General features: G+C 37.1%; 1 protein-coding gene across 4 annotated transcripts; it reads left to right on the top strand.

Annotated features, from left to right (window-relative positions):
- The first annotated feature begins 29971 nt into the window (after positions 1 to 29971).
- LOC100722614 (zinc finger protein 260-like) lies at positions 29972 to 53577 on the top strand. Of its 4 annotated transcripts, XM_023563658.2 has the most exons (5): positions 29972 to 30107; positions 36519 to 36693; positions 48792 to 48918; positions 49114 to 49174; positions 50855 to 53577. In XM_023563658.2, exons 2-5 carry the CDS (start codon positions 36688 to 36690, stop codon positions 52791 to 52793), a joined length of 2133 nt encoding a protein of 710 aa, XP_023419426.1. In that variant the 5' UTR covers positions 29972 to 30107; positions 36519 to 36687; the 3' UTR covers positions 52794 to 53577. The 4 variants fall into 4 exon arrangements, with proteins under 4 accessions (XP_023419426.1, XP_013004476.1, XP_013004475.1 ...); XM_013149022.3 differs by lacking the exon at positions 36519 to 36693 and having other exon boundaries at positions 48773 to 48918; XM_013149021.3 differs by lacking the exon at positions 36519 to 36693.
- The last annotated feature ends 18512 nt before the right edge of the window (positions 53578 to 72089 follow it).

Below are 72089 nucleotides of genomic sequence, written 5' to 3' on the forward strand. Positions count from 1 at the left end.
ACACTCTTGAGTAATCAGTGGGTCACAGAAGAAATTAAAGAAGAAATTAAAAAATACCTAAAAGAAAATGAAAATGCAGATACAACTTACCGGAATCTGTGGGATGCAATGAAAGCGGTCCTGAAAGGAAAATTTATTGCACTGAGTTCCCAGATCAGGAAAACAGAACGAATACAAATAAATAACTTGATGCTACACCTCAAATAGCTAGAAAAAGAAGAGCAAGTCAAGCCCAAAGCCAAAAGAAGAGAGGAAATTATAAAAATCAGAGCAGAAATCAATGCAATAGAGACTAAGAAAACAATCCAAAGAATCAACGAATCAAAGAGTTGGTTCTTTGAAAGAATAAATAAAATTGATAAGCCCCTAGCCAACCTTATTTAAAAAAGGGAAGAAAAAGCTCAAATTCATGCAATAAGAAATGAAAAAGGAGAAATCACTACAGACCCAACAGAAATACAGAAGATCATCAACACCTATTTCGAAAACCACTACTCTCAAAAGTTTGATAACACAGAAGAAATAGACAGATTCTTAGAAGCATATGAAGTACCAAAGCTAGATCAAGAGGATGTAAAACTGTTGAATAACCCAATCTCTGTTACTGAAATTGAACATGTAATTAAGTCCTTACCCACCAAGAAGAGCCTAGGCCCAGAGGGATTCACTGCAGAATTCTACAAGAAATACAAAGAAGACCTAATGCCAACACTCCTCAAACTATTCAATGAAATTGAAAGGGAAGCAATCCTTCCTAAGTCATTCCTGGAAGCAAATATTACTCTAGTACCAAAACCTGTGAAAGACCCAACTAAAAAAGAGAACTATAGACCGATCTCCCTAATGAACACAGATGCAAAAATCCTCAATAAAATATTGGCAAACAGGATGCATCAAATCATGAAGAACATTATACACCATGACCAAGTGGGATTCACCCCAGGAATGCAAGGATGGTTCAACATACGCAAATCAATAAATGTAATCCACCATATCAATAAAGCCAAAAATAAGAATCACATGATCATTTTTATAGATGCAGAAAAAGCCTTCGATAAGGTCCAACATTTATTCATGATAAAAACTTTACAGAAAATTGGAATAGATGGTCTTTACCTCAATATAATAAAGGCCATTTATGACAAACCAACAGCCAGCATCATACTAAATGGCCAAAAATTGAAAGCCTTTACTTTAAAATCAGGCACAAGACGAGGGTGTCCTTTATCACCACTCCTATTTAATATAGTACTGGAAGTACTAGCCAGAGCAATTAGGCAAGAAAGAGAAATAAAAGGGGTAAAGGTAGGAAAAGAAGAAGTTAAGTTATCATTGTTTGCAGATGACATGATACTCTACATAGAAGACCCCCTAAACTCCATTGAAACACTCTTAGATACAATAAATAAATTCAGTAATGTGGCTGGATACAAAATCAATACTCAGAAATCAATAGCATTCCTATACACAAACAACAAAATCACAGAGAGGGAAATAAGAGAAACTGCACTCTTCACATGAGCAAGCAAAAAAATGAAATATTTAGGAATTACTCTTACGAAAGAAGTGAAAGACTTATACAGTGAAAACTATAATACACTGAAAAAGGAAATTGAAGATGATCTCAGAAAATGGAAAGACATCCCTTGCTCATGGATAGGAAGAACAAACATTGTGAAAATGGCCATTCTCCCAAAACTGTTATACAGATTCAATTCAATCCCAATAGAAATACCATCCACATACCTTATAGATCTAGAGAAATCACTCCTAAATTTCATCTGGAACCAGAAGAGACCTAGAATCGCAAAGGCAATTCTAAGCAGCAAAGACAAAGCAGCAGGCATCACAATCCCTGACTTGAAATTATACTACAAAGCAACAGTAGTAAAATCAACATGGTATTGGAATCAAAACAGAGGTGAAGATCAATGGAATAGATTAGAAGATACAACCACAACTACAAACACACTCAACCACCTTTTCTTTGATAAAGGAGCCAAGCAGGTTCACTGGAAGAATGACAGTCTCTTTAATAAATGGTGCTGGAAAAACTGGCTCTCCATTTGCCAAAAACTAAAGCTAGACCCATGTCTATCACCATGTACTAAATTAAAATCTAAATGGGTCAAAGATCTGCATATTAAAACAGAAACACTAAATCTATTGGAAGACAAATTGGGTAGAAACCTTGGAGACATAGGAGTAGCTAGAGAATTCATGAACAGGACTCAAACTGCAAGGGAAATACTTCCCAGAATCAATAACTGGGACCACTTCTTAATAAAAAGTTTCTGCATGTCAAAAGAAATCTCCAGCATAGTGAAAAGAAAACCCACAAAGTCAGAAAAGATTTTAGTGAACTCTCTCTCTCAGACAAGGGACTCTTGTCTAAAACATATAAAGAATTAAGAAAACCTCAGATCTCCAAAATTCAAAGATCCAATCCAAAAATGGGCATCTGAGATGAATACGCAATTCTCAGATGAAGAAATGCAAATGGCAAATAAATACATGAAAAAATGCTCATCATCATTGGTCATTAGAGAAATGCAAATTAAAACCACACTGAGATACCATCTCACTCCTGAAAGAATGGCCAGGATCAAGAAAACCAACAACAAATGCTGGAGAGGCTGTGGGGAAAAAGGAACTCTCCTGCACTGTTGGTGGGAGTGTAGACTGGTACAGCCTTTGTGGAGGTCAGTCTGGAGATTTCTCAAAAAGTTGGGATTGGAAATCCCATTTATTCCAGCTATTCCACTTCTAGGCATATTCCCTGAAGAACTGAAAGCATCATACCACAGTGATATATGTGCACCTATGTTTATAGCAGCACAATTTGTAATCACCAGATCTTGGAAACAACCCAAGTGTCCATCAACTGAGGAATGGATAAAAAAGTTGTGGTATTTCTATACAATGGAGTATTATTCAGGTATAAAGAAGGATCACATTGAGATATTTATCAATAAATGGACGCAGCTTGAGACCATACTCATAAGTGAAATAAATCAATCTCGCATGTATGAATACCGAATAGTTTCCCTAATGTAAGTAATGATTCAAATATATAAAAATATGTGGTAATCATGATTCCCCATTATGTGGCCTTGAAGCCTTATAAAATTTTCACTTATTAATTAGAAAGTCTTGATTCTGGGCTTCTTGATATGGAAATATTTGAAGCTATAGTATATGAAGTTTTATCCAAATATTTCAAGGAAAAAGACCGACACTATGGTAACTACTAGTAAATCCGGTTATTTGGTGATGAAGCACGAGGTTGCTGAAACAGTCATGCTTTGACCTCTATTGTTATATTGCTATGTCCTGTTTTAACTCAATCTCTCCCTTATTCTTTAAAAAAATTATTTAGTTATTTCTTATGTTTATTTTAATTAAGGGGAAAAATTTAAAAAATTAGGATATATAATAGTAACTCTTTTTGATTTCCTATTAACTTGTTTTGAAGTCCTGTAACACTCCCACGATCTTGTTTTGACTGATTAGACTCTGTTCCATTCTGTATGATAGTATCAAGTTTGAGGGTATAGGCAACTACTTTGAAGGCAATAAGATTCACTAAGATGCCCATTCTGGTTTGACTATTGTCTCCTTTGGAAGTCCTGTAATGTTTACAATGCCTCAGTTTTATTGGTCTTGTTCTCTACTGTTTTGTCCAACTTTATAATATCTAATGAGATAGACAATTCTTTTTAAGGAAACAAGAGACAACGTTGATAATCATTGTTGATAACCTTGTACTCTGTTCTACATCATGTGCTATGTCTATCCTTGGTTTTGACTGACAGCTTTGTTTTGCCATATTTGACTTTATTCTCCCCCCCCCAAATGTAATAAGAACTAAGGAGTAATAAAATCCAAAATGTGTAAATTTTGTTGTAAAAACGAGAGGGGAAAAAAAAAAGAGCTCTAACGGATATAACAGCAAGTGTGTTTAGGGGTGTTAAATAGCTGACCATATTAATATTTTTGGATCATTGAACACAGCTGTTTGCAGTCTCTCTGTTTGAATGTCCACTTTGTATTCTTTGATACTGTGATTTGAGCAACTATTTCCAAGATGATAATATGTAATCTATTAACAGGTGATTTCTTACTGTTATGTTTTTTTTTTGTAGTTCTGTATTATGTGTAACCTTACACTGCTTTGTTTTGTTTTGTGTTTTTCTCTTTTTCTCTTAAATAAAATTTAAAAAAAATTGTGCTGTGTATTTCTATTTAGGAGAGTTAAGCATTTAAATGAAGTTTGTGTGTCTGGTTAAGATTAGGAAAACATACAGAAGTAAGACAATTGTGACTATTATCTTTACTTTTGCTGAACCTACTTTTGAGAAACTATATAAACCAATTACACTAGAAAAAGAAGCAACAGGAATTTAGATAAGGAAAGAAGACATTAAAATTGTTTGCGGTTGTCTTAGTCTTTCACAGAGAACCATACGCCTCCACAATAACACACTCTTATTATGTTTCAGCAGCATACTACTCAAAATCAAGACTATTTCCATACAGAAACGAGAAATTCACCTAGAGCTGTTGCTCTCTAACCAAAGAGTGCCCTTTTCCTGTTCTGTACTCTTCATTGCCCTAGTTTCTTGCCCTAATTACCCTGTAACTCCCTTTACAAAACAACTGTTTCCTACCAGTGACCACCCTGGAGCAACCAAGCACCATGTTGTGATTTAACCAAAATGCCGCCATACTGCTCTATATGCGTGTTCACCCTGGTAACCTGTTTGCTGTGTTAACTTTTGTTCCTCTTTGTGAGAAATGGTTTTTCTTGAAAATAGAGGGCCACAAGCAATGCACACTCTGTCTTCCCTCCATGACAAAAGACAGATGTTCCTGGAATTAGCTGAACACAAGCTGCAAATTCCTGTAAAGGAGGAACTTGCTGACCACCAACTGCAAAACTTCCCAAAAAACTCTGTCCTCAAGTAATGAGGGAACAAAGGTCTTTCTAATTCTTGTATCCCTCCAACTTCTAGCTTTGCGTCTTTTTTCTTTTTAAGCCTGACAATAATCTAACCTAGTTGCAAAGTTTTGCAAATTCCAATACTACTGTGCCACTGCTGCCAGCTGAAATAAAGTGGTCCTTCTTTTTGAACAACATGTCATTTCTTGGGTACAACAAGAGGGAAATTAGGGAAATAAAATATTTGATGATAATATCATTAAAAACAAGATACACAAGAATTTGACAAACTAAGAAGGCAAAGAACCTCTACAGTAAAAATTGTAGTATTCTAAGAAAGGAAATAATAAGAATACCAGAAATGGAAGACATATCCTGTTTTTGAGTAGGCAGCACCAAAGTACTTATGACTTCACTTGCAAAACTGTAAAATAAAATTAATGCAGTCCCAATTAAAGTATCATTAAGTAAGTTCCCCTAAAGAAGTGGAGAAAGTGATACTAAAATTCATACAAACCAGAAACATGTAGAACTGCAAAAACAATTCTAGGAAATAATGACGAGGCAGGTAGGATCATAATAGCATAACTCATCTTAGAGTACAAATCTACAGTGATCAAAACAGCAGAGCATTATCAGAGAAAACAGACTCTAAGCCAAAAAAACCAAATAGAAATTACAGGAAGAACTCCATGCCCACTCAGTTACACTGTCTTGGACAAAGGTGTGCATTCAGCTCACTGGGGAAAAGATACCATTTTTAACAACTGGAGTTGAAAATGCTGGATATCCACACAAGGAAGGTTGAACTTAGTCACATACTTAGCAACATATATTAACCTCAGATCAAAATGAATCACACATTTCACCTGTGGAAAAGAAGAAATCTGCTGGAGACAAAATAAGTAAAACTCTCAAAGACGTAGGTACAGGCAAGACTTTTTGAACAAAACCTGATTTGTGAGAAATAAGTACCATGAACCAACAAATGCGATCACATTAAATAAAAAAAAAAATGCTCATCCCAGGAAACAAGATACAAAATGAAGGGATAAACTATAAAGTGGAAAATTTATTGCCAGCTACTCCTGTGATAATGGACTTTCCTCTAAAATAGAAAAAGAACTCAAAAAAAGGAGCCCAAAAACAGACATCAAAAATGTATACACATGTCTCAGATGATGTAATACATTTAGACAATAAATATGAAAAAATTTTTAGCATCATTAGGCACTGGAGAAATTAAAATTAAAACAAACTTTGATTCTATGTCATACCACAAAAAATTGGTTACTGTCAAGGCATGGACTAAAATAAAATGCTGGCCAGCTTGCAGGGAGAAAGCAATCCTTTCTTTTTGGTGGGAATGTAAACTGATACAAGCATTGAAAAAACAAAAACCTACCCAAACTCTTAAAGTTTAAAAATAGAATTCAGTTTTCCTAAATCTTTTCCTTTTAGGTGTGGTCACCAAAGAGTTAAAATATACCACAATGATACATGTGTACTCATGTATTTAGCTACTCAATTACTGATAGGTAAATCTTTGAAATAGCTTATGTGCCCTAAAAGAGACGAATACACGAAGGAAATGAGATATTTATACACAATTGAGTACTACTGTGCTGCAAAGAAAGACAAACACCAGGCAATTGTAGGAAACATATGCACCTTAAGACCTGAATTAACTGAAGTAAATGAGATACACAAACTTGAACATCATTTGATTATCCCCATATGATTGACATATAATTAAAGCATGAAATAAAAGACAGATGAAAGGGATGGAGTGAGAGAGAGGAAGAGACAAATAGGTTAAATTCTAAGGATGATTCTGCAGCCTTCCTAATTTCACTTAATATGGTTTAAGGGTTCACTTTGCAGGATATCTATTTATTTGGATTCATTGATGTCTTTATAATTGCTGCGAGAATGGTCTATTTTGAATAAAAATAGCAGAATATGGACACTATGAAAATAGAGAATAGTTCATTGCCTGCCTAGATTTGAGGGGAGGGATTGAAAGATGTAGGTAGAGGGTCAAGTGTTTTGATTTGGGATAAGAAAAGTGACATGAATTTGACTGTGGTTATGGTTATACAATTCTATCAATTTGCTAAAATCTACTGAATCATACACTTAAATTTATAGATAATATGATGTGTAAATTTTTATTCAAAGTAACTGATATTTTAAATTAATAAAGTAAAAAATGATATTTCAAGTGAAACAAAGGACACAGAAAAAAAGAAATTGCTTCTATGATGGATCCATCTTACCCACACTTGATTTTTCTGGGGAGCAGTCATTTTCATAGAAAGGCAAATATTTAGGGGTCCTACCCAGTGCTGCAGTGACCAGATGCCTGGGACTGACTTTGTGTGCACTTTGTTCCCCACACATAGCCACCTTTCCAAACACTGAGGAAAGCTACACAGCTGCTTCCTCCTCTCCAGAACATACTGCAGGCAGGGGATCCCCTCACCCCAACACACTCAGGCCAGAGAGAGCGTGAACAGGTTAAGTGTATTCTAGCTAAGTTAGCACAACTCACAAGCCCACCTGACCAAAGGCTAATTCACTGCTGCATGCAAGAAGGTTCCCTGCACTGATTTAGATATCACATTTGGCCAGAGTGCTCAGTGCATCACAGGCCAGCATACACAGCCAGGCTGGCACCAGCTCTGTGCTTGTGCAGCTTGGCTGAGTCATAAGCACTGCATCCAAACTGTATAACACGAGTCCTGCATGTCTCCTTGTCTGCTGAGCCACAGGTATGAGCCCAGAGCACAAGCCAAGTTGTCTCTATTTCTGCTACCATATTCACCAGACTACACAGTTATCTGCAGAGGCCACAGTTGGTCACCTGCCATCAGCTTGTAACTCAGATGAGGAGGGAATTTCCTGGTTGCACAGACTCTGTTATGGTGGATAAGAAGGAATTGGAGCCATTCTGATCACATGCAGGATCCCCACCACTACTCTCTGAAGCCTAGGGAATCCCACCCCCATCTTGATAAGAATAGCAGGGACTGTGGACTCCACAGATGGGCACAGAAACCCTGAGGAATTTGCAGAATCCTGAGAATGAAGAGTGAGTGGTCCCAGGCCAGTCACTGCCATCTTCTGCAGAATCCTCACTTGGTACTTGAAAGCAATTGCAGACCTCTGAGGATTCCTAATACACACTGCCCCCTCACTTGCCAGTGACACTGCCTGCTGATTCCATCCTCACACCTAGGGAGGAAGACAACAAGAGTTCTTAACCCAAGCACTGCTTCAGTATCAGATTCTTCCTGCCAGACAGCGAGTGGTGGGATTGAACCCTGAGAAAGGGTAAGTTTAGTTTTGGAAGGTCAGAATGACATTGGAGTGGCCACATTTTTCACACTGCAGTGACTGAAAGGAGGAAAAAAGTTGAAGGATGACACTTTCTGCAAAAGACATTGTGTGTGAGTCATATACACAATATTTTTGAGTTATTTAAAAAGAATCCCTTTCAGATATCTTCTGCACTTAGGGTTTTGTTTGTTGCTTTTCATGTTTTCTTTTCTTTTTTTCTCTTTCCTTTACATGACTCAGCATTTCAGCCACTGTGAAATTGCAATTGGAAACAGTACTGAGGTCTCCCCTCCCCTAGTAATAAAGGCCATTACAGCGGGATCAAAAACAACAAATAGTGGCTGGTTATGGGTGGAAGGAGCCCTTTAATTTGCTGTTGATGGAAATGGAAACAGGGAAAATCTCTGTGGAAATCCGTGTGAAGATTCTTTTAGAATCTAAAAGTAGAATTTCTATTTGACCCAGTTGTACTACTTTTGAGCATCAGAAAAAAAAATTCTAAAAACATTTCTAAACAATAATACATGCATAGATATGTTAATATTAGCTTGGCTCTTACTAGTTAAATTTTCAGGCAACTAACATGCCCATCAAGAGATGAGTGAATAAAATTACATGGTACATACACAATGGAGTACAACTCGGACATAGAGAAGGGTAAAATGCAGTCTTCATTTTCAAACACCTTAGTTTAACTATTGCATTAGTTCCCTTATATTAGAAATTGAAATATAAATAAAGATCAACATAAAAATATATTTTAAGAAATGACAGTGGAATTATTCAGATGGGAAGCAGGGATTGGAAGATACAGGAGGGAGGGCAGAAGGAAGGGAAGTGGGGTTTACATGTGACATGATTATGTACATACTTCCGAGAACCTGGAATAAATGTCTTGCTAATGATGTACGACATACCCATGAATGCATGAACTTTTTGTTCAATTTTACTATTTATATTTTCACATTAAATTATTGTATATCCTTCATATGGGACCAAGCTTAACTTACATACTTCTAAAAATAAAGGTGGATATTCAGAGCTTAGGTGTCCTTGGAGCACCCACTTGTCACCCATCGCAATGTGTAAAACTCAGGCTCCTGAGCTGAGCCTCAGCACTGTGCTCAGGGGAGGGGAACAGGGGCAGCTGGACTAGACTCAGGGTAACTTCAGAGGTGCTCCCTCTTCTCTTTCTTTCTTCAGTGGCTGAAAAGGATAAGGACCTGTACATTCACCAAGGAATCTGTCCTTCAAGGAGTCATTACATAGCATTTAATCATTTGTTGTGTTTTCTTCTTTCTCTCCTGAAAAACACACAAGTTTCAGTACATCCCCTGTGTAATGAAAAGAATATATGTTTTTCAAAATCCTCATATTTTCATTTCTATAGCATTTCATTTCTCATGACAGTCAATATTGCAGTCATTTTCTAACACTTCATGCATCAGTCACATGTAGGTTCTCTGAAATAGTAATCATCTTTGTACTGCATGATGTCAAGCTGCTGGTACAGTTTTATGTAAAACAAGAAAAATTTTAAAAATGATCTTCCCACATAGACACTGATTTGGGAGTAGAGAGGGGGAGGAGCTTCACCTGTATTCCTTGGACCTTGGCCCTCTTCTTCCAGCAGAATCTGGGAAGTGCAAGTAACCATGCAATGTCATTCTAAATCATTTTCCTAAATTGCCAATTTTTAATACCATATTTTTATGTTTAAAGAGAAAAAAGAAAACAGATAAACATAATTATGAAATCAAGTTTCAAATCAGGTTAGTATGACTGTTACAATAGCTGCTACATTTTGTATTGCTGCCTTCATAGCAATAGTTATTCAGTGTGTAAGACATAGGCATTATATCATATCCAAACAGTTTTAGCACAGATCTTCTTTTCAATGAAATAAGAGAAACCAGCTGTATAGCTATCTTAAATTTATATATATTTCACTTTCTCTTTCTTCTTTAGTCTTTCCTCCTTCACAATCAAGTGTTTTCTTTTGAACAGTTTCTTCCTTATTCATAATACCTATTGTACACTTTGCATCTTATTTACTCTTTCAATTTCTCACACTAGTGAGATAATTCAATACACATATGGGTCTGAGTTATTTTATTTGTGATTATTGTCTCAAACTGAGAACCACTTTTTATTCTTTCTCTTGTCTCTCTTTCCAACGTGAAGAAAACTCTATTTGTCTTTATGGATTTGCTATTCCTGGAATATGTTATATGCTTCAAAAATATAGAGTTCATTCTAATATTAGAGTTTGTCTGCTTAGAAAAATGATTTGAACTTAGTGCACTGTTTTGGTATATGTTTGAGATAAGAATTACAAACAGTAGCTTGTACTAATGAAGTTGTGGCAAAACCAGACCTCTCAAAATTAGTTATTCAGTATATTACATTTTACTTTTGTATCAAGAATCAAATTCAAGACTTCGTTCTTGCCAGTCAAGGTGTTGCACCACTGAACTATATTCCTGGCCCCAATATTGGACTTTTAAATCACATACACTAAAACACACAGACGGTACATGCACATAAAACATATGTAAAAATACGTATACAACACACACACTTGCATACCAAACTCAATTTTTGAAAGGAAAAGGTGTACAGCTCTCATGCAAGGCATAATTCTCAGTAGACAATGGGTTTTAAGATCATGATCCTTGGAGAGTAAGAGGCACCCTTGAAAAGCTCCCAGAATGGTGCAGGTGTTAGGAGTCTGCATGAAATATGGAAGCTGGAGCTCTGCTCTATCCTTGTCTGACTGCATTGTTTTCAAGATCAGCTGTGTGGGCCACATCTGAAGTCTGCCTTCTTGAGGGGCGCTAGAGCCTTGGAAACCACAGGACACAGGAAAGATGGGAAGTTGCAGTTTAGAAGACTCCCTATGATTTTAATCCAATGTGGCAGTATTCATTTGATGATGCAAACATGACCAAAAGTATGAAAATCCTTGATTCCAATGTTTTAAATTTTGATGCAGTATCACAAAATCACCAAGTTCCACTGGCATGACTCAAGGTAAAGTCTTCCCTTCTTTGCTTCTCAGAGCTCTAGATTTACTACTAAGAGCCAGCAAAGTTGGCAGAAATCTTGATATCTATATCCAAGATTTTATTTCTCAAATATAGAAGATAATACAATTTGAAATATGGAATTTTAAATGAGTTTGTGTCTCTATTTGACATTTTCATAATCTTATCTATTATAATGCAAACACCAATAATATAAAAAATGACTTGTGTACATGTATAAATATAAAAGAAGAATACATTTATACTCAAGATACTATTACATCCTGAGCAATCATGATTTCTTAAATTTTGTCATTATTACCAAACTTCCTCAGCACACTCATATTTGCTATGGGTGCTGCCCTCTCAGAGTCATCCATCTCCAGAGCAGCCTGCAGAGCAAACTGACATGGCCATAGGGCCTCACTCTTCTTTAAAGAACCAGCCCAGCTCTTAGTGTGCAGCTCTGGAGTGGAGCCCTGCCCTGCCAGTCCTGGTATTCCGATTCAGTGCTCAGGACTAAGCATAGGCACTAGGACGCTTGGCCTGAGCTAGGCTTTCCTTGTTGATATTTTGAAAGATGGTTTATGGAGAACAACAGATGCTGAGTATGTGAGTGTACATGAATGGGATAAACAGGGGCATGCGTGATACTTCCCTGAGCAGGATATCTCTGTGCTTGGAGTTGTCCAGTGTGAGGTGCAGCTGGTGGAGTGTGAGGAGCCATGTACAGCCTGTAGCGTTGAAGATTCTCTTTGCAGCTTATAAATTCAGCTTCAGCAGCTATAAAGCATGGGAAATTGACAGTCGAGAAACAAGTGGGATTTATTTCAAAAGCTGTATCAGTCAGTCAGCTAAAGCCATTGGAAAAGCATTGCTGGCTGGCCTTGATTCCTCTGTTCTCTTTCCTTATATACCAATCTATGAGTCCACAAGGTCAGAGCGTTACATGTATTCCATCTTTTTGCAGCACTGTCATTGTTTTGGATTTCACAACACCTACTTAAACATCTGTGTACTGTTACAGGCTTTCCATAACTAGCTATATCTGGAAATGTGTCTGGATGACTTCTGGGAGAGTTCTACAGTGGATGGGATACTTGATAGGGAGTCAAGGCTAAAACCCAGATTTCCAGGCCTTTAATTTCATCATTGCTGGCTCCAATAAGAACCAGTGCTTCCTAGAGCTGTACTTGTGTACATTGCCTTGTATTACATACAAGACCCACTGAGAGTATCTCAGTGTGGGCCTAGAAAAAAATAAGTTTACACACAGTGCCATTTTCTATTTATTTGCAAATTGCATTATTCAGCTTCATGTTTCTGGAATGTATATTCTAGTTTAGGTAAATTACAATGATGAAAGTTTCATTGTAGATCAGATTCCGATAAGATGTCTATGCTTGTGCTACCCTGATACTCAGAGCAGTGGTCCTTATGTCTATAAGAGAATGTGGTCAGAGACCTAAATTCCTATTTTGGACACTCACACCTTCAGGTTCCACTATGTCCTCATGGTGCCATATGTAGGGGACAAAACCGGGAAAATTAAAGAATAAATTAAACAGTACCTACAAGCAAAGGAAAATGCAAATACAACTTATTGGAATCTGTGGGATGCAATGAAAGCTGTCCTCAGAGGAAAATTATTTGCACTGAGTTCCCACATCAGGAAAACAATGAATTCAAATAAATAACCTGATGCTACACTTCAAACATCTAGAAAAAGAAGAGCAAGTCAAGTCCAAAGCCAAAAGATGAGAGGAAATTATAAAAATCAGAGCAGAAATCAATGCAATAGACTAAGAAAACAATCCAAAGAATCAATGAATCAAAGAGTTGGTTCTTGGAAAGAATAAATAAAATTGATAAGCCTCTAGCCAACCTTATTAAAAAAGGGAAGAAAAAGCTCAAATTCATGCAGTAAGAAATGAAAAAGGTGAAATCACGACAGACTCTATAAAAATACAGAAGATCAACACCAATTTCAAAAACCTCTACTCTCCAAGGTTTGATAACACAGAAGAAATAGACAGATTCCTATAAACATATGAAGTAGCAAAACTAGGTCAAAAGGATGTAAAACTGTGAAAAACCCAATTTCTATTAATGAAATTGAAAATGTAATTAAGTTCTTACCTACAAAGAAGAGCTCAGGCTCAGACAGATTCCCTTAAGAGTTCTACAAGAAATACAAATAAAAGCTAATTCTGACACTCCTCAAACACTTCAATGAATTTAAAAGGGAAGCAATCCTTCTTAAGTCATTCCTGGAATCAAATATTACTCTAGTAAAAAAAAAAAACCTAAGAAAGACCCAATTAAAAAAGAGAGCTATAGACTAATCTCCCTAATGAACACAGATGCAAAAATCCTCAATAAAATATTGGCAAATAGGATGCAGCAAGTCATCAAGAAGATTATACACATGAACAAGTGGGATTCATCCCAGGAATGCAGGGGTGGTTCAATATACATAAATCAATAAATGTTATCCACCATATCAATAAAGCCAAATGTAAGAATCACATGATCATTTCTATAGATGCAGAAAAAGCTTTTGATAAGTTCCAACATTAATTCATGATAAGAACTTCACAGAAAATTGGAATAGATGGTCTTTACCTCAATATAAACAAGGCCATCTATGACAAATCAACAGCCAGAATCATACTAAATGGCCCAAAATTGAAGGCCTTTACTTTAAAATAGGCACAAGACAAAGATGCCCTTTATCACCACTCCTGTTTAATATAGTACTGGAAATATGAGTCAGAGCAATTAGACAAGACGTAGAAATAAAAGGGGTTAATATAGGAAAAGAAGAAGTTAAATTATCATTGTTTATAGATGACATGATACTCTACATAAAAGACTCCCTAAACTCCATTGACTCTTAGATATAATAAATAAATTCAGTAATGTAGCTGGATACAAAATCAATACTCAAAAATCAATAGCATTCCTATACACTAACAAAAAAATCACAGAGAGAAATAAGAGAAGCCACATACTTCACACTAGCAGCCAAAAAAATGAAATATTTAGGAATTACTCTCATGAAAGAAGTGAAAGACCTATATAGGGAAAATTATAATACATTGAAAAAAGAAATTGAAGATGATTTCAGAAAATGGAAAGACATCACTTGCTCATGTATAGGAAGAATAAGTATTGTGAAAATGGCCATTCTTCCAAAACTATTATACAGAATCAAAGCAATCCCAATAAAAATACCATCAATGTACCTCATAGATTTACAGAATCACTCTTAATATTCATCTGGAGTGAGAAGAGACCTAGAATAGCAAAGACAATTCTAAACAGCAAAGTTAATCCCTGACTTGAACTTATATTACAAAGCAACGTTAGTAAAATCAACATAGTACCAGAATCAAAACAGAGCCAAACATTAAGGGAATAGATTAAAAGATACAATGACAACTACAAACACAATCAACCACCTTATCTTTGATAAATGAGCCAAACAAGTTCCCTGGAAAAACGACAGTCACTTTAATAAATGGTGTTGGAAAAACTGCCTCTCCATATGCCAAAAACTAAAACTAGACCCATGCCTATCAACATGTGTAAATTAAAATCTAAGTGGATCAAAGATCTGAATATTAAAACAGATACAGTAAATCTATTGGAAGGCAAATTGGTTAGAAGACATAGGGCTAGGTAGAGAATTCATGAGCAGGACTCAAACTGTACAGGAAATACTTCCCAGAATCAATAACTGGGATCATCTCTTATTAGCATGTTTCTGCATGTCAAAAGAAATCTACAAAATAGTGAAAAGAAAACCCACAAACAGAAAAAAATCTTAGTGAATTCTCCCTCAGACAAAGCACTTCTGTCTAAAAAATATAAAGAATTTTAAAAATGAGAACTCCAAAATTCAAAGACCCAATCCAAAAATGGTCATCTGAGATGAATACATAGCTCTTAGATGAAGAAATACAAATGGAAAATAAATACATGAAAAAATGTTCATCATCATTCCTCATTAGAGAAATGCAAATTAAAACCACTCTGAGATTCCATCTCACTCCTGAAAGCATGGTCAGGATCAAGAAAATTACCAACAACAAATGCTGGAGAGGCTGTGGGGAAAAAGGAACTCTCCTGCACATTGGTGGGATTTTAGACTGGTGCAAGCACTGTGGAGGTCAGTCTGGAGATTTCTCAGAAAGCTGGGATTGGAAGTCCCATTTGTTCCAACTATCCCACTTCTAGGCATATTCCCAGAAGAAGTGAATACATCATACCACAGTGGTATATGTGCACCCATGTTTATAGCAGCACAATTTATAATAGCCAGATCTTGGAAACAACCTAAGTGTCTATCAACTGAGGAATGGATAAAAAAGTTGTGGTATTTTTATACAATGGAGTACTACTCACTTATAATGAAGGATCACATTGAGATATTTATAAATAAATGGACGCAGCTTAAGACCATGCTCATAAGTGAAATAAATCAAACTCACATGTATGAATGCCAAATAGTTTTCCTATTGTAAGAAATGATTCAAATATATAAAAGTATGTGGTAATCATGATTCCCCATTATTTGGCTATGAAGGCTTATATAGTTTTCATTCATTAGATGGAATGGCTTCCTTCTGGGCTGTTTGATATTACTGCCTGTGATGATATGAACAGCTATTCTGAAGAAAAAAAGATATCATAATAGCTAGTGCTGATTTAATATCATCTTGTTTGAAGTCCCACCAAACTGTTGTTTTTCTGTCTCCATTGGTTTTATCCTGTTGTATCTTATTGGATTTTATTATATGTGATAGTACAAATAAAAATTTTTATAGGTAAAGAAATAGTATAGAAACCATTGTTCTTTTTCCATTAGCTGGTTCTAAATACCCTATAATACTTTCATTCTCTTGAATGGTTTCACACAGCCTTGATATGTTTGATGCCGTAGTATACAAAGTTATACTCAAATGTTTCAAGGAAAATGACACTATGGTAACTGCTACTAAGTTGGGTTATCTTGTGGTAAAGCACTAGGCTGCTGAAATTGTTCTGCTTTGACATCTACTGTTATGATGTTATGTTCTCTTTTATCTCAATCTCCTCCTTTTTAAAAATACTTATTTATGTAATTATTTTTTTTAATTAAGGGAAAAAATAAAAAAATTAGCAGGATATATTATGGTAACTTTTTAAAATTTCCTATTAACTTGATTTTAAGCCCTCTATTGCTCCTACCATCTTGTTTTGACTGATTTTACTCCGTTCTATTTTTTTGATAGTATCAAGTTTGAGGGTATAGGCAACTACTTTGAAAGCAATAAGATTTACTATGACACCCAATCTGGTTTGACTATTATCTTCTTTTGACGTCCTGTAAAGTCTCCAATGTTTAGGTTTTTTTGATCTTCCTCTTACTGTTTTGTTCAATTTTATTATACCTAATGATATAGGCAATTCTTTTTAAGGTAGCAAGAGGTGGCGGATCTGGGGCACCTGCATCAGCCTCCCCATGTGTCTGGAGGACTGTGGATATCTCAGCAAGCAGGGAAGGATCACAGGTTCCAGAGGCACTGCGGCCTGTGGTGAGTGCTCAGCGCACTCTGCCCAAATCCCAGACTGTTCGGGACCCTACAGGCTTCTGGGTGCAGTGAAGTGGAGAAGTGGGTTTGAGGCCTCTACATCTGCCTCCCCATCCCGGCTGCACTTGGAGAACTGCAGAGCTTCCAACGGGTAGGCGGGCCCATGCCATCCCCGGAGCCCAGCCTGTTTGGGGCTCCCGGACCTAGCCATAGGTGTGCAGAGGTGGGGCTGGGCAGATCTGGGGCACCTGCATCAGCCTCCCCATGTGTCTGGAGGACTGTGGATGTCTCAGCAGGCAATGGAGCATAGCAGGTTTCAGTGGCCCTGTAGCCTGTGGTGAGTGCTCAGTGCACTCTGCCCAAAGCCCAGACTGTTTGGATCCCTCCAGGCTTCCTGGTGCAGTGAAGTGGAGAGGTGGGTTTGAGGCATCTACATCCACCTCCCCATCCCGGCTGCGATTGGAGAGCTGTGGAGCTTCCAACGGGCAGGTGGGTACACAGTGTCCCTGAGGCCCAGCTTATCTGGAACTGCAGAGTTCTGAACAGGCAGAGGAGGGCCATTGGTTCTGCAGGCCCAGTGGCTTGGGGTAACGTGGTGCCAGAGTCTCAGTAGCTGCAAACATACAACGGGACTTCCAATATATCCTGAGGAAGCTTTCAAATAACACTTGAAACACAGAAATATAGAAAAATGACAAAACGAAAGACCAAATTACAAACTCAAACCTTCAGCTCATCTCAAGAAACATTAGGAGCAATGTATATAGAAGAAGATATATGCCATTGACCTCAAATATCAGACAAAATAGCTACTGAAATTAACAAGCAACTCCAGGAAGCTTTAAAGAAATTCAAACTCGAAATAATCTTCCAGGTAAAAGAAGAAATGATAAAAGAAATGAAAGACATTCTGCATATATCTAAAGAAAACACAGATAAAAAATTGGAGGAACTAAACAAAAAGATAGAATCCCTAGATGAGCAATATAAGAAACAAACAGAATACATAATGCGGATGCACAGAGATATACAGGAAATAAAAAACTTCACTGAAAGTTGTAAAAACCACCTTAATGAAAGTGAAGATAGAATTTCAGACCTTGAAGACAGGATTACAGCTAGTGAACAGGAAAGGAAAGATCTTTTAAAAATAACAAGGAATCAGGAAACCACAATTCAACAACTGCAAGACGATGCAAAGAAGAATAACATAAGAAGGATAGGGATTAATGAAAAAGAAGGAAACAACATAAAGGATATCAAGAGGATATTTAGAGAAGTAATAGCTGAAAATTTCCCAAGCATGAGATCAGAAACTGACATCAGGATCAGTGAAGCATATAGAACTCCAAATAGTCATAACCAAAATAAAACTACACCCAGACATATAATAATCACCATCCCAGAAATCCAACACAAGAATAGATTATTAAAAGCTGTCAGAGAGAAAAGACAGATCACTTATAAAGGAAAACCTATCGGAATCACAGCAGACTTCTCAGCACAAACAATAAAGTCAAGAAGAGCATGGAGTGAAGTATTCCAGATCCTAAAGCAAAATGATTTCCAACCTAGACTGATGTATCCTGAAAAACAATCATTCAAAATTGATGGTGAAATACGATACTTCCATGACAAAGAACAGCTGAAAAACTTCATGAACACCAAACCAACCCTGCAAAAAATACTGAAAGACAGCTTAGATACACAAAGGAAAAAACCACTAAGCAAAGCAGATAATTAAACAGAACAGAAAGATAAAGATGCAACAGCAGAGAGATAACATTCCTACCATAAACCAGCATTTAACAGTAATAAGCATTAATGTAAATGGTCTCAATGCACCAATCAAAAGAAACAGACTAGCAGAATGGATCAAGAAACAAAATCCAACCATACGCTGTTTACAGGAAACCCATCTAACTCAGAAGGATACTCACAGACTGAAAGTCAAGGGATGGAAAACAACACTTCATGCAGCAGGAATCCAAAAAAAGGCAGGAGTAGCCATCCTGTTTGCAGACAACATGAACTTTAAATGAACAATGACCATAAAGGACAAAGAAGGTCACTACATACTCGTAAGGGGAAAACTCCAAGAGGAAGAGATAAGTATCTTAAATATATATGCACCAAACTCCAGAGCACCCAGTTATTAAAACAATTATTAACAGAAATGAAAACTCAAATTATCAGTAACACAATTGTAACAGGAGACCTTAATACGCCATTGACACCAAGGGACAGATCAACCAGACAGAAAATGAGCAAAGAAATAACAGAACTGAATCACACCTGCGAACAAATGGATTTGATAGACATATACAGAATGTTCCACCCAACAACATCAGAATATACATTCTTCTCAGCAGTACATAGATCATTCTCTAAAATAGACCACATATTAGCTCACAGAACATATTTAAACAAATACAAGAGTTGAAATCATCCCTTGCATGTTATCGGATCATAGCACTCTGAAATTAGAAATTAATGATAAAAGATACTGCAAAAATACCGCAAACACATGGAAGCTGAATAACACACTCTTGAGTAATCAGTGGGTCACAGAAGAAATTAAAGAAGAAATTAAACAATACCTACAAGAAAATGAAAATGCAGATACAACTTACCAGAATTTGTGGGATGCAAATTCCTCAGAGGAAAATTTCTTGTCCTCAGAGGAAAATTTATTGCACTGAGTTCCCACATCAGGAAAACAGAACGAATACAAATAAATAACTTGATGCTACACCTCAAACAGCTAGAAAAAGAAGAGCAAGTCAAGCCCAAAGCCAAAAGAAGAGAGGAAATTATAAAAATCAGAGCAGAAATCAATGCAATAGACACTAAGAAAACAATCCAAAGAATCAACGAATCAAAGAGTTGGTTCTTTGAAAGAATAAATAAAATTGATAAGCCCGTAGCCAACCTTATTTTAAAAAGGGAAGAAAAAGCTCAAATTCATGCAATAAGAAATGAAAATGTGAAATCACTACAGACCGAATAGAAATACAGAAGATCATCAACACTTATTTCGAAAACCTCTACTCTCAAAAATTTGATAACATAGAAGAAATAGACAGATTCTTGGAAACATATGAAGTACCAAAGGTAGATCAAGAGGATGTAAAACTGTTGAAAAACCCAATCTCTGTTAATGAAATTGAAAATGTAATTAAGTCATTACCTACAAAGAAGAGCCCAGGCCCAGATGGAGTCACTGCAGAAATCTACAAGAAATACAAAGAAGACCTAATGCCAACACTTCTCAAACTATTCAATGAAATTGAAAGGCGAGCAATCCTTCCTAAGTCATTCCTGGAAGCAAATATTACTCTACTTCCAAAACCTGAGAAAGACTCAACTAAAAAATAGAAGTATAGACCAATCTCCTTAATGAACACAGATGCAAAAATCCTCAATAAAATATTGGCAAATAGGATGCAGCAAATCATCAAGAAGACCAAGTGGGATTCATCCCAGGAATGCAAGGATGGTTCAATATACGTAAATTAATAAATGTAATCCCCCATATCAATAAAGCCAAAAATAAGAATCACATGATCATTTCTATAGATGCAGAAAAAGCCTTTGATAAGGCCCAACATTTATTCATGATAAGAACTTTACAGAAAATTGGAATAGATGGTCTTTACCTCAATATAATAAAGGCCACTTATTACAAACCAACAGCCAGCATCATACGAAATGGCCAAAAATTGAAAGGCTTTACTTTAAAATCAGGCACAAGACGAGGGTGTCCTTTATCACCACTCCTATTTAATATAGTACTGGAAGTACTAGCCAGAGCAATTACACAAGAGAAAGAGAGAGAAATAAAAGGGGTAAAGAGAGGAAAACAAGAAGTTAAATTATCATTGTTTGCAGATGACATGATACTCTACATAGAAGACCCCCTAAACTCCATTGAAAGACTCTTAGATACAATAAATAAATTCAGTAATGTGGCTGGATACAAAATCAATACTCAGAAATCAATAGCATTCCTATACACGAACAACAAAATCACAGAGAGGGAAATAAGAGAAACTGCACTCTTCACAGGAGCAAGCAAAAAAATGAAATATTTAGGAATTACTCTTACGAAAGAAGTGAAAGACCTATAAGTGAAAATTATAATACACCGAAAAAAGGAATTGAAGATGATCTGAGAAAATGGAAAGACATCCCTTGCTCATGGATAGGAAGAACAAACATTGTGAAAATGGCCATTCTCCCAAAACTGTTATACAGATTCAATGCAATCCCAATAAAAATAATGTCAACATACCTTATAGATCTAGAGAAATCACTCCTAAATTTCATCTGGAACCAGAAGAGACCTAGAATAGCAAAGGCAATTCTAAGCAGCAAAGACAAAGCAGGAGGCATCACAATCCCTGACTTGAAGTTATACTACAAAGCAACAGTAGTAAAATCAACATGGTATTGGAATCAAAACAGAGCTGAAGATCAATGGAATAGATTAGAAGATACAACCACAACCACAAACACACTCAACCACCTTATCTTTGATAAAGGAGCCAAGCAGGTTCACTGGAAGAATGACAGTCTCTTTAATAAATGGTGCTGGAAAAACTGGCTCTCCATTTGCCGAAAACTAAAGCTAGACCCATGTCTATCACCATGTACTAAATTAAAATCTAAATGGGTCAAAGATCTGAATATTAAAACAGAAACACTAAATCTCCTTGGAGACATAGGAGTAGGTAGAGAATTCATGAACAGGACTCAAATCGCACAGGGAATACTTCCCAGAATCAATAAGTGGGACCACTTCTTATTAAAAAGTTTCTGCATGTCAAAAGAAATCTCCAGCATCCTGAAAAGAAAACGCACAAAGTGGGAAAAGATTTTAGTGAACTCTCTCTCAGACAAGGGATTCTTGTCTAAAACATATAAAGAATTTAAAAAATTCTGACCCCCAAAATTCAAAGATCCAATCCAAAAATGGGCATCTGAGATGAATACGCAATTCTCAGATGAAGAAATGCAAATGGCAAATAAATACATGAAAAAATGTTCATCATCATTGGTCATTAGAGAAATGCAAATTAAAACCACACTGAGATACCATCTCACTCCTGAAAGAATGGCCAGGATCAAGAAAACCAACAACAACAAATGCTGGAGAGGCTGTGGGGAAAAAGGAACTCTCCTACACTGTTGGTGGGAGTGTAGACTGGTACAACTTTTTGGAGGTCAGTCTGGAGATTTCTCAAAAAGCTGGGATTGGAAGTCCCATTTATTCCAGCTATTCCTCTTCTAGGCCTATTCCCAGAAGAACTGAAAGCATCAGACCACAGTGATATATGTGCACCTATGTTTATAGCAGCACAATTTGTAATCACCAGATCTTGGAAACAACCCAAGTGTCCATCAACTGAGGAATGGATAAAAAAGTTGTGGTATTTCTATACAATGGAGTATTATTCAGCTATAAAGAAGGATCACATTGAGATATTTATCAATAAATGGGCGCAGCTTGAGACCATACTCATAAGTGAAATAAATCAATCTCGCATGTGTGAATACCGAATCGTTTCTCTAATGTAAGTAATGATTCAAATATATAAAAATATGTGGTAATCATGATTTCCCATTATGTGTCCTTGAAGCCTTATAAAGTTTTCACTTATTAATTAGAAAGGCTTTATTCTGGGCTTCTTGATATGGAAATATTTGAAGCTATAGTATATGGAGTTTTATTCAAATATTTCAAGGAAAAAGACAGACACTATGGTAACTATTATTAAGTCAGGTTATTTGGTGGTGAAGCACTAGGTTTCTGAAACAGTCATGCTTTGACCTGTATTGTTATATTGTTATGTCCTCTTTTATCTCAATCTCTCCCTTATTCATTAAAAAATTATTTAGTTATTTTTTATGTTTTTTTTATTAAGGGGAAAAATTAAAAAATTAGCAGGATATATAATAGTAACTTTTTTTGATTTCCTATTAACTTGTTTTGAAGTCCTGTAATACTCTCACTATCTTGTTTTGACTGATTAGACTCTGTTCCATTCTGTATGATAGTATCAAGTTTGAGGGTATAGGCAACTTCTTTGAAGGCAATAAGATTCACTAAGATGCCCATTGTCTCCTTTGGAAGTCCCGTAATGTTTACAATGCCTAAGTTTTATTGGTCTTGTTCTCTTCTGTTTTGTTCACCTTTATAATATCTAATGAGATAGACAATTCTTTTTAAGGAAACAAGGGACATTGTTCATAACCATTGTTGATAACCTTGTACTCTGTTTTACATCATGTGCTATGTCTATCCTTGGTTTTGACTGACAGCTTTGCTTTGCCATATTTGACTTTATTCTCCCCCCCCCCAAAAGTAGTAAGAACTAAGGAGTAATAAAACCCAAAATGTGTGGATTTTATTGTAAAAAAGAGAGGCAAAAAATGAGGTCTAAAGGATACAACAGCAAGTGTGTTTAGGAGTGTTAAATAGCTGACCATATTAATGTTTTTGGTTGGATCACTGAACACAACTGTTTACAGTGTCACTGTTTGAATTTCCACTTTGTATGCTTTGATACTGTGATTTGAACAACTATCTCTAAGATGATAATATGTAATGTATTAACTGGTGATTTCTTACTGTTTTTTTCCTTTTCTGTAGTTCTGTATTACTTGTATCCTTACAACCACTTTGTTTTGTTTTGTGTTTTCCTCTTTTTCCTTTTAAATAAAATTAAAAAAAAAAAGGTAGGAAGAGGCATTATGATTTCCATTGTTGATTACCTCGTATTCTGTTTTTACATCACGGACTATGTCCATCCTTTGTTTTGACTGACTGCTTTGTTTTGTCATATTTGGTTTTATTCTCTTCCAAAAAAAGTAATAAGAACTGTGGGAGTAATAAAACCCAAAATGTATAAATGTTGTTGTAAGAAAAAGAGGGAAAAAGTGCTTTAAAGGATACAACTGCAAGTGTGTTTAGGTGTGTTAAGATAGATGACCATATTACTAAGTTTTTGTTGGATCATTGAACACAACTGTTTGCAGTCTCACTGTTTGAATGTCCACTTTGTATGTTTTAATCCTGTAACTTGAATAACTATTTCTAAGATGACAATATATAATCTATTAACTAGTGTTTTCTTATTGTTTTTTTTTTGAAATTCTGTATTACTTGTATCCTTATTTTGGTTTTTTTTCCTCCTTTAAATAAAATAAAGAAAAAAAGAAACGTTTTAGAAACCAAGGGTCAGCCGATTCTGGGTATATGTGTTTTACATTTAGTGTTCAGCTATTTCCAGGAACAAATTGCTGCTCTGGGGAAGGGTAGTTCAAAGGAAGCAGAAATTGGAACAAGGCCAGCGTAAAGAAGCCTACAGAACAGGGTTGTGGTGCTTTAGTTAGGTTACAACATGCACAATCTTCAGCAAATCAAATATGGGGGAGGGAAATAGGAAATAAAAATCATGTAATATTAGTACTTACCATCAAGAAAATTCAACTTAATAAAAAGAGTTGAGAGTCTGGGAAGATGGTGGAACAGTAAGCAGCACAGTAAATAGTCTGTCTGGGAGAAACAGTCCAGAGGCTGGAATATAGCATTCTGGAGAAGACAAAAGCAAAGAAGTGGGTCCCCTCAACCCAGGAAGAAAGTAAAGTGAGAATTGAAGCCCACTGTGAGAATTAAAAAACAAAAAGGAAAAACTTAAAGAGAAGAAGGTGGTAGCTGGTGGCACTTTCACCTGAGTCTGAACCACGCTGCCAGAAGTGCTGTTGGAGCCTGGAGACACATGGGCACAGTGAAGCTGGTGGCTAGCAAGCCCAAAAGCTTTGGAGAAGAGATGTGGTGGTAGAGAGTAGCAGCAGACCAGAGAACTGCACTGGCTGGGGTGAGTGTGTGGGCCTCAGGTCTCCCGCAGGAGTGGGAGATTGGCAGGACACCATTTTGGAGGTGGGCAGGATAAGCCTGGAGGCAGAACTGGAGCCAGCTTCATTCAGCCACTCCTGGCTCAGAGCAGACTGGTGGAAACTGCTTGGATTGAGTCCTGCCCCACTGCAGGTCCAATAGCCACTGCTGAGGTTTCTCTATAGCTATCCCTAACCAACCCCACCTGCCTGGCAGCACACTAAGTGGGTGAAGACTCCCTGTGGTTAATCAGCTCAGAAGGGAAGGGCCAGCCTGCGCTACCCCTGCTTGCACCCCAGTAGCCACCAATAGACAGGGGAAAGCAGCAAACAGCAGACACACCTAGCCCACACACTTCAGAGTAACTATGATCAATACAGGAAGTCCTGGGGACCCTGCTACCCACTTGTCCAGAAGAAACTAGGAACAGGACAAGAGGAAGAAGCAAAAGGCAGTCTCTGGCCTCCAACCTTAGCAACTAGTCCAGGAGATGTAAACACAGAAGAGATTGGGAGTTGCACACCTGTAGTTTTTGAAACAATGGCAACTGAAATAAACAAACAACTCAGGAAGCTATGAAAGAACTTAGAACAGATGAAAGGTGCTCAGGAAGGACATTTTCAGAAATGGGTCCTAGGTGGAGGTAAAGTATTCCAAGTACAGAACAACCACTCAGCCTTCAAATATCATCCTGAGGAGTAAAAAGAGTTTGTAGGTGAAATACAGGAAAGAAAATGGTCTGTCTCACAGAAAGAAACAATTATCAAGTGATAATGATCCAAATTCCCAGACCTTCTTTACGGCTGTTAAATTATACTTAATCCTAGTGATCACAAAATTCCACAATTTCCAGCACACAATATGATGAGAGAGTATTACAGCTGAAGGAGGTGCAGGTTCTGCGCTCATCTGAGAGAATTCAGTGAAGCTGCAGACAGCAGAGGAGACAGAGGAGCGGACAGAAGCGCCTTAAGCAGCCTCTGCCTCCACCACCTTCCATACTGTGCTCAGAGCCCCCAAATCCTCAAACTCAGTTTTCACTCTCCACTTGGTGATTATGAAAGAGTTTTTGGCACAGTTAGAAGACAGAATATAAAGTAAAGTGGCCTTTATTTTAAGGATGGGGAGAGAAACTCCATGACCGCTGGGGCCTAGATTCCTCTGCCGAACATATATTGTTGGGGGCATACATATAGCTTTCGTCTGGGCTGGTGCCTACAGCAGCAGTGCTGATGCTCCAGCAGCCACTTGGAACTCATTTTGCAATACAGTAAATTGCCTAGAGTCTGGCAAAATAACCTCAAGGTAAACATCCCTTGGTTCTGCCTCTCACTGCTATAGTGTCCTATCTAGGGAAAATCCTTTCAGATTACAGCAAGGTTTATCTCAGCTGAGTATTTAGAACATCCAGGTGTGCCAAGATATGAAGATAGAGTCACAGAGCCATAAGGACACACCTGACAGACATGTTCCTTCAACCACCTGATCACACACCTGACAGACTCAAGTCCATGTCTATATTAGTTTCTGAGTTCATGAATGGAAAAGCCCAGTATCTGGAGCACACCAGACAAACACTGTGTCCTTGCTGGAGAGAATGTGTCCAGTAGAGCTTGGATCTCCCTCATGGAGATGAACGTTCACCAGGCAATGGCTGCCTTCAATTTGTGTCCCTGAAACCACACCACCAAGGTCAGTAGGCAAAGGTGCTAATACTGAGTCACTTTTTGCAGTGTGTAGAACACACCCAAGGATATACGTAAGATCAAGAAAGCTCCCTGCCTGCAGAGGGGAGAGCAAAAGAGAACTTAACAGGGAACCTACTCTGAACCTCAGTCAATAACAGATTCCAAAAAAGGGACATGTTCCTCCAGGACCTGGATCACTGAATGATCTAAAATTAGAATCCTGTAAAGACTGCAATGCTTTACTTATCTTTCTTCTATAGGGGGCCTAGGTAGTGACAATCTGTAGGAACCTAGGACTCCTTCATCTACAAATGCCCTGGTTTTCCTTTGGCAACACCAGCAGTGTCTGAGGCAGAGAAGTTATTTTCTCCACAGATGGATGATAAATTTCCAGGAGCTGAATGCAGACTATAGGTAATGCAGGTTGAAATTTAAAGGTTTTTACAACTTTACATACTTTTTTCTGAGTTTCCACATTGAGCGGACTGCAGTACTATGAAAGAAGACTCTGAGAACACTGGATTTGAAACAAGAGTGCTCAGAGTCCAAGAAGCAGTAGGGACCTGTAAAGGTACCTTCCACTTCTGTCAGCCTTGTGTCTCAGATCAGAGACACCTGTCCAGGGAAAATGGACACAGGATGAATGTCAGGTGAGCCAGGCTTAAACCCCCTGCAGGGGCCACTTCCTTCTCCAGGAGACACTGCTGGAGTGCTAAGGGCCTTCTCTCGATCCTAACACACAAATCCTGGTGATTGCCTGGGAAATATGGATGGTTAGGTGACACAGAGAAGATAGATCAAATTGGAGGTTGACATAGTGTCATGTGAGCTGGTTGTAGGACATTTTTGGTATCCCATCCCTGAGTGCTCATCTTGGATAGAAGTCAACAGTACAGGGCATTTCTCATCAATAAGCACAAATTTTGTTATAGTATTTTACATAACACCATCAGTTATCAGCATGTTTTCTTCTACTTGTTACTCTTCAGCAATTTCTAGGGTTGGAATGATTTGTGCACACAGGTGCTGGAGATTGTGCTTACTACTGCCTTCAATTAAATACAAGGCATTCAACTCCAGACACCAGCCCAAGAGCCTGTTTTGTGGCTGCCACCCTGTGTGGCCCTGTAGACCCTGCTGTGCAACACTGTGTTACAGACAAAAGGAGTGAAATCAGTGTGCACCAAGACAGAACAGCCATGTAGAGACAGAAAATTGAGATTTAGGGCACCAAGTGGCTGAGCTGCACTGTGAGGCAGCTCATGTACTTTGGAGAGGAAGAATGGAGAGGGGATATGTGGTAGGACTGTACATCATAGACACACAGACAGAGTCACATATGCAGATACATGCACACACACAGAGAGACACACATACACACAGGAACACAGATACACAGAGAGACACACTCACATAGTGCCTTTCGACCATTCCTCCTTTGATGTAGCTGCTTCATGTCTTATTTTACATTTTTACCAATATGAGGTGAGCTCTGTGCTCTGTCTCACATTCCCTCCATGGTCTGATCTTCAAGAAAATATGGGCTAAAATACACCTTCACTACAAATTCCATTTCCAATATCTGAAAATTTGAGATGGTTTATCACAGTAATAGAAAGTTCAGTAACACTAATGTGAAATGGCAAAAGTTCAGTTGCCATCTCTTTTTATAAATACAAAAAATATTTAGCAATCCAAAATTCATTAATAGGGCTGGGGATTTAGCTCAGTAGCATAGGTGCCTGCCTTGCAAGCATGCAGTCGCAAGTTTGATCCCCAGTAGCCCCCCAAAACAAAGGAATGCATTAATAACAGAATGCATTTAATATTAAGACCAGTAAAGCACCTGTGCACTGTGGAGGTTGTCACAGAGATAGTGTGCAAGTTAACTGCATGAATTTCATATGGAACCTGCTAGTGCCAGGTTTCCAATCTTTACTAAGGAGTGAATTCAGGACTCAGATAAGTCAGAAGCCTGATGATTAGAAACAGAATGTTATGCACTTGATGTGAGAAACATCCATCACATTAAATCTGGTTAGATACATGACTGGTAGTTAAAACTCCATCAACACACTTAAAAGAAAATCTCCTGTTCAAGAGGCACTGTTATTAGGTAGACAGCAAGACTATTACCAAAACCCAACAAGTAATCATTGCAGAGAAAATTATTGAACCTTTTAATTTGATAGAAATTGAGCTCAGGGACTCACAAGGACAAGGAATATAGCCTTGGACAAAAGCAGGAACTTGGGAGTTATTTTTCTTATTTACCAAAAGTAGAAAGGTAAGAAAAGATGTTTTAGCTGCTCAATAACTGGAATCCATAAAAAAGCAGACAAATGATTTTCTACCTGACCTAGTCACAGGTGAGTGTGCCCACCCTACTACTGTCCTATAGTAAATGAGTGAATGTAACATTCATAAAACTAATGGCTTAGAGAGAGTAAGATTGAAATGGGAAATGAAAACACTTTGTTTGCAAGAAGGAAAAGTAATGAGGGCCAGACACCTACCTGTGAGAAGGTAGTGGCCAGATAACTGAGGGCCTTTGTTCCTGCTGCACTGATTAAAGAGGCAAAAAAGCCCTTTCCTGGGACTTGTGCCAGGTCCTGCAGTCCCAACTCAGGTACCATTGCCTTCCTGCAAATTCCTATATCAGATTCATTAGATTTTCTTTCATGCTGTCTATATTTTAGACCTAAAATTTATGAGTTGTTTAAAATCAACCTTAGATATGAAGTCAGGTCAACAATTAGGCAACAGGATAATGCACTAATTATAATGACCCTAGCATGGGATATATCCATACATGCCAAAAGTGTTTTCACTTACAGTCAAAAGTGTTTTTGCATCCCACACTCCATACCAGGAAATCTAGTGGATCACGTGTGGGACTCTGTTGTAGCAATTGTTGTGAACCTCGGCTTGGCTAGGTTTATCATGAAAATTTAGGTATGATTTATAACACTGGATACAGAATAAACTTTTCTGAAGCAGTTAGACTGTCTTTTTTTTTCCTTCATCTTTACTTTTCCCAGAAACCTGTTACTGTTTATGTATAGTTTCTTCATTCACGCTGTAATGCAGTTCTCTTGGTGGATGCACACTAATTAGTTCAATGCAAATGAGCAGACAGAGAAATCCCCTGTGAAAATCTGGGCAATAAATGTTATGGGCTCATTCCTGACAGCAGCCCATACCCATTGCAGTTTGTCCTCATCTGACTTGGCCAAATAATCTTTTATGTCTTCAAGGGATTTGTTTTTTCCAGAGGATGTTGACCAGCGAACATTTAGGACCCAACTTAAGGAGAGGGCACCTAGGCCTTTAGGAAACCCAGGACATCTCTTAAAAAGCCAGTAGTAAAGCCCTTAAAGGGAAGTAGGAATACTGACAGATGAGGGTGACATCACAGGAGAGAGTCGGGCCCAGGAGCCAATCATTGATAAAGGTGGGTCTGGCAGCTCATCCAATCAGGTGGGCCAAGGGAGGAGGGTCTTCCCTGCGGTGGTGCAGAAGGACTCTCTGTGAGTTCAGTGCTGACAGCCCGGAGCTGAGCACACTTCTAGATTCTGTGAGTTCTTATTGTGGGCTGCAAAGGATCCTCGGACACCCTCAAGCACAATGGTAAGTTGATGGTACCGGAGCTGGGAATGGGGTGGAATTGTGTGAGTTTTGGAAGGAAATGGGCTGAGCCACTGTAAGCCCAGATCGTCTTTTTGGGCAGCCCCAGGCACAGCTTGTTTTGGGGTGAGCGGTTGATTGGAGGCAAACCTGAGTCGTGTCCTCAAAATGACAAAAACTATCATCTGAATTCCATATGTGAGACCTCTCCTTGAATGATATTACTTCATAAACAGAACTCATAATCTCACAACACTGATTGCGGAGTTCCGGAACCAAAATAAAAAATGAGAAGAGCTCCTTGGCTTCCGGAATGCTTCCCCTGTGAGTAGTCAGCTGGCCGGGCACACGCGGCTCTGTGGATTTAAAATAGACGTTTATCTATCTATTTATCTTCCTTTTTCTCTTTTCTTTTCTTTTTCGTTTTTTATTGTTTGGATACAGAGTGTATCTGTGTGGTCTGGACCTTACCTCTGGGCCTTCCTCCTCCACCAGCCTCCATTGTGAGGAGATGACAGTCCTGAGTCACAGCACCCAGAAAAAAGCTCTACTTGAGCCCATGTTCTCTAACCCATTTCTTCAGCCTGTGGGGTCTACAGGAAACGGGGTTTAGAGATAAACTGGCTGTATGTATTTAGTGTTCTGTTATCTCAGGAGTTTAGTAAGTAGCAGCTGCAAGTCCCCATAGTAGACAGAAATGTGCCTTTTATTGTGGGCAAGAACATTCACTGCTGGTTCAAACACTATTTTCATTTTAATTTGTTTCAAACCCAGTAATTTTGCAACTTTTCTAGTGTCTTAATTATATGCTAAGTAAATAAACACTTTTTTTTACAATTGAACTACTGAAGCAAGGCTTGTCATAATTTAGAATGCTGTGAGGTATTTGGGTGATCCTGATGCTTTAGCTCCTGAGGGAAAAGTTCCTGCAGAGAATAACTTCCTGTAGGTGCTGCCTATTAATTCCACACTGAGAAATACAGCACACTGGTGTCTCTAAGCATGAAGAGATGTGATATATAGAGAATGGAAATGGGTGTCATATCTGAAAAAATTGCTGTAGTCTTTGGGCTGTGCTTAGACTTTGACCTACAATATGCAGTACTTAGTTGGACATAGTGACAGGTGCCCTTATTCCCAGCACTCAGGTGCCTCATTCTGGAGGATCCTTGCAAGTTTAAGGCAAGCCTTGGCTCTGAAGTGAGCTCAAGGGTATCCTAAATTGCATTGTGAGACCCTGTCTCAAAAAGACAAAAAAATTTTAAACTTTGAGATGGATTTTTTGCTGAGGTAGGAGTATATTCACCTAGGATCTGCATGAGTATTAAAGAATAAAAACAAAAGTTCTTTTTGAATGAGAAGAGCCAAAGGGATTGAAAGGAAATGGGAGAGCAGAGGCATGTGGTGGGAGGCCCAATCAGCAGCCAGAAGAGTAAAGGACTTCTGAGGTGAGCTTGACCTAGTGTGACAGCACTGAAGGGATGTCTGCCTGCTAGGTCTGAGAATAGGAAAAGGGTCAGAGGCCTATAGAAAGGAGGGAGACCTTGTCATAGATCAATACTTCTTCTGTGTCTACTGATAAGCTCCTCCCATCATCTCTGAGGTTAGATAGGAAATTAGAACCCTAGTATTGGCGGTTTGAACATATGTTGGACATCATACCTGAAGTAGCAAGGGAAGTTTTTTATGTTGGACACCAAAGATTTCAAGGCACATATCATGTTTCTTATTGTCCAGTGACTGGCCTTAGAAATTTGGCCCTTAGCTTCATCCTCCCAAATTTGAAAAAATATTTAATTGTTTAACAAATATTTTTATTGCGTTTTGAGATAAGGTCTTACTACTTTGCTAACTTGGCAAGAAGTCTTGAGACTTTGCCGGCACTTGGACTGTTGAGTATGTGCAGTACAAGTTCATGTTCTCTCAAATTTAAAAATGAATTTTAGGAACAGCAGAGGTTAAATGCAGAAGTATTTATTGAGCAAAAGAAAACTTCTGTCTGAGAGAGAGAGACAGAAGGATTCTCCAGTAAACTACTGAAGACTCTTTTTTCCTGGAATAAAACCATGAGGTGAGGCAAGCGTAAAGCGGACAAGGTGTAAAGGGAGTTTCAAGCATCATCTACTGTAGTGCAAGGGTTTCAGGTGTGCACTGCCTTGCCTGGGTCAGTGTTTTCACTTTTATGTCACCAAATTCCACCAAGGTTTACAGTTTTAGGGTAAAGTAAACAACACTGAGTCATGGTGGTGCACAAATTTAATGACAGCCCCTTGTGAGAGTTAGGAGTGTTTCAAAACTAACACCACTCTGGATAACTGAGCAAGAGATTTTTTGATATGAGATGCACATTGAAGGTTTATATCCATCCTAAATTACCTTTTATAAAGTCCATGGGACCTTAGATAATGAAGAGAAAAATATTTACAATTTAAACTTCTATTGAATTTTTAAGTTGACACATAGTATCTACTAGTGATACATGGCACATTGCAAAGTTTATATGCTCATGTCAGGGGACACAGAGATGAGTCTTTGGTTTCAGAAAAAAGACATCATAGGTGAACAACCTGTGACTCACAGTGTCCAGTATTCAGTAAGATACATGTGATATTTAGTGGTGTATTATAAATTTATCTTTCTGTTGTATCAGAAATAAAGATCAAGGCATTTGTATTCAGCACCTTGAAAAACATCTACTGCTTAGTGACGGTGTTTGCAGTATCAGGCTTGTTTTTGGGCATATTCGATGCATTTTCTTTTCAATTACTTTTAGGTTGATCAAGTCATTTTCCTTTCACAGCTCAAATGTTACTTTTATGTCAGTCCTTCCAGTCTTCATATTGTCCCCTACACAACACAAGCCTCACCCAGTTGTTTGCAGTTTGGAGAGCTGTGTTCAGCTGTTTCTCTTGAGCAGCTCCATCAGGAGAGCAGTGCAATCCTGTTTGGATATGTGAACACCTTTGGGAGCATTTTGTGTCTTTGTTTCCGTGGATTTTATTATTATTATTGTACTGAAGTGGTCCATTCTGGACATACTGCTTGACATGTGTTTCCCACATGAGAGGATAAAATGGAAATTTTAAAATGGCAGAAACTGAGCCGAGTGGTTAGCACTATGCTTAAGAGTAGACATAATAAGTATTTCTGTAATATATCTTTTAGTGTCATATCTGTAACACAGCATCAGGTTTATAATTTCAATTGAATGGTGTGTTTGCCTCAGAATGATTCAAATGTTTGGCATTTTCACCTTTTTAAAGAGAGAGGAGTTTCTAAGGTACCTAGCACTTACTGGAGTATTGACTACATGCATAGTGGTGTGAGCATACAGAATGAGTTCAAAAAGATGAATAGAGCATGAAGTCACTAGAGATAGAGCACCCGGGGCTACACTCAAGTGGATGGGGAAGGAGACAGTGCACAGGAAAAATGGACAATTCCCATTGGATATTGAAAAGGGGCTGCCTATTAAACAAATTAATCTCCTTGAAATTAGCAATTCACATCTACATGCAATTTTTAAAAACTGGGAATCAAACAATCTCATTGCCAGGCAGGCACTGCGCTGCTGAGGTACATCATTGGCCTTGTAAAAGAATTTTTCTGTGAGTGCAGAGAGAGAAGCACAATTGGTCATGTAATTATTATAATTCATTGGTAGTGACTGAACACTGTTGAAAAGGACATGCTAAATGATGCACTTTGTGCTTTTTATAGCTGTTTCACGTGTGGTTTTCACATTTGTGAAATTACAGAATGTGAATCGCATGTGGTATACTGCTCGTAATTTCAATCCACTTGTTTATACTTGATACATATTTACATTGGTTTGTATCTGTATTTCAAACCAGAGATGTCTGTTGTACATTAAGTCATAGATTCTACTAAAGTTTTGGTGGAACTATAATTTTTTTTCACCATATACACTGGTATTTGAAAGTGACTACGTTTTTATGCATTCCAACTGATTCTCTGCTAATTTTGTTTCACTTGTTATGACTTTTCTGTGTCCACTGACATCACTGTAGGAAGTTTTCCCTCTGGATTGTAATGTATTTAATTACATTAATTACTCAATAATGCCTCTAACATTTTTAAGAATTTCTTCTTTATTGTTGTTTAGATTCTGCACAAATACAGAGCAATGAAATATTTTATTTTCTGTGGAGTGATTAACATTTTTATATTGCAGCAGTTTTCTCTAGTGCTGTCTGGGAACTCAGCTCCTGGAGTCTCAGGGATGGGCCTGTTATGGGCAGTGCTGGACCTAGTCTTAGACTTCCCAAAGACTCTGATGCAGAGTACTGATACTATGCACTCAGCTCACAGTCACACTGATGAGCTTCCCTCTGCCCTGTGTTCGCTAATGTTCTGACATTGAAATCTTTCTTTTTTTCCATACCTACATTCATTGTTTTTAATATGAGTTGAGGCATCAATTTTGAGTAATTGAAATAATTCCAAATGGACATACTCAGTCATGGATTATGAAATCATTAATCATTTAAAATTTTTTTGAAATGTGTCATTTAAAAAAGTTATGATTAAATCTCTCATTCTGAGAGTATTCTTAATTTGTTTCTGCTTTTCATTTCTAATTTTATCCCAGTATTGTATAAGAGCCTGCTTGGCATGGCTTTCACTACACTGACTACATCACCTTCTGTATTGCTGCTCTGATCCTGAGCCACATGTCATACTTGGCTTATAGTAAGGCAATGTGCTGTGTATTTCTGTGATAAAACATTTGATAGAATCCAACTGATATACTGCTTTGAATTGTTATCGTGTTTATGTGTGACTTTAAAGATTGCTCTGCCTTCTTGAGCTGTTAGTCACTGATTGAGTTGTTTTGAATTCTTAAACATATACTTGTAAAGACTGATTTTTTCCCTTCCAATCCTATTTCTGTTTTTGTGGTCTGTTTTTCTTTGCAATTGGATATGTATTAAGGAATGATGTTTGTGGGCTGATTGTACATGTGCAATACAGTAAAGCTAATGTAGCTTCAGTAGATTTTGTCGAATGAATGCGACCCAAGTATGTCTGTATGCATAGCTTTCTATTTAATCTATCCTCATCAGTTCCATATAATAAGCACTGGTCTCCAGGTAGTTAGAGTACTTGCCCATTACCGAGGTGTCTAGCTATTAATCATTTCTGACACGGGTTCTTTCAGTCCCTTTAATCTGACCTGTTCTCTTGGTAATGTGACCTGCTCTCTTGATAGGCTGACCTATTCTGCTGTTAGTGAATTTAGCGTTTCATGACTGTCAGCTGTGGATTTGTTGCACTCATGTTTGCAACTGTAGTTTGCTTATCACTACCTAATACAGATTCTGTCTCATCATTTCATGTCTGAAGGCAGATAAGCAGATATAAATGAATAAGTACCTATATTGCATTTTATTGTTTTAATCATTTAAAGAAAATCTTGTTCCCAAAGCTTTTGTTTACATTTAATGATAACAATGAAAGTGTCTCACGTGTATTCAGAAGGTTTCACATTGGGTCTTAGGCAAGAAGTGAAAGTAGCCAGGTACAATCGTTTCAGGTCAGAAGGTATTATTGCATGATTGATGACAATTCTCCTTTGGAAATTTTCCAAAGTTTACAATCTGTGGTTTTTCATGGAGACTGTCTTTTCACCTTCTCCTTTCTAACTTTTCAGGAACTACTTTAGAAATTTCACATAGAAATATTTTGTGAGGTTTCATGGTGTTTCTCAATTTAGTCACCTTTTACTGTTGTTCACAAGGACTTGGATGTGAATCAAGGCCAAAGTACTTTCTCATTTAGTCTCTTGGTCACAGTTTCTGACTCTTTAATTTCCCTTGAAAAGAATCACATATATTCCCAGGAATCATAGGACAATGTATTTTCTAGACATTAGAGAGATGGATCTTGTCTGTGGATTTTCATAAACTCCATAGTAAAGGTATTCGTGGAATTCACTAGCTGAGTGTTAATTTAATAAATGTAATTGTTTTGTTCTTCCACACTTCAATATTGCTTGGTGATTTTCACAAATGTGATTTAGATTTTCTTTTCTATTCAGTATTTTTCTTGAGTGTAATAAGTTTTTGTTTATTTTTAGATTTGTGCTCCTTGATCTTAACTCTGTATGTAAAATCTTTGTATTGTGTTTCCAACAAACGTTTTCTTGTTTAATTCCCATCTTCATAGATTTCAATTTCTTCTAATTTTCATGGTTACTTGATTTTCTTCTGAGGAAACTTTCTCATTAACTGAGTGTTTTTTATCTTAAATTGCACAGTCATTCATGTTTCTCTTTCCCATTTCAACAGTTCACCAGTGCACATAAGTGAGGAGATTTTACAGTCCAGATATCTAAGGTCATACTGTTTCTCTCTGAATGTAAATGAAACACCTTTGCTTTCTTCCTGGTAGGCATAACATCATCTGAATCATGAAACAATATTCATTCTACATGCCTGTGGATGCATTGCGGATTGCCTTCCTTTCCTGAGATTCATTTGTCCACTGAGATGAATGCTGAACTTCAAATATTTTCCATGTTACGGAGTTATGTGGAATGCTTCCTTACTCACAATATTGAATGTTTGTAAGGTTTTTCCTTTCATTTATAATTGTTGAACAAATCAAATGTGTGTTTAGTTTGTTTCTTTTTGGTATTGGAAATTGAACTCAGGACCTTGAACATATCAGCCAGGTGCTTGTACCACTGAGATGTATCCTTGGTACAAAGGTGTGATTTGTAAATGAGTGAATTAATTTTAGTTTTCATTTGTTGAGGGAGTTTGATGAATAGCCACACTTTGTAATCTGAGCTGGTCTTATTACATAGCCTGGGCTGGACACTGTATGCATTACATTCCTGAAATTCCTCTTACATCTGCCTCTAAAGTGCTGGGAGAACAGGCATGTACTACCCCACTGGGCTGAACTCTTCCTTCTGTAGTTAGTGACGGATGGACTTTTTGACGTGTCTTAAATGATAGAAAATATGAAATAAAAGTGGTCTTCATTCCCAGAACATGGAGAGCAAAGCCCCACCACTGAGGTGTGGCTCTTGTCTCTGCTGGACTCGTGGTATGGGGGCTTACATATACCTTTGGTCTGGGTGGTGCCTCAGGGGCTTTACTAATGCACAAGTACCCATTGCAATTCATTTTTGTCCCACAGGCAAATTGCATAGGGGTGGGGAAGATGACCTCAAGACAGAGCCCCTTGGTTTCGCCTCCTAGCCTCCCGCTGCACGTGTAGGGCAAAATATTTTCATTCCTGTCCTTTTATTATTAGGAAAAGGGTGAAGTTTTTCTTTCCTTTACTAATTGATGCTGAAAGGCGGGGGGCGCCGTATTGGGGTTTAGGAGGGTCAATGGGATGACGGTTGATGCCCATGCAGAAGCTGGTGCCAGGTGTTTTAGCCAGGACAACTTTATCATTGGTGAATGCCTGCACATTAGACTGGAAAAACAAAGAGACAAGGTGTTATGAGTAGGCAGGCCACTATCATATTCAAGGACTCAGGGGAGGTAGAAGACAAAGTGCCTTTGATTTAGATATGTAAAATCATTACCACAGTGAGATAGAATTCTGAACAATAAGTGTGGAGTTAGGAGGAGAGAAGTTATGAGAGGTGATTATTTCCCCATCTGCAAGGGTAAATGTTAAGAGTGTAGGTAGGTAGGACTTGTCTCTGGTCCACGAGTTGAGCTGGAAAGAGTAGGAGGGGTGGGGAAAGCTGTGGTTGTGTCACTATTGGGAAAGTAAGAGCCTAGGCTTTCAGGGATCCCACCTTTGACCAAACAGCTGAGGATAGAAAGAACTAAGACAGTTGTCACATAGCACAACATGAAGATGATCTTGCACATGATGGAGGAGTCTTTAGGAAAGACTGTTAAGCGTCCTGTTGTAAAAATGATAATTAATAAAATGTAAGAAAGTAGGAACCAAAGTGGATAACAAAACATGACTTAGCCTGAGAGTTATGGCTGTGGGGCCTTCATGAAACGGAGATGAGTAGGTGACAGAAGATGAGGTGACCACTCTGAATGGTTAGATTTAGGGCTGGGAGAGCACTGCTTAGCCTGAGTGATGTGCAACCAGAATAGGAGTCCAGCAACTTTTACCACTGTAGGGTAAGGAGACTAGACTGGGGTCGCTCCACCTTGGTTGTGGTCCTATGGATTTAAAACGTTTGAGATTAATTAAATCTCCTAAGGATAGGAGGATCTGGTTTGGCCCCTTCAGAGTGTTGAAGAAGGCAGAGATCAGCATGTTGTCGTAACAAGTGTCAGAGGAAGGAGAGGACTGAGATATAGTCAGCAAGAGGAAGGAGGCTTTGGGGAGGAGGATGATTGTGGAGTAAGAATGGCCTGCCATACATAAGTTCAAAAGGACTTAAAAATGTTGGGACTCGGGGAAGTGTCCTGAGCTTGGGTAAGGCTAAGTGTTGGAGTTGAGGCCAAGGTTGGTGCAGTTACAAAATGAGCTTTGTAAGGTGTTTTTATGAGGCCATTTGCCTTTTCTACTTTTCCTGAGGATTGTGGCTGGTATGTAACGTGTAGGCGCCAGGTGTTGTGTAAGCTTGAGGATACCTGTTGAGTAATATGAGAAAAAAGATTGGACCATTATCTGACTGAAAACTCTGAGATGGCCAAACCTTAACTTGATTTCCTGTAATAGTACTTTAGTAACTACAGCAGTCTCCCTGGTTGTGGGAAAGGCATCTCTGCATCCTAAAACTGTACAAACAAAGGTGAGAAGTTATTTGAGAGTTTTGTGGTGTGGCATATGTGTAAAATCTGTCTGTCTTTCCTGGCCCAGGGTGTGTCCTTGAAATTGATGAGTAGGAAAGGAAGGGGATGCTATATGTCCCTGAGGAGAGGTCTTGCCCAGAGATGACAGTAATCTCAAGAATGAAAACTGTTAGAGAAGGGTGTGTGACTACTGGGGCTAAGAATTTGTATAGGCCTGTGATTGTATATGGAACCTGTTATGTAATTCAGTGATGATATCATGGCCTGCTAATCTGAGAGAACAAGTTTTGATCCTTGGAAAATCCATTCCTGAGTGGTTTGTTTGTAATCTGGTTTATGAAGTAACTGTAGCTGTTCTGGTGAATTATTAGGCTGACGTAGACTGTTTTGAACAAAAGGGAGAAGATGATAAGGATAGGGTCTTTGTTCAGCTAACTTGGCCTATGAATCTGGAGAGCCATTTCCTTGAGCAGTGGATCTGCAGAATTCTGGTGTGCCCTACAATGAATGACTGCTGCCTATTTTGGGAGTTGTGCTGCCTCTAGAAGTTTAAGGATAAGAGATGCATTAATGATGGGGGTTCCCTGAGAGTTAATAAAACCCTGTTCTTGCCAAATGAGTGTAAAATGCCAAATGTATACTTTGAATCAGTGTATATATTTATGACTTTGTCTTTTGCTAGTGTAAGAGCCCTTTTAAGGACAATAACTTCTGCCCTCCAGGAAGAGGTTCTAGGTGGCAGTGGATTTGCCTCTATAACTTTTGACTGGTTAATCATTGCATATCCTGTTTTTTTTTTTTTCGCTGTCTGTTTTTGTTGAACTTTCATCTATGAACCATGTGTGAAAGGCTAGAGAGAGAGAGGTGTGCTACTGATGTGAGGGAAAAGGTGGAAGTCATCTGTAAGACATCAAAGCAGTCATAGTGGGAGTGGCCCTCTGAGGTGGGAAGTAAGGTTGCCACATTAAGAGGGCCACTAGTTGCAATGGAAATGCAAGGGTCTAGCTAGAGACTAGGTGTATCTGTTGAAGGTGAGAAGGGGTCATCAGGGCAGTGAGTGCCTTATGTGAGATGAGCTCATTTAAGTGATGAGGTGAGTGTACCATAATAGACTTCTGTACTGTAAACTTTTTAGCTTCTTGTGTCAGTAGGTCTGCAGCCACAAGGGCTCAGAGACAAGGAGCTCATCCTTTTATTGTGTTGTCTAACTGTTTTGACAAGTAGGCTATGCTCGAAAACAAGGCCCCTTTTTGTGTCCTAGTACACCTACAGCATTGTGACCCTGAGAGGTAGTATACAGAGTAAAAGGTTGGGTGGGATAAGGAAGGGTAAGGGCTGGAGCTCTTAGGAGAGCCTCTTTTAATTTATGAAAGGAGGCATATATAGGCACAGTGGGGTCTAGGGATTCTGATAAAGTACCCGTGGAGGCCTTGTAGAGGGGTTGAGCGAGGGCTGCAAATTTAGAAATCCAGAGATGAAAGAAATTAGCAAAACCTAGAAAAGATGTAACCTGTTGTTTAGTTGTGGGCATCTGGAGATCTTGAAGAATAGCTTTATGATCTGTGATGATAGAACAAGCGGTGGGGGTGAGAGAGAGACCTAGATGTTTAACTTTTGGGGACGTTATCTGGACTTTAGCAAGAGTGACCCTGTGTGCTTGACTAGCAAGAAAATTAAGTAGATTAGCTGAATGCTGTATCGTTAACATACGGGATGGAGAACATAAGAGAAGGTCATCTATGTATTGAAGAAGGGTACTAGGTTTGAGATCAAGTTCTGTGAGGTAGTAGTGAGAGCTTTGCTAAAGATGTGGGGACTATTGTTGAACCCTTGGGGGAGCACTGTTCAAGCACGTTGTTGAGACCTGGGTGTCTGGGTCACTCCATGTAAATTCAAAGAGGTCCTGATGCTCAGGGTGTAGGGGGATGTTGAAAAAGGCATCTTTGATCTAGAACCATAAAATGAATGGTGGAGGGATGAATATGAAAGAACATGCTATAAGGGTTTGGCACTGCTGGGTTGTTTGGGGTAACAGCACTATTGATTACCTGTACCAGGCAATAGGACCCATCACGTCTCGGTACAGGGACAATGGGAGCATTATAGGGTGAATGGGTAGGTCTAAGAAAACCATTGTCTAAAAGGTACTTAATTATAGGTTGAAGTCCCTGTACTTACAGTTTAGGAGCTATGGGATATTGGGCAATACAAGGAAAATTTGAAGGATCCCTGAGATGGATTAAAATAGGCATGGCATGAGTAGCAAGGGTGGGATTGTAGGTATACAAACTATGGGATCGACCAGAGAAGAAGGAAGGGAGTGAATGACTTTGCAGAGCACTGTGAGGGTGTTTGGAGGACTAGAGCAGTGGAGAGGGAGAAGTTAAAGGAGAAGTTAAGCTTTTCAAGAAGGTCTCTACCTAAAAGGAGTGTGGGGCATGTTGGAATTTCTAGAAAGCTATGGGTCAAGAAAAGAGTCTGCATGGGATAGGCCCAGTCTGCAAAGGCTGTGTAGGCTGGCTGTCAGTGCCCACAACAGATATTGAGGACTTAATACCAGTACCTGAAAACTCAGGAAATACACTGTGAGTTGCCCCTGTGTCCACAAATACAGATAGTGTCTTACCTGGGACCTCCAGTTAGACTCCAGGCTCCAAAAAGGATATCTTAGTGAGTCTGTGGGCCCCGAACCCTATCAGTCTTCAGCACCAAGTCTGACCAGATCTGTCAGTGATGAATCTGGCAGTGATGGGGTTTCCTGTGAGGGTGAGGAGGTAGCACATCGCTTACCTGTTCTCTGGTGGCTAGGACATTCACTCTTCCAGTGGCCCTTAATGTTGCAGTATGAATGTGACCCCAAAGGAATGCCAGGATTGGAGCATTCTCTTGCCCAGTATCCTTCTTTGCTGCATTTGAAGCATGGTCCAGAATGGACTTGGGTAACTCCACCTTGTTTTGGCTTTTCTGTTTTTTTTTTTTAAATTTAATTTAAAGAAAAAAAAACAGTAAAAGGGTACAAGTATACAGAATTTCAAAAAAATGTAAGAAATCATTAGTTAATAGATTAAATATTGTCATCTTAGAAATAATTGTTCAAGTTACAAAATTAAAGCATACAAAGTGGACACTCAAATAGTGAGACTGCAAACTGTTGTGCTCAATGATCCAACAAAAACTTAGTAATATGGCCATCTATCTTACACACCTAAACACACTTTCAGTTGTATCATTTAGAGCACTTTCTTTTCCTCTCTTTTTTACAATAACATTTACACATTTTGGATTTTATTACTCCCACAGTTCTGATTACTTTTTAAAGAAGAGAATAAAACCAAATGTGACAAAACAAAGCAGTCAGTCGAAACAAAGAGTTGACATAGTACATGATGTAAAAACAGAATACAAGGTAATCAACAATGGTTACCACTAATGCTTCTTGCTACCTTAAAAAGAATTGCCTATATCATCATATATAATAAAATTGAACAAAACAGTACAGAACAAAACCAATAAAATCTTTCTTGGGAGCCCCAAGTGTCACTGCTAAGAGATTAGATTGATATTTAGCAATTTTTTTGAGCCTCTTTTCATTGTTTTGAGTTTTATCTCTGTTGTTGAAGACACAGAATGCTAAAATAAGACGGTCTCCTTTTGGGGTTTGCAGGCCACTTTCAAGCTTTTGTAACTTTTTGTTAATATCAGGGGCAGACTGAAAAATAAAATGAGTTAAAAACAATCATCCCGTTATGAGAGTCTGGGTTTACATTAGTAAACTTATGTAAGATGTCCCTAAGATGATTTAGGAAAACAGCTGGGTTTTCATTAGCCTCCTGGAGCTGTTCTAAAGTTTGTTATAGTTAGTATGTTTGTGAGCGATTTCATTAAGGCCCATAATTAGATATTCAACCATCTTATGCATTTTTTTCAACCTTCTCCATTTTGGTAACTCCAGTTAGGATCTTGTTCTGGCACCAAGGTAGGTCCAGGATCATTTTCACTGGTGTTTGCCTTACATCTGCAATCCTCTTCTTCTCAAGCTGCTTGCCACAGCAGAGCTTACTCTTGTGAGCTGAGGGTGGAGTTCAGAATCACATAAATATCCTTAAAATGTAATCATAGCAATTCAAGTTCTTTCATATAATTTTGTGGGTCAACAGAGATGCAACCTATTTTATAGTTAATCTGAGATTACCTGGACCATGAGACCCATCTCAAGATGCAGGCACTCCACCACATTGTGAAGGGCCAAAAGATGGCAACTGTCCTCTACACAAGCTGTAGCAACCATGTGGCCAACCAGAAGGCTGGAGTGCCCGAGACGTAGTATGGTGAGTGAATGGAGAAAATGTCAATGCAGGAGAGGGAGATAAAAAATCTTCAGACAGGACAGGTAGTTCTGGCAGAGGGGAGTGAGAGTTTGGAGACTGGAGAGAAACACTAATACAGGGGTTAAAGATGCTAGGGGAATGTTCAGAGGTTTTAAGAGTAGCATTAGGGACCCTGGAAGGGGTGGGGGATAGATGACTGCGCAGAGAGTGGTAATTGCAGAGCAGGAGCAGAAATCTTTGAGAAGGCTGCGAGGCTTGATCTTGGGAATAGGACAGAAGGGGTGGGTGAAAAACCAGAGGGACCTCATCTGGGGGTCTTGGGGACAGGAAGGGAATGTTTGTGGTGCAGTCCAGGTAGCTAAAAATATTTGAGGAGGTGTACATGATTTAATGAGAGAAGAGCACATTCTTAGAGTAAGGAAAGCCTGTACATACGAAATTTCTGCTAACTTGTTGTCAGTGTAACAAAAGTCATATAAATTTCTGAGAATACAGGGGTCAAAGGTCCCCTCTTTATGCCATGGGCTGCCGTTATGTTGGTAGGTTGGCCTAGCCTCCTGGCAGTAAAAGGTTAATTGTTTAGTTTTTATGGTTTTCTTTAAGACCAGAGTACCCAGATTACAGACCAGGCACCATAAAGTTGTGTTTTTTGGGGGAGATGAAATAATATTTCCCATGATGGAATCACAGTAAAGTGAGCCAATGGACAGTGACCTAAAGCAGACCAGTTTGTCACTTGGCCTTTTAGACCAACAGTAATTCTCCCAACTCATGTCTTTGCAGTCATCACTAAAAGCACAAGTTTTATCCTAGTGGATTACAGTAACGGCTCTACCTTGGGCCTGCGCAAGGCATGTGAAAACTGCTACAACTAGTCAGGGAGGGAAGGAAGATCCAGCATGGGGCCTGGATCTTCAATGATCCAACAAAAACTTAGTAATATGGCCATCTATCTTACACACCTAAACACACTTACTCCACCCGTGGAGTAATCCTTGGACAGAATTGGCTCACCTGTGGTAAATGAATTAGACCATTGTTGTTTGCAAACCAGCAGCAGAAAGTTGAGCAGCTTCTGTGTGTTGAAAAATTAGGAATTAATTCAGGATGGAGTCCAGTCAGTCTGTGAACTGGCAGGGGACTCAAACTGGGAAGATCCGAGGAGTCACTCACACACTGTTCCCGGTCAGGGAACCAACTGATAGAAGTTTCAGCATGGCTAAAAAGAAAGAAATGTGAAATAAAAGTGGCCTTTATTCTAAGAATGCCAAGAGAAAACCCCACGACCATGGAGGTCTGGCTTTTTTCTCTGTTGGACATATGGTGTAGTGGCCTACATATAGCTTTGGTCTGGAGTGGTGCCTAAGGGGCATTACTGATGCCGAAGTAGCCCATTGGAACTCAATTTGTGCCACAGGTAAATTGCCTAGTGGAAGGGAAGTTGACCTCAAAGCAGAGCCCCCTTGGTTCTGCCTCCCAGTCTCCTGCTTCAACAACATCTAGGGCAAAATCCTTTCAGTGAGCACTTACTTTTCTATACCTCCATTTTCATTGCATTTCAAGCATTTCATATATATTCTTCCCCACATTATCTTCCTTTACACCCTAGTAGAGTTTCTAGTATTCAAGTACAAGGAGATAGTTTGGTATTCCTGAGCTTTAGGGTTATAGCTCCCCTTTCCCTAATTTTCTAGTCTATAGAATGATCAAATAAACCTTTATTTTCATTAAATTTTAGTAATTCCTGCATTCATATTCAACTTAATATTTATCTGTGAAACCAGTTTCTTTTAAAATTTATTAAAAATTTAAATAGGGTAAATTAAACAGAACAAAACAGATCATAAGAACAGAATTTAAGACACACAGAGTTGAAAGCAAGACCACCAGAGATCTTAACACTATCTATCATAATGCCTCTTGTTTTCTTCCAAATAGTTGTCCATATCTTACATACAGTGAATACATACTGAACAACATAGTACTAAGCTTATCAGAACAGGATGATGAAGGCATGTTAGGTCTTCAACACCAAACAATAGGGAAGTCAGCAATGGCTGCAATAATGTCCCTCATTCTCTTCAAAATAGCTGTCCATATCTTTACATATGTTCAAATTAAATAAAAGAAAACAGACTAATATCACTCTGAACAGAGAATAATAGTATTGTTAGATTTTATATCATAATGCTACAAAATTAGCACTGGCTATTTCAGTGTCTCTTCTTCTGAGGATCTGTTCATTACATTGTGCATTATACAACCTATTCTTGGAATCTGTTTAGAAGTTCTACACATGCATGAACCTCTACATGTATACCTCTCTTTTCTGTATTATAGGGAAAAACATCAAAAGAAGACAACAAAACAAATTCCTAGATAAACTTGAAATGAAAAAGACATATAAAACCACAATATTAGGTGATCTACAGTAATTGCTATGATGTCTCTTGTTATTTTCAATAGAATTGTCTATATTATCAGGCATAATATAATTGAGCATAACACTACACAGCAATATTAATAAAAAAAACACCATTAGAGACATTGTAGGACTTCAACAACAGTTAATAATAAAACCAGAATGGGTATCCCATTGCATCTCATCATCTTCAGTGTAGTTGCCTCTACTGTGGAAACTATCAAGCATACAAAATCCGACTAAAATCAGTGAAGAGAAAACAGCAATCTAACAAGGCAGATTCAAATATGATCCGTCACAGTAAGACAGGGCTTCGGTTTAAGTTAGTAAGAAATTAAGGATAGTGAGCACTGTATATCCTGCTATATATCGGATAGCTGTCTGTACCCTCAAATCTAGTATGAATAGACAGACTGAAACAGAATAAAAAATCCTGATACACTATTAACAGTGTCTGTTGCCTTCTTTTTTTTTTTTTAGACAATTCCTCCCCTTTCCCTTTCTCAGGGTGTTTTATACATTTTGGGTCCCACTAGTTCCTCTAGTTTTTAGATTAGGGGGGCAAGCCATTATCTTTCTAAGTTGTGCTGAACCTTTTTACCTGTGAGCTTGATCTTGAGCTGTATTCCTTTATGTACTAAAGATTCAAGGTTTTCTTTCCTTATAGCTGAGTAGTTCTGCACTCTACAAAAGTGTCATGACTTCTCAACCTATCTTCAGCTGCTGGATGAGCTGTCTCTATTTCTCCCTGTTCCCTGTCACATAGAGCATGATTTTCTCATCTTTGACTTTCAGTTTATTAACCCCTTTTCAGGTTGTGTATATTTCCCATTCAGAGCATCTCGATGGACCCTATCTCCTGATCTACTCTGTGTTTCTTTTTGTTAGTGTAGTAAGGCCTTCTATGTTAGAGATTATAGCCAACCTTCTCAGCCTCATCTCTGCTATGCTATTTTTCTGCTATTGATTGTTTACTTTTCTCCTTCATTCTACTGTCTGTCTCATTCTTTTTGAGGTCTCTCTGCCACTGTTGCTGGAAACCTGGTATTTTTTTCTCTCTTTCTGGAATATCCTTCAGTATTTTTTGTATTGCTTAATTGCTGGTCACAAACTCCCACAAGTTCCTGTTTGTCATGAAAACCTTAATCTTGTTTCTCCATTAATTTTGAGAGAGAGTTTTTCAGGGTACATCAGTTTGGGTTGGAAGTTATTTTCTTTCAGGTCTTGGAATACTTTGCTTGAAGCTCTTCTTGATTTGATCATTTGTGTCAAGAAATCTGTCATGATTTTGATGGGTTTCATTTGTAAATGATCTGTTTCTTTGACTGCTTTTAATATTCTGTTCTTTTGATGAATTTCTGGAATCTTGATTATTATGTTTGGGTGTAGATCTCTTTTGGTTGTTGCTGGCTGGAGTTCTGTATGCCTCATTAATCTGGATATCATTTCATATGCTTGGGAAGTTTTCCTTAATTATTTCTGAGAATAGCTTTTGTAATTCATTTCTTTTCACTCCTGGTTCTTCACTCACATTTTTTATTCTTAAGTTATAGATCCTTTTGTCATCTTCTAGCCTTTGTATTGTTACTTCTTGGTTCCTTGTTAATTTTAAGAGATCTATTCTTTCATGATCACACATTGCAAATCTATCTTTAAGTTTTGAAAGTCTCATTTTAGTTTCTGTCAAGGAATTTTTCCAGCTTTCAGTGGAAATTTTAATGTCTTGGTTTGGTAATCTCTTTGGGTATGTTTCATGTATTCTAGATTTTTAAAAATATTCTTAATGAAAGGTTTCTCTTCTTTTTCTGAGTTCCTGCATTCTTCTGTCTGTGTCTTCTTGAGAGGTGTTAGATATTTCTTTTATTAATCTTTTTTATATCTTGCCTCACTTGAATTAGAATTTCAGTTTTAATATCTATGAGGTCACAAAATTATTTCTTTATTTCCTCTGATGCTCTGGCTGATATTGTATGATTGCTGCCCTCAATCTCTTCTGTATTTACCTCTTGGACTTATTTTCCCTGGGTTGGTCGCTGGAGGGTTTTTCTTGTTTGTTTCTCTTGTTATGTTTCTTTTTTCTCTCAACCAGGTGTATGGTGAGGAGCTCAGGCCCTTTCCATATTGCTTATGGATTTTCTGAAACATGCTGGCTAGGGGATTGCTGCCCTCTCCAGTTTGCTGTTGATCTGAGACTTGCACACAGGGACAATATGGGCTGGCCTCTTTCCTCTGAACCAGTCAACTGGCGAGTGCCTTCAGCATGTTAGTCTGTGTCATGGGGATGTCACAGGTTCAGTCAGTTTCATCCCTGGCCACTGGGTCCTGAATGGGGATGTGACCCAGCCCAAGCAGATCCCACCAGTCCTCTTTCGGCCCGGGATGGCTGACTGACATCACTGTGGTTCTGGGTTCAGGCCCATCCTGCCCAACTCCATTATGTCATCCAGCTCATCACCCACTCCTTGGGACCCAATTCCTAGCACTGTCCAAAGATGTTGGTTTTGCTCTCCATTATACTGCACCCTCCTGCCAAGGGCCTAGGGCTCACCAACCCCCAATTTTGGGGGCCAGCAATTGAGCACCACTATGAGTCATCTGATACCAAGGAATGCCTAGCACATTGCAAGATTGGCCTCAGTAAGAACATCTGGTTCCAGCCTTTCATCCATATTGTTCCTTCCCTTTTTCCCTTTTCTTTTTCCTCAATTTCTTCTTGGGTCATGAGAATCCTTCTCCTTTCATCTGGTCTTCTCCCTGGTGTTAAATTCTAGCATCTGAGTTGTTTCTCTCAGAAAGGCTCTCTACCCTGCTACTTATCAAGCTGACATCTTCAGCAAGACTATAAATTCTGTCTAGAAAGAGAGATGAACTCAGTGCTATGAATAATCAGGTGTTTTGAGAATGGTGGTTTACAGGTGCCTTTTTGAGCTCTGCTTTAAAGTCAGTGAAAAACTACAGTTATAGGTGCCCTGCAAGACAAGCCATGCTACAGTTCTATGATTACTTTGGAAATGTGTTGCAGTCTAGCATCATTGTTCTAAGTGGCCTAATTTGAATGTACTTGAGTTTTGATGATCATGATATGCAGTTAATACTTGAAAGAATGACCTTTAGTTAGACATTTTATTTGGGGACCTGAGATATATTTGTTGTGTTTCTAACCTTCAGGGTACTTGTCACTATTTAGGTTACAGTGAACTTTGAAGATGTAACTGTGAAGTTCACCCCAGAGGAGTGGGATTTACTGACTCCATTCCAGAAGAAGCTGTACAGAGGAGTGATGTGGGAAACATATATGAATATTACTGTGACACGTAAGGATGATATGTCTCATTTATTTATGCAAACAGCATTATTACTCAGTGATATAGTGTAATATATTTGATAATTATAATATTGGCTTACATATCTCAGGCCTGAGTATATTATACTATGAGTATAACTGGAACCAGTGATGCTTTAATGTAGTGTTATAGTGAATTTTTTTTATTTCTGTGTCTATAATACAGGAAGAATATGGCATAATCTGCAAATTAAAGAAGAGGACAAAAATTGTTCAAGAAATCTCAGGTGATTGACAATCAAAAGAGAAAGGGAACATTTCTTAAATGTCATTTTTGAGTATAAATATTGCAACAGAGGAACTTGAAGAAATGAGATCATATTCCACTTTATTTAACTCACAGAAATATCAAGATAAACACTTGATTTTATTTTGTATTATCTGGAAATCCCTAGAAAAAGATTTTAATGTAGGAATCAGAGTGCTGATACTATGTAACAAATAACACTATCTAATACATCAGTTTAAAAATTGCTTTCATGATTCTGGTAATGTATGAGAGTAAATTTAAATATTGTAATCTCATATCTAGGAAATGACAAAAATTGTGAATTTTCATAGAAACTCTTCTTCAAAATATCATTTGTATATATGTGAATACTGAGACTTTCATGATCTAAAAAATTTTTCACATAGAATCAGTACTTAAAATGGAAATGAATGCTACAGTTTATAATAAGTACTTTGAAAATATCCTATAGAATGTTGAGCTTTTCATGTTTAATTTCCTCATACATTGTTGATGGATACATAAAATAGAAACATGGTAAACAATATCCAGAGATCTGAAAAGTAAAATGATGTGTTTCATATTTTATCACATGTAAATCCATCGCTGTACACTTTTGTTTTTTACTTTTGTGCCATGATTTTATACTGTAGTTCAGATTGACTTTTCACTTACTGTGTAGTCCATACTGGCTGAAACTTAGAGGTATCCTTCTGCCTCTATCTCCTGACTGTTGATTGAGTTGTACTGTTTCATTATGTGTAATGATTCTCTCACTATATTGTGAAATACATTAAGATTATCAAATGTTGATGATCCACACAATGTGTTGTTCAGTGCAGCACATGAAAAGTCATTTACAACATCTAATACAAAATCAACTCATAGTACCTAAGCTATAGGAAGAGCCCAGATGCTCCTCACAGGGTGCCAAGGTAAAGAAAATATGGAGTCTGCTCATCATGGTGGTGCATCCTTGCGATCCCACTACTCTGGGAGGCTGAATCAGCTGGATGACAATCTGATGCTCAGCCCGAGCAAGTTCATGGTCAATAAGAATCTCTTTCAAAAACAAATAATAGGTCAGCTAATTTAATTCAGTCCAATACCTGTGTTTAACTCTACACTGAAAAAAAAAATGCCAAACAAGGAACTGTGATATGTTTTCACAAGAAACAGAAAGAGTTGAACCTTAAGTGAAATAAATCAGACTCAGAAATGGAAATATTACAGGTTTCCCCTTAAATGGGAAGGTAATAGCATATTTGAGGCGTGAAAGTTAAGAGAGATAATATGAGACCAGAAACCCTTACTTTTTGTAGATGAGAAAGATGATCAGGCTAAATAGATGATGGGGAGAATGAAGACATGAGGAGCCAAAAGAATGATCAATATTTGATAGTCATTTGTACCAATCCTAAAATGATATTATATATTAGTACCATATACCAATTTAAAATTCTGAAATGAAAACCAACATCTTTAGAATTAACAGTACTTTGAAAGAAGTGCAGGGCAGTGAGTCAGTTACCATCAGTTAGTTAACCAGGGCAGGGCAGTGAGTCAGTTAACCATCAGAATTACTTAGCAGGCATCAAACCAAAGTAGTCATCACAAACCTCAGTTGTTAATGAGGAGCTCTTTCCATTGTGATTGATATCTTTTTATTTCTTTACAGATGTGATAAAGACAATTATTTGAGAATTGAGAAGCAGCAATATAAATATAATGAAGATATGGAGACCTGCAGTGATTTCCAGTCTGTTCAGAAGCAATGTGGGGAAGCATTCAGTATACTCAGTAGCTGTCAAAGACATAAAAACATTCACACTGGGGAGAAGCCTTGTGTATACAACAAATGTGGGAAAGCATTCACCACAGCCTCTAAATGTAAAGCACATGATAGAACTCACACTGGGGACAAACTCTTTAGATGTAGGCAATGTGGGAAATCTTTCAATCGAAAGGATAACCTTATTAATCATGAAAGAGTTCACACAGGTGAGAAACCTTATGTATGCAACAAATGTGGGAAAGCATTCAGTAGAGCCTCTGGCTGTAAGACACATGAAAGAATTCACAGTGGGGAGAAACCCTTTGTTTGTAAGCAGTGTGGGAGATCTTTCAATCGAAAGGATAACCTTAGTAATCATGAAAGAGTTCACACAGGGGAGAAACCCTATGTATGCAACAAATGCGGGAAAGCATTCAGGAGTGCATCACAGTATAAACTACATGATAGAATTCACACTGGGGAGGAATGCTATGTATGCAACAAATGTGGGAAAGCATTCATCAGTGCTTCACAATGTCAAAATCATGATAGAGTTCACACTGTGGAGAAACCATTTGTATGTAAGCATTGTGGGAAATCTTTCAACCGAAAGGACAACCTTATAAATCATGAAAGAATTCACACTGGGGAGAAACCCTATGTATGCAACAAATGTGGGAAAGCATTCATCAGTGCGTCACAATGTCAAAAACATGATAGAATTCACACTAGGGTAAAACCACTTGTATGTAATCAATGTGGAAAACTTTTCAAGCAAAAGCGTTATCTTATGATACATGAAATACTTCATACTGCAGAGAAACCCTATGTATGCAACAAATGTGGGAAAGCATTCATCAGTGCATCACAATATCAAATACATGATAGAATTCACACTGGCGAGAGACCATTTTTATGTAAGCAATGTGGAAAATCTTTCACACAAAAGCGTTATCTTATTATACATGATAGAATTCACACTGAGGAGAAACCATTTTTATGTAAGCAATGTGGAAAATGTTTCAAGCAAAAGCATTATCTTATTATACATGAGAGACTTCATACTGGAGAGAAACCCTATGTATGCAACAAATGTGGGAAAGCATTCATCAGTGCATCAAAATGTCAAATACATGATAGAATTCACACAGGGGAGAGACCATTTTTATGTAAGCAATGTGGAAAATCTTTCACACAAAAGCGTTATCTTATTACACATGATAGAATTCACACTGAGGAGAAACCATTTTTATGTAAACAATGTGGAAAATCTTTCAAGCAAAAGCATTATCTTATTATACATGAGAGACTTCATACTGGGGAGAAACCCTATGTATGCAACAGATGTGGGAAAGCATTCAGTTCAGCCTCTAGCCTTAAAGCACACGATAGAATTCACACTGGGGAGAAACCATATGTATGTAAACAATGTGGGAAATCTTTCAGTCATAATTCCACCCTTATTATACATGAAAGAATTCACACTGGGGAGAAACCCTTTGTATGCAACAAATGTGGGAAATCTTTCAACCAAAAGGATAACCTTATTAAACATGAGCGAATTCACACAGGGGAGAAACCCTATATATGCAACACATGTGGGAAAGCATTTGTCAGTGCAAAGCGATGTAAAGCACATTGTAGAATTCACACTGGGGAGAAACCCTTTGTATGTAATCAATGTGGGAAATCTTTCAAACAAAAGCGTTCTCTTATTATGCATGAAAGCCTTCATGGTGGGGTGAAACCCTATGTATGCAACAAATGTGGGAAAGCATTCAGGACAGCGTCTAGCTGTAAAAAACATGAAAGAACTCACTGGGGAGAAACCATATGTATGTAAACAATGTGGCAAATCTTTCAGTCAAAATGTAAGCTTACTATACATGAACGAATTCATACTAGGGAGAAAACCTTTGTAAGCAATATTTAAAATGTTTCAGTCAAAATGTTATTATTACTGATGAAAGATTTCACACTGGGTAGAACCTCTGTGGATACAACCAATATGACAAAGCATTCAGTATACAGAAGTGCTAAAAGAAGCCCTTTCTGTGTAAGCAATTTGGGATGTCTTTCTGCTATAGTTGTAGCTTTTGTGTATATAAAAGAATTCACTGTAGAAAAACCCTACCTATAAGAGAAATGAGTAAGTGGATTTGTTAATAAATTTGCAGGTCATAAACATAAAAGATCTCACACTGGGGAAAAACCTATGAACATAAGGAGTATAGGAAAACTTTCCACAACTGGAGAGATTGTCACTATATGACAGAACTCCGTGCAGTAATTCTATGAATTTCAACAATGGTTGACAGCATTTAGTGCACAAACATGCCATCAAATAGGGGAATAATGTACACAAGAAAGAAACCCTAAGTATGTAGGCAATGTGGAAAAGATATGCTGCAGTTTTTCCCTTTTCCAAACATAAGATTCCTTCACACCAGGGCGTAACTACACGTAAGAAATATTTGAAAATTTGAGATGATACAGGTGGTAACCTAAGTGATGTCATATTGTGGCTTGAGCCTATGTATGCAATGTGGGAAAGCATTCAGTATACATGGTTATTGTAAATCCTGTGAAAATAATCATAATAAAATGAAATCATATGTACAATATAACTATTTTGAAAATAATTCATAAATTGCTCATGGAGAAGTGACCTGCAAAAATAATATAAAATTATTGCTGTAAACATATTCATAGATTTTTTGAAAACACCTTCAACACAGTTACCCAAAAATGTTTTCTTTTTTATAAATCACGCATAAATATCTGATCTATTTTTTGTAGTCTTAAAAAAAATACAGTGTTTAAAGGAAATTTAAGTATGAAGAAGTTTTTCCCCATGTTTTTTATCCACCAATGTCTTGTCTTGTTGGATGATACCAAGTTACCTCATGACCGTTTTTTTCCCCACCATAATCTGTAACTCTTGTATCAGTTTACCCAGAAGGATGTATACATTCATATTCAAAAATCTGCTTGTATTCATGGCCTGATCTATATAGCCATGCTTATGGAAAGGTATACCATCACAAAAGCTAAAGCAGCCTCAGTCACTCTTAGAAATAAGAATGAACTTAAATTAGGGAAAAATCTTATGTATGCCACAAATGTGCAAAAATGTTCAGTACACAAACAGGCTCTAAAATACGTGCTAGAACTCTCAATAGGGAGAAACAATGAAGATAAACGTCGTGCAAAATCTCTCAGGAAATATTGTAACCTTGTCCATAAAATACTTCACACTTGGGAGAAAGTTTATGTAAGACATATTAAGAAGGGTTTGCTGATAATCCACCTTTTCTAGAAATAGAAGATCCCACACAGAGAGAAACCTTATGTATATAAGCAATGTGGAAATCTAGCAGCCAAACCCATAGCTTGCATATGCATCAAGGAATTCACAATGGGAAAAAATTTTGTAGATAAGCAATTTAGGAAAACATTCAGTTCACATAGTCACTGACAAACACATGAAAGAACCCACAATAGGGAAAATCTGTGTGCAGTAGCACAATTATAACAGGAGACCTTAACACACCATTGACATCAAGGGATAGGTCAACCAGACAGAAAATCAGCAAAGAAATAACAGAGCTGAATCACACCTGGGAAGAAATGGACTTGATAGACATATACAGTATTCCATACAACAGCATCAGAATACACATTCTTCTCAGCAGTACATGGGACATTCTCTAAAACACACCATATATTAGCACACAGAACATATTTAAATAAATGCAAAAGAATTGAAATTATCCCTTGCATGTTATTGGATCATAGCACAATGAAATTAGAAATTAAAGATAAAAGATACTGCAAAAATCCCACAAACACATGGAAACTGAATAACACATTTTTGAGTAATCAGTGGATCACAGGAAATTAAAGAAGAAATGAAAACAATGTCTATTAAATAAAAAAAAAGAAAAGAAAACAATGTCTACAAGTAAACAAAAAGACAAATACAACTTTCTGGAATCTGAGGGATGAAATCAAAGTTGTCCTCAAAGGAAAATTTATTGCCCTTTGTTCCCACATCAGGAAAACAGCACGAATACAAATAAATCACCTGATACTACACCTCAAACATCTAGAAAAAGAAGAGCAAATCAAGCCTAAGCCAAAAGAAGGGAGGAAATGATAAAAATCAGAGCAGAAATTAATGCAACAGAGACTAAGAAAACAATCCAAAGAATCAATGAATCAAAGAGTTGGTTCTTTGAAAGAATAAAAAAATTGATAAGCCTCTGGCAAACCTTATTACAAAAAGGAAAAAAAGCTCAAATTCATGCAATAAGGAATGAAAAAGGCAAAATCACTACAGACTCTGACGAAATACAAAAGGTCATCAGCACATATTTCAAAAACCTCTACTTTTATAGATTTGATAACACAGAAGAAATGGACAGATTCCTAGAAACATGTGACTTCTTGACCAAAGCTAGGTCAAGAAGATGTAAGTCTACTGAATAACCCAATTTCAATTAATGAAATTGAAAATGTAATTAAGTCCTTACATACAAAGAAACGTCCACACCCAGACGCATTACTGCAATATTTTAAAAGAAGTACAAAGAAGACATAGTGCCAGACTCCTCAAACTCTTCAAAGAAATTGAAAGGGACACAATCCTTCCTAAACCATTCCTGGAAGCAAATATTACTCTAGTACCAAAACCTGAGAAAGACCCAACTAAAAAAGAGAACTATAGATCAATCTCCCTAATGAACACAGATGCAAAAATCCTCAATAAAATATTGAAAATAGAATACAGCAAATCATCAAGAAGATTATACACCATGACTAAGTGGGATTCATCCTAGGCATGCAGGGATGGTTCAACATCTGCAAATCAATAAATGTAATCCACTATATCAATAAAGCCAAAAGTAAGAATCAAATGATCATTTCAATAGATGCAGAAAAAGCTTTTGATAAGGTCCAACATTTATGCATGGTCAGAACCTTAAAGAAAATTACATTAGATTTTCTTTACCTCAATATGATAAAGGCCATCTATGACAAACCAACAGCCAGCATCATACTAAATGTGGAAAAACTGAAGGCCTTTACCTTAAAATCAGGCACAAAACAAGGATGTTCCTTATCACTGCTCCTATTTTATATAGTACTGGAAATACTAGCCAGAGAAATTAGATGAGAGAGAAATAAAAGTGTTAAAGATAGGAAAAGAACAAGTTAAATTATCATTATTTGCAGATGACATGATACTTTACATAGAAGAACCCCAAAACTCCACTGAAAGACTCCTAGACATAATACATAAATTCTAACTGGATACAAAATCAATACTCAAAAATCCATACATTTCTATACACTAACAATAAAATAACAGAGAGAAATAAGAGAAGCCACATCCTTCACACCAGCAACCAAAAAAACACAAAATACATGGGAATTATTCTCACAGAAGAAGTGAAAGGTCCATATAGAGAAAATTATAATACACTGAAAAAGGAATTTGAAGAGGATCTCAGAAAGTGGTAAGACATCCCTTGCTCATGGATAGGAAGAATAAATATTGTGAAAATGGCCATTCTCCCAAAACTGTTATATAGATGCAGTGCAATCCCAATAAAAATACTATCAACATACCTGGTAGAGTTATAGAAATCACTTCTAAAATTCATCTGGAATCAGAAGAGATGTAGAATAGCAAAGACAATTCTAAGCAGCAAAGGCAAGGCAGGAGGCATCACAATCCATGAGTTGAAGTTATACTACAAAGCAACTGTAGTAAAATCAACATGGTACTAGAATCTAAACAGAACCTAAGATAAATGGAATAGACTAGAAGATAGAACCACAACTACAAACACACTCAACCAAATTATCTTTGATAAAGAGGCCAAACATGTTCACTGGAAGATGACAGTCTGTAATAAATGGTGTTGAACAAACTTGCTCTCCATATGCCAAAAACTAAAATTGGAGCCATACTTATAACCATGTACTAAATTAAAAATCAAAATGATGAAAGACCTGAATATTAAATCAGAAACGTTAAACCTATTGGAAGACAAATTGGGTAAAAATTTTGAAGACATAGGGGTAGGTAGAGAATTCTTGAAGAGGAATCAAACCACATGGGAATTTCTTTCCAGAATCAATAAGTGGGATCACCTCTTATTAAAAAGTTTCTGCATGTCAAAAGAAGTCTCCAGTATAGTGAAAAGAAAACCCACAAACTGGGAAAAAATTCTTAGTGAACTGTCCCTCAGACAAAGGACTTCTGTCTAATACATATAAAGGATTAAAAAAAAATCAGACTCCGAAAATTCAAAGACCCAATCCAAAAATGGGCATGTGAAATGAATACACACTTCTCAGATGAAGAAACACAAATGGCAAATAAATATATGAAAAAATGCTCATCATCATTAGTCATGAGAGAAATACAAATGAAAACCACACTGAAATTCCAGCTCACTCCTGAAAGAATGGCCAGGATCAAGAAAACAACCAACAACAAATGTTGGAGAGGCATTCCCCGCAGCACTGTTGGTTTGACTGTAGACTGGTGCAACCATTCTGGAAGTCAGTTTGGAGATTTCTCAAAAAGCTGGGAGTGGACGTCCCATTTGTTCCAGCTATTCCACTTCTAGGCATATTTGCAGAAGAACTGAAAACATCATACCACAGTGATATATGTGCACCAGTGTTTATAGCAGCACAATTTGTAATATCCAGATCTTCGAAACAACCTAAGTGTCCATCAACTGAGGAATGGATAAAAAAGTTGTGGTGTTTTCATACAATGGAGCATACTCAACTATAAAGAAGAATCACATTGAGATATTTATAAATAAATGGGTGCAGCTTGAGACCATACTCATAAGTGAAATAAATCAAACTTACATTTATAAATACTGAATCATTTCCCTAGTTAAGAAATGGTAAGAATACATAAGAGTATGTGGTAATCATGATTCCTCCATTACATTGCTTTGAAGCCTTACAATGTTTTCATTTATTAATTGGAGTGTTTTTATTCTCGGTTGTTTGATTTTATTTTCTGTGATGGCATGAAGAATTATTTTGAAGAAAACAAGACATTATAATATTTAGTGCTTGAAGTCCCATCAAGCTTGTTCTTCTGTTTCCATTAATTTTATCATGTGGTATCTTATTGGATTTTATTATATGTGATAGTATGAACAAAATAATTTATATACAAGGAGATAATATAGAAACCATCATTCATTTTATGTTAGTTGGTTCTAAATACCTTGTAATACTTTCATGCTCTTGAATGGTTTTACACTGTCTTGTTATGTTTGATGCTATAGTATATGAAGTTATGCTCAAATATTTCAAGGAAAGAGATGCTATGTAACTACTGTTATATCAGGTTATCTTGTGGTGAAACACTATGTGGCCTAAACTGTTCTGTGCTGACCTGTTTTGTTACATCTTCTTTTATCTTATTCTCCCCTTTAAAAAAAAACAAAATAAAAAAATCCCAAAATTGTTATTCCATTCAATAGGTTTTATTTTCACTCTGTTAGCTATTTATTTTGTCCTATTTTTTAGCTATTTATTTTGTTGAACTAAATCTTTTTAATAAGATGAGATCCCAACTCTTGAATTTTTGTGGTATTTCTGTGTTTTCTTGGTTCTGCTAATAAAGACTTTGCCTACACTAGGTGCTCAACTGCATGGCCTATCTGCTCTTCCAAATGATTTTGTGTTTCTATTTTCATAATTAGATGTTTTAAAAAATTTAGACCTTTGACCCATTTGTACTTTCATTTAGTGCATGGTCAGATACATGGGCCTACTTTATTGTGTGATATTTGGAAATCCAGATTTTCAAGTACTATATATTACACAGTATACCTTTCTTCCAGGGAATGCTTTTATCTTCTTTGTAAAACATCAGGAGCTTGTCAGTTATTGGAGTCATTTTTGCATCTACTCCACTATCCTTTTTTCCCAGTATCTAATGTTTTTATAAGAGTGACTCAGTGTTATTGTTCCAAGTCAGAGATTCTAATGCACCCTGCCTTCATATTTGGGATCTGAGATTATTTTTGCTGTTCTAGATCCTTTCTGGCCTAAATGTATGAACATCAGGAATCTTTTCTCTGTTTTTGGATGGCATAATAATTGTACTATGATTGGAATTGCATTATATTCATGTAAAATTTTAAGAAATAGCACCATTTTAATTACATTGTTTCTTCTTACACATGAGCAAGGAATATCTTTTCATTTTCTGATATCCTCTTAGATTTCCTTTTTCAGAGTGTAGTTTTAAGTGTAGAGGTCTTTTGCCTCCTTTTGTGACATTAATTCTTAACTATTTCCATTTTTCATGCTTTGTGAAGGGGAGTTTTTCACTATTCCTCTCTCAGTGAGTTTGTTATTTGTGTTCAGGAACACTACTGGATTTTTAGTGTTTACTTTGCATCCAGATACATGTCTGAGTTGGTCTCCTATGTCTAGAATTCCTTTGATGGAATGTTGGAGGATAGATAGAGCACCATGGTGATAGATACAGCACCATGTCCGGCATAGTATCATATCATCAGCAACTGGTGATAATTTAACTGTTTCTTTTCAGTTTTTTTCATTGTGTTATTTGTTCTTTCACATTTTCTTATTTTCCTTATTGCTTTAATTTAATCTAGTTCAATTACTCTGGCTACTGTTTCCAGAAGTGCATTTAATAAAATTGATGATAATGGATACTTTTGTCTTGTTTCAGATTTGTGAGTGCAAGTTTTCAGATTGGGGCCAATTAGACTGATGTTTGCTATTGGTTGCCATAGATGGATTACTCAGATTAAGATAAAAACCATCTTTTCCTCCTTTTAAAGAACATTATCATAAATGTGTGTTATTTTGTGAAATGGTTTCTGTGCATCTATTGAGATGAATAAGTGAAGTTTTTCTGTTTCTACTGATACATATTACATATGATACAGTGTGATTACATCAATCCTGCCATTGCTCCTCATTTGCTCTCTCTTCTTCCCTGGTGTTCAGTTTGATCTCCAATTATTTTGTTGCTGAACTTGGTCTTAGGACAACTTCACATACCATACACCTTGAAGGCATGGAGGTTCAACGAGTCTTTTCACAGAAGGAGAATTTTGAGAATATGTAAATAGCAGGTACAGAGAGTGTTCATTAGGGTAAAATTTTAGTACATATTGAGGAGTTGAGTGTGGACCAGCAAGTATGAGCTGTACTGTAGTTTGGAGCTGGGAAACATTAGTATTTTTTGTAGTGGGAATCTGAAATTTGACCATTTACAATCTTCTTCATTTGGGTAGGTGAGTAGAATGGCCCATGAATAGTATGATAATGAAGGGTTCAATGAAGAAAACCTCTTCCATAGGTAAGCAGTGACCTATTTACAGGAGAACAGCCCATTTACTGCTAAGAAATGGAAGGCTAGACAATCTTCTAGGTAAGCAGGTATTTTCCTTGCTTTTTCTGCTCCTTGAGTGGAGAAAAAACATTAAAATGGATTCATGTTTTGAAAGTATAGTTTTCATTTGCAAAAACATGAATTTTACCTGTCTCTATTTCACATATCTTATTTCTTCCATTATATCTCACCTATCAGATTGGACTCCTTATTAAATTCTGTAAAAGGCTACATGGTCCATCTTCTGTAACTGCTTCAGGGTGAGTAAGGGAATGTATTTGTCCTAACAAAGGATCAAAAATCTCACCCAAATGGAACTATCGAGAGAAAAGTAAGTCATATTTGTTGAACAATATTGTTTGCTTATCTGGAAATTATCCAAGAATATGAGCAAGTTAATGACTCTTAAACTGTGTTTTATAAGCACATTTAATACGTAGAGTCATAAATTAAAATTGCAATATTGATAGTGGCTTGTAAAATTTTCTAGTATGGTTATGTTTGGCTTAAGATTTTATTAATTCTTTTAGTTAATGAAGATTATTGTATTCTAGGTGTAAAAATGATCACATTCATTATAGGGACTTTTTCCTTACAGGATGTATCTTAATTCTTTTTTTCTTTTCCAGTAATCTCTCAGCAATTGACTTCCCCTCCCTATTTACAACATCTTTATTTCTATTTTTCTTTTCCTCTTTTTTGTTTTTCATTCCTTCTTTTACTTCTCTTCCTTTTTCACTTCCCACTTGAAAATTTTCATCCTGTTTCACCATATCTCATATGGTTTAACCCTATATATACTTTCAATTTCTCACTACAGAGAGACAATGCACTACTTATACGTGTGTCTGTTTCATTTCACTTAAGTACATGGTACTGAGGTGCTTGCAGTGATGAAAAAATATGTTAAGTTTATTCTTTTAAATGTCTGAATAGTACCTTGCTGCATAAAAGTACCACATGTCTTTTGCTTCAGATTTATTTGTAGACATTTAGGCTGTCTTCAAAATTTATATTTTATACTTTGAGGAACTGTAAACATACCTGTGAATATATCACTGTGGCATGTTGCATTTTATTTCAGTAAAATACTAAGTAGGATATTCAATTGGTCACAAAGGAAACTCTAGTTTTAATTTTGTTTATCTTTTCTTTTTTTAATGGTACTATTTTCTTTATTTTGAAAGTAGTAAAGTACAACAGAACAAGACAGAATAAAGCCAACTGAGACCATGTAGTGAAATTTTTACAGAACTTCAGAGAATGTTACTGGGATAACACTAATAGGTATCACAGTATATTTCATTATGTTTACAACAGTTGTTCTTTCAATCACATATATCAAAATAAAATGAAATACAGAACATTATAGAACTTATCAAAACAGAATATTGAATAGAGCAGTACCATTAATAAGAATAAAGCAAAATAGTAATAAAAATATTTGTCTTCAAAGAGATGGTAGAAGGAAATCCCTCTTATTTGCTATGGTCAACCTCCCAAGAGATGCTCAGATTTCTGGTTCAAGTTTGCTAATGAGGGAATAGGGGAAGGAGGGTAGGGGAAGTGGGATGTTTGATCTAGGCTGTGCACAAGTAGGTTCACTATTGCTGAGCACAGAGGCAGGCTGGTTGCTGGGAAAGGATCTCAGGAGACATTGGTGATTCTCCCCCTGGAGGGGCCAAGTCAGCCACACCACTGCTGCTTACCAGGGAGGAAAGCTGCTTGCCTGCTTTCTCAGGGTCCTTTGTTCCACCATGGCACAGATCTCAGGAGTCACTGGTGGTTCTCCCCATGGAAGGGCCACAGACTGCCACATCGCAGTCACTTACCAGGGAGGCAAGCTGCTTGCTTGGTTTCCTAAAGTCCTAAGTTCCAACATGGTGCGGATCTCCGGAGACACTGGTCTGTTTTTTTCTTTTTTCTTTTCTTTTCTTTTCTTTTCTTTCTCTTTCTTTCTTTCTTTCTTTCTTTCTTTCTTTCTTTCTTTCTTTCTTTCTTTCTCTGTTTTTGGTATCAGGCTTTGAACTCACAACCTTTTTTCATGATATACAGGGCCTTGTCCCACATAGGCAAAACTGTAGCCCATAATTTTGATTTTCTGAGGAATCTCCACAGTGATTTTGACACTGGTTGCACCGCTTTACCCTCCCACTGATAGTGTAGAAGGCTTGCTTTTTCTACTGAGCACACCTGCACTTGCTCTTGGTTGATTTCTTGATAATATGTATTTCTTTGGAGTGACCTGGACACTCAGCATTCTTTTGTTCATGTCTCCCCAATGACCAGAGATGTTAAACATTTTTTCCGTATATAAATTTGGCAATTCAAATTATCCACCTGACAAATATATAATTCTTTTTAGATGCCTACTTATGGATTGAATCTTTAAATTTAGGAAGCCTGATTTTTATTTTATTTCTTTATATATTCTAGATAGTAGTTCTCTGACAAATGCTGACAATGTCAGTTCCGACTCTATGTGTTGTCTCTCCATCCTATGAGTTGCTTCTCATGCAGTGCAAAAACTGTTTAGTGAAAGGTCACAATTATTGCTTCTTTGTGATGTTTTTTGTGCAAGTGAGATTTTGTTCATGAAGCCGACCTGTACCAATGTCTTTAAGACTTTTTATTCTATCTGCCTGTATATTTAGTGTTTTGGTTTTACTATTTATAGGTTTCATCTATTTCAAGTATAATTTAGTGCCTAGTGAAAAACATGGGTCTAGTTTAATCTTTAGTATGTGGAAGTCTGATTTTCCAACACCATTTATGATGTTATCATTCTTCTAGTGCAATTGTTTGGCTCCATTTTTAAAGATAAGTTGACTGACAATATTTGTTGGTATTTCTGCATATTCAAATTTGTTCCACTTATTCTTGGGTCACTTTCTTCTTCTTTTCCAGTAGCCAGGTGAATTTTTAAAATCACAGTAGCTTTGCAGTCCAATTTCAAGTCAGAGATTGGGATGTCCCTTGCCTTGAATTTGTTCTCAGAAATATATCTGGTATTCTAGGTCTCTTCTGGTTCCAAATAAATTTTAGGATAGTATTCTCTAACTCTGTGAGATATGCTACTGGTAATTTTTGCTATGGATTGCAATAAATTTCTGTAATAACTCTGGAAGCATGGCCATTTTTACAATATTCATTCTTCCACAAGAATAAGGGACATCAATACATTGTTTGATATCCTCTTCAATCAGTCTTTTAGAAAGCAATACTTTTAAAGAAGAGGTCTTTTATTTGGTTAGATTGTTTCTCATGCATATTGTACTTTGGGTGGGGCTATGGAAATAAATTTTCCCAAAGCCTCTTTCAAAAAATCTAAGAAGGAAGAGAGGTTTTTATTTTTAATTTAATGTAATAATATTGCCTAATAATTGACAACTTAAAATAATTGAAGAGCTTGATTTTTGTGATTTTTTATACAATCAACCATGAATACATGAAAATGTCTCCTATTTTGATGACCTATTCAGCTGTTAGACAAACAAATATCTTTGATAGATATTACTTGGGCTCAAGTGGGATGCTTGTATCCCTGGATGTTTGTCTTCAGCTCTTCTCTACTAAATAATCTGATATTCATACCAGATGTAATGTCACCTTGTATTTCTGTCTGCCTCTCATTACAAGTTATTGTTTGATTTAAGAGTTATAGTAAATCTTTCCAGTACAGCTCATAAGTCTGAGCAAGTCATCTATAGCCTTTAATGTATTTGTCAGTGTCATCTGAATAGTTTCCTAGATTAAGGTTAGTCTGCTTCCCATCAGTGAGAAAGAGAGACAATCATGAACTTAAGGAGTTTAATATGATGTAACTATAGTTTGTGCACAAATAATAATTACTTCTTTCATGATGAAAGTCTGAACATAAAACAGTTCTGACCCTTTGTCAACTTTTCTACAATATGATTTTAGGTATGGTGTAGCACCATAATGAGTAATTCTCTGTGAATTCCATTTTGGCTCTAGAATACATGTTCCCTGTTCGGGTTCAGCAAATATCAAATGGCATTTTTTTTTTTTTCAGTATCAAAGATTCAACTCATCACTTTCTGCTTTCCAGGAAAGTTCTTGCACCACCAGGCTAAATCCCTGGCCCTGAAAAGTCAATTTTTCAACATTGAAGAGTAAAATATTTTGCAGTGCTAAAGAATATATTCCAAAGGAATAAGATATGTTGATCTTGAATTCCTTATTTTTAAAAAGAATAAAATATCAGGCAATTGCATTAATTTGTATTTGATTATATATTCTCAAATAATGTCTTTAAGAGGCATGATGTCCAGCAAAAAGGTGGGCAACATCCTAAAAGATCTCAGAGATACAATCTAACAAACCCATCTATGCTCAAAATGGTGTGTAATTTTTCTTCTCCAGAAATTTGTGTACTAACTCCCATAAATCTTTCCATAAGGATAAGTTATAACTGATCTCAATCATAACAACTTGTTTAAAGAAGAAATCATTGTTTAGCATCAAACTAAATCCTCTAGTTCTTTGAAACATGGACAAATACAAAAAAATGAGTTGGAAATAGTTTGAGCAATGCCCAGCACACAAAGAGGTCACTTCTAGAGACAAATAGGTAAAAATGGTTTGGATAAAAATCCTACTCTATGTTTTAGGGTGAAAAAAATCTCTAAGACATATTTGCTATTTGTCTAATCACTTAAGCAATGTTCTGTACCAGTAAGACAAAGCTACATCTTTTAAGTCGGAAGCTCACAGTTTAAATTTATATCCATCACCTAACAATCACATTTACATGTGAATTAAGGCATACTTGTCTTCTTTGTTCACATGAAAGTTAAAAGGCTGCCTGAAATCTCTTTCTTATTCTTAATCAGTGTATGTCAGCCATATATGTAAATTATTTCCCTAATAGCTGTTTTCCTCCTCCGAAAATGGCAAAAAGCTGTAAAATGTAGTAGGCCTAATGTTTGGAAGATGGGCAGTCTAATGAAAAGGTAGATTTAAAGTTAATTCCCAATCATTTGAAAAAAATGTGTAGTTTCCAACTTAATAGTAAAGAGACATATTCACAATAGATAAGTGGAAACATTTCTGCAGCCGAGAGACAGTTTCCACTGAGGAATGTTTGAGAATCTGCCAGAGACCTGCCCATGGCCAGAAAACTTCAGTTACTTGATCCCACAAAACCAGATATCTGTTTCTAGAAACCAATCTAGCCACCTGTCTCAATGAAATTCCACTGGTCATTGGCCTCAATGGAGGATGACCAGAAAATGCTAGAGAAATCTGTACTCTGTATCTTCTCTAAAGTATTTAGAAAGCTGACAGAGTAATCACTGTTTAACCAATTTCTACCAGGGATAGTTAAAAGTCTGAGCAAATTTTTTCCTTTTCACTTTATAAGTTTACACTTAAAGTCTCGAGTCCAAAATTTATTTTTTAATTATTTTAAAACTTTATTTAAAAGGAAAAAGAAAAAACAAAACAAAACAAAGTGGTATAAGGGTACTAGAAATACAGAACTACAAAAAAAAAAAAAAACACAATAAGAAATCACCAGTTAATAGATTACACATTATCATCTTAGAGATAGTTGCTCAAGTCACAGTATCAAAGCATACAAAGTGGACAAGTCCAAAATTTATTATTGAAGTATTTTATCCAGGTAAATGATAACTAGATCTATGAGGGAAGAGAGAAGATAAGAGATCCTCCCTTGGAATAAATATGCTTTGGTCCCATAACTTTGGTTAATTGGAACTAGATGCTAGTGATTTTACCTAGAAGTCAATTGTTTCCATTGTGTCTTTGGGTCATTCTCATTAGGCAATTTGTTGCCCAGAGTGCTAAATAAAGACATGGATTTGTGGGTGTTTTCCTAGAAACAAAAATTCTCATGTCTCATCTGACCCACAGATTAGATATATATATACCTCATCTACAATGAATTTCCTGTCTTTGGTGTTAGCAAATAGTCATTTTTAAATGGAGTTCAATTTGTTGTTGGGAAGAAGGAAAAGTTTAGAGAGATTACATTTTTTATCTAATCATATATGTATCCAACAAATGGAGTATATGAAATGGCAAAAAAATGATTTGAAATAGTGAGAGAAAGAAAGTCTTTTTGAAGTGGATTGATTAATATAGGAATCCAAGCACCCATATTTGTAAACTTGGAGTTTAAATAGCTGAACTCAGTGACCACTAGAATGGACTCACTTCAGACTCCTGCCCATCTGCTGCTGAACTGGAAAGTTACAATGCCTTTAAAACAGAGAACCACAAAAAAGACATCCTGTTGGAAACAATTTAGCTAGTATCTTACATTAAATTTTGGTTGACACCTGTATCCTTCTTCTTTGTTTATCAGGTTAATTTGTCTTCTGTATGTACAGCTTATCCTATTTTTCAATTGGGATTGTGCTTTGAGCAATTTTCCATTTTGTTGAGTCAAATACGGAATACTAGTTAAATTCAGAGCTCAAAATGGTGTCAGTTACAACACTTTTCTTTTGATGATCACAGCAAGTTATTTTAAACAACTTGACTGTGTGTCATTGTCCTCAGCCTGGAGAGGTGAGAATGGAGACTCTCAAGAGATAAAGTGCCTTCTCAAAGCAGATCAGATAAGAAAGGGAAGAGACACAGAACACACTTGACATGTGCTCTAGAGAGCAGGGGACAGTGATGGTCACTCTGTCTCTGTCAAGTCAGTCCCCCAATCCTAACAGTGCTTGCCAACCTATTGACTTTTATCTGGCAAATACAGTTTCATTATTTGTTAATAGGTAATTATATTTTCTAACAATGAACTAGATTTCAGAAAAAGACCATTTTATAGCATTTTATGTCAAAATATACTAGGGGGAATTCTAAACATTACCTTTCCCCAGAGTTTCTGAGTTATAAAACCATAGCAGTCAGGTCAAACAAGCAACACTAGAAAATTTAGTAACTAAGTTCAAATGCTCCATATGAAAAACAGGAATAAAGTGTTCCATTAAAGATACAGCATAACGTTTCTACGTTCTAAATTTAAACGGATCATCATTTTAAGAAAATTATATGAACAACCTTTACCAAGACATTACACAAAAATATATGAGGGCTTTTATAAACAAGATATTCTATAAAAATTGAAGCATAAATCATTTTGATTACTGACATGCATCACAACCCAAAATCTATGAAAGAGAAACAAACTCATACTCACTTCCAATTGAAGTGAGGAAGACCTCCAAATGATATAGTTCCTAGCCTTTAGGACCTCCAAATAATACAAGCAGAATATATCTCAACCTGATAGATGTCCGTAACTGCAAGTTTGTATTCTACAAAACTGAGAAATGAGTTTCCTAGGGTGAGCAGAGGTTAAGAAAAGGCACAATTTATGAAAGGGAAAAAAATTCTTAGAGAGACAGCCCTTTCAATTTTAAACAAGCTAAAATGATTGTATGTCTTCATGAGTCACTTTTTTGATATTTTGATGCATTTGTGATCTGCATATTGATGAACTCAGGATATTTAAGTTTTCCATCCTTTCAAGCACTAATCCTTTCTGTATTATGAGATTGTCACTAGTACTTTCCTCTACCTACTTGGGATTATATAGCCTAATATTATTACCCATCACCACCCTTCTGTATGAAAGAACAGCAAGATCCATTCCCTCTATCACCTATGATTCTGTCACGTGGGATCAAACCCAAACTTGTGTATTGGCCCCATACATTCTGTGTCAAAAATCTTTCTCCATTTTTCTGTGAGATCAGCTACTTTATCTTCCAAATAGAAGTGACCTCCTGAAGTATCTGTCCTTCTGTGTCTGATTTTGTTTCATTCAACATAAAGTCACACTATTTTTTGAGACAGAGTCTCAATACACAGTTCAGGCTGCCTTGATGCTAACTTATATAGCCCAGGCTGGCCTGGAACTTACAGGAATCATCAGGTTCCTGTCTGCTATGATGACAGGGAAAAGCCAACATTCCTGGCTTGGAAAGTCAATGTAGTTCACAACTCAAGAATGGGGAGCTCCAAACCTCAACACGAATGTCTCTCTATGTACAGGCACTGGATCATGGAGCAGTGTGTTCAGAACTTAAGGGAAAACAGACCCGGAAATTGAGAGCAACATCTTCAGGGCATCAAGTTCTATACACAAAACACAACTGAGTATGACATTTTCATTATCTTACATGAATATAATGTAACACCATTAGTACAAAAACACATGACCTCTGTACATGCATAAAAGGGAGAGGGGCAGACACTATCACATAATAAGCCATGATAGCTTCATGATGGCTGTCATTATCACATAGCTTCACCATAGTTACTCATATTCACTGTGAACACTGCCTTGTCTGAGACATCCGTCATCAGAACTGCCTGCATACCAAACTGACATGGCCATGGGACCTCCTTCTGTTGAAGAGAACCAGCCCAGCCCTGATTCTACAGCTCAGGAATAGAACACAGACCTGGCCACCCTGGTGTTCCCACTCATTGGTCAGGGCAGAACACAGACACTGTGGACCTGAGGCTCAGATGGATTTTTGTTGCCAATATCTTAAAAGATGATTTATGAAGAATAGCAGATGCTAAATGTATAAGTGTACACAAGTGGGATAAACAAAGTGACAATGTAGGACGATTCCCCAATCAAAATTTCTGTAGGTGTGCAATGTGAGGTGCAGCAGGTGCAGTGTAGTGAGTCTTGGAGTCTTCAGGGCCCTGAGGACTCTCTTTGCAGCCTCTGCATTCACCTTCAGTAGATATAATGTGTACTGCTTCTGGCAGACTTCATGGAAGGGGAAGACTGGGTCTTGTTAACTATTAACTTGAGAAGGAAGCACATTCTATGCAGACTCCATGAAAGGCTGATTGACCATCTGAGATACAAGGCCAAGAACACATTGTATCTATGAACTATCAGTGTGGAATTGAGCACATGGTGGTGTATTAGTGTATAAGGGAAATAGGGAGGGGATAGCATTGCAAAGCAGACATAAACCTTCCTTCAAGGATGTCCGTGACCAGCAGAGGGCGTGGAGGATCCACAGAGTCCGGGAGAGGTCCCATGACCAGGTGCAGAGAACGAATTTGGGGAGTGAGTGTTTCCTGTCAGTCTGTGCTTCATCTTCCAGCATATGTCATGAGATGACCTGCAGCACATAAGCTATGAATGATTTATGGAGTGAACAATTTATAAGTAAAGATTCTCTCTTAAGTTTAATTACTTGGATATATATTTACTGATTGAGTGATTTTTACTCAATCTAGAGCAGTGAAGAATATTAAAGAAAGGAGGCAAGTGGATAAGAAAAGTGTTTAATAAATGGGAAGGGCCTGAAGGGAATCACCACAAGGAAGGATGTGACAGCTCTCTACAGACAAAGGGCAGGTTCTGCCTGATAGAGGTTCTGATGGGGGAACTGCTCTGGCGGCTGGTGTAAGCTGATTTATTTTGTGAGACTGCAGGGGATTGGATAAACCATTTTTAAATTTTTCTATTTCAGAAAGATTAAGACAAAGAGGACATAACAAAGCAGATCAGAAAAGAACAATGTAAGCAACACAGTATTTCACTGCAATGCAATATATATGTTGATGGTAGTTTTCTTGATCCTGGCCATTCTTTCAGGAGTGAGATGGAATTTCAGTGTGGTTTTAATTTGCATTTCTCTAATGACTAATGATGATGAGCATTTTTTCATGTATTTATTTGCCATTTGTATTTCTTCAACTGAGAACCGTGTATTCATCCAAGATGCCCATGTTTGGACTGGGTCTTTGAATTTTGGAGGTCTGATTTTTAAAAATTCTTTATATGTTTTAGACAGAAGTCATTTGTCCGAGGGACATATCACTAAGATTTTTTCCCCCAGTTTGTGATTTTTCTTTTCATTGCACTGGAGATTTCTTTTGACCTGCAGAAACTCTTTAATGAAATGTGATCCCAGTTAGTGATTTTGGGAATTATTTCCCCTGTGGTTTGATTCCTGTTCATGAACTCTACCTACCCCTATGTCTTCAAGATTTTTCCCTAATTTATCTTTCAACAGATTTAGTGTTTCTGTTTTAATATACAGATATTTGATCCATTTAGATTTGAGTTCAGTACATGGTGACAGGCATGGGTTACCATCCTGTTTTAGTTTTTAGTTTTAGTTTTAGTTTTCAGCATTTGGAGAGCCAGTTTTTCCAACATCATGTATTAAAGATACTATCATTCTTCCAGTGAGCATGTTTGGCCCTCTTATCAAGATATCTTCTAATATATTCCATTGATCTTCAAATCTGTTTTTATTCCAGTACCATGTTGGTTTTATTACAGTAGCTTTGTAGTATAACTTCAAGTCAAGGCTTGTGATGCCTCCTGCCTTGCCTTTGCAGCTTACAATTTCCTTGCTATTCTAGGTCTTTTCTTGATTCCAGATGAATTTTAGGAGTGATTTCTATAGATCTATCAGATATGTTGATGGTATTTTCAGTGAGATTGCATTGAATCTGTATGACAGTTTTAGGAGAATGGCCATTTTCACAATTCTTATTCTTCCTATTCATGAAAAAGAAATATCTTTCCATTTTCTGAGATCCTCTTTGATTTCTTTTTCAGGGTATTATAATTTTCCCTCTATAGATCTTTCACGAGATTATGTCCTAATTATTTCATTTGTTTGGATGCTACTGTGAAGGGTGTTGCTTCTGTTATTTCTCTCTCAGTGATTTTTTTTGTTAGTGGATAGGAATGGTATTGATTTTTGAGTATTGACTTCGTACCCAGCTAGATTGTTGAATTTATTTATTAAATCGATGAGTCTTTCATTGGAGTTTTATGGGTCTTCTATGTAGAGCATCATGTCATCTACAAACAATGATAATTTAACTTCCTTTTTTCCTATTTTTTCTCTTTTCTAATTGCTCTGGCTATAGTATCTCCTTGTGTATAAAATATTTTGTTTATGCTATCACATATAATAAAATCCAACAAGATACAAAATGATAAAACCAATGGAGACAGAGGAACAAAAGCTTGGTGGGACTTCAATACAAGATGATATTAAATCATCACTAGCTATTATAATGTCTTGTTTTCTTAAAAATAGCTGTTCATACAGACACAAACAAGAAAATCAAACAACACAGAATAAAACATTTTCATGCAATGAATGAAAACATTATAAAGCTTAAAGCAATATAATGGGGAATCATCATTACCATATCCTTTTATGTATTCTTACCATTTCTAACACTAGGGAAACTATTCGGTATTTATACATATGAGTTTGATTTATTTCGCTTATGAGCATGGTCTCAAGCTGTGTCCATTTATTTATAATCTCAATATGATCATTCTTTATATCAGAGTAGTACTCTATTGTGTAAAATACCACAACTTTTTTATCCATTCGTCAATTGATGAACACTTAGTTTTTTTCGAAGCTCTGGTGATTACAAATTGTGCTGCTATAAACATGGGTGCACATATATCACTGTGGTATGAAGTCTTCATTTCTTCTGGGAAGATGCCTAGAAGTGGAATAGCTGGAATAAATGGGAACTCCTATCCCAGCTTTCTGAGAAATCTCCAGACTCACCTTCACAATGGTTGCACCAGTCTACACTCCCACCACCACTGCAGGAGAGTTCCTTTTTCCCCACAGCCTCTCCAGAATTTGTTGTTGATAGTTTTGTTGACATTAGCCATTCTTTCTGGTTTGAGATGGAATCTCA

Source organism: Cavia porcellus, unplaced genomic scaffold, assembly GCF_034190915.1.
Source record: "Cavia porcellus strain 051 isolate PalLab524CR breed Dunkin Hartley unplaced genomic scaffold, mCavPor4.1 scaffold_7, whole genome shotgun sequence".
NCBI classification, from domain to species: domain Eukaryota; kingdom Metazoa; phylum Chordata; class Mammalia; order Rodentia; family Caviidae; genus Cavia; species Cavia porcellus.

What these genes read in the sequence shown, in the direction of transcription:
- LOC100722614 (XM_023563658.2), top strand. An exon ending in TATGAATATTACTGTGACAC is followed by an intron (nt 48,919 to 49,113) that starts GTAAGGATGATA and finishes TCTATAATACAG; the next exon opens with GAAGAATATGGCATAATCTG. An exon ending in AATTGTTCAAGAAATCTCAG is followed by an intron (nt 49,175 to 50,854) that starts GTGATTGACAAT and finishes ATTTCTTTACAG; the next exon opens with ATGTGATAAAGACAATTATT.